The sequence below is a fragment of the Mauremys mutica genome, chromosome 25 (assembly GCF_020497125.1).
Source record: "Mauremys mutica isolate MM-2020 ecotype Southern chromosome 25, ASM2049712v1, whole genome shotgun sequence".
NCBI classification, from domain to species: Eukaryota; Metazoa; Chordata; order Testudines; family Geoemydidae; genus Mauremys; species Mauremys mutica.
The window spans coordinates 724,977-785,924 of NC_059096.1; the positions used below are offsets into that span (position 1 = coordinate 724,977).

Consider the following 60,948-nt stretch of genomic DNA (forward strand, 5'->3'; position numbering starts at 1 on the left):
CCATCGGCATCCTGTATTGCTTTGTGAGATCTGATGAAACCACAGCACAAGATTGTCTGGCTTGCAAATATGGGAGAACATGCCTGTGCTGCACCCCGAGCCTGGTGCTGCTAGCTGTGCACAGGGGCTCGGCCCTCAGACACACTGTGCTCACTCACTGCCACTGGGACGATTTGGGTTCGATAAGGTACTTTTTTATTTTGCCACTATCGGAAATTCTTTTCTAAAGAAAAGACAGTGAGATGGCCCTGGAACTGCATTAACGGCAGGATTATTCAAATGCATGTGGGGGAACAGTCACTCACCCCCTCCCTTTTTTTAAATGCTAAAGTCTCTGCAGAGATTGATTCCTGAGTGTGAATATCCCATGCTGGCCTGAGCATCAGCCAAATGTTGTGTGGAAGGGATCTGAATTACAGCAAGAAGCAGTGCGATGTTTGGTACATCAGAAATAAATTATGTATCATACTGTCACTCTCTGATGGACCGAGCCTTGTATGAAGGCTCTTACTTTTCGGTTATCCTCATGCTGATTCCTTTAGAAGACCCCTGATGAGATCAGATTATATCAAGGCAGAATTATTCCTCCTTAATTTTGATCCTCCTCAGAAATCCCAGGCCATGTTGGCGGTGGGTTCCGTCTGGTCAGCAGCTGAGCTGCCGTGTGGGGTTGCTTTTCACGGTTTGACACCCAGCCAGGAGAGGGGGAGGGGAAGTGGAGCTAGGCTGTGACCCAGTCAGGAAAACGCCTGCTGCACTTGCTGTCGGACTGGCTCAGAGAGGAGGCTACTTGCTGCTCCCGCCACCTGTCGGCCATTTTATGCCTGAGAAGCATCAGGCGTGGGGGGCTGGGAAGAGAGGATGGGGGAGTGTGTCATGACCCAAACCAGACTGGAGTGTGGAAGGAATAAAGAGACACTCAAACCGTGAGTGGAAAACCGCAGAATCATCAGTATGGGGCATCCCGAATCCAGAGGTCATGTAGTCTCCTGCCTAGACCGCAGGTGGGAGTCTGGTGGCCAGGACAGAGGAGGCTGTGAGAGGTGTGATTTTTGCCCAGGTGACTGTAGCTGAAGACTCGTTTCAATGTGCTAGCCAGGCAGCAAGTGCATCAGCAAGTGTAATCAGGAAGGCGAAGGCACTGTTGGACTTGCAGCTAGCAAGGGATGTGAAGGGTAACAAGAAGGGTTTCTACAGGTCTGTTAGCAACAAGAAAAGGTCAGGGAAAGTGTGGGCCCCTCACTGACTGGAGGAGGCAACATAGTGACAGAGGATGTGGAAAAAGCTGAAGTACTCAATGCTTCTTTTCCCTCAGTCTTCCCAGACAAGGTCAGCTCCCAGACTGCTGCACTGGGCAACACAGTATGGGGAGGAGGTGACCAGCCCTCTGTGGAGAAAGAACAGGCTAAGGACTATCTAGAAAAGCTGGACGTGCTCAAGTCCATGGGTCCAGATCTAATGCATCCAAGGGTGCTGAGGGAGTTGGCTGATGTGATTGCAGAGCCATTGGCTATTAGCTCTGAAAACTCATGGCGATCGGGGGAAGTCCTGGACAATCGGAAAAAGGCAAATGTAGTGCCCATCTTTTAAAAAGGGAAGAAAGAGAACCCAGAGAACTACAGACCAGTCAGTCTCACTTCAGTGCCCAGCAAAATCATGGAGCGGGTCCTCAAGGAATCCATTGTGAAGCACTTGGAGGAGAGGAAGGTGATCAGGAACAATTAATGTGGATTCACCAAGGGGAGGTCATGCCTGACCAACCTGGTTGCCTTCTATCATGAGATAACTGGCTCTGTGGATATGGGGAAAGCAGTGGATGTGATATATCTTGACTTTAGCAAAGCTTTTGATACGGTCTCCCACAGTATTCTTGCCAGCAAGTTAAAAAAGTATAGATTGGATGAATGGACTATAAGGTGGACAGAAAGCTGGCTAGATCGTTGGGCTCAACGGGTAGTGATCAATAGTTCCATGTCTAGCTGGCAGCCGGTATCAAGCGGAGTGCCTCAAGGGTCGGTCCTGGGTCCAGTTTTGTTCAATATCTTCATTAATGATCTAGATGATGGGATTAATTGCACCCTCAGCAAGTTCACAGATGACACTAAATGGGGAAGTAGATGATGCGCTGGAGGGTAGGGATAGGGTCCAGAGTGACCTAGACAAATTGGAGGATTGGGCCAAAAGAAATCTGATGAGGTTCAGCAAGGACAAGTGCAGAGTCCTGCACTTAGGAAGGAAGAATCCCATGCACTGCTACAGGCTGGGGACCAACTGGCTAAGCAGCAGTTCTGCAGAAAAGGACCTGGGAATTACAGTGGATGAGAAGCTGGGTATGAGTCAGCAGTGTGCTCTCGTTGCCAAGAAGGCCAACAGCATATTGGGCTGTATTTGTGGGAGCATTGCCAACAGATCGAGGGAAGGGATCATTCCCCTCTATTCGGCACTGGTAAGGCCACACCTGGAGCACTGCATCCAGTTTTGGTCCCCCCACTACAGAAGGGATGTGGACAAATTGGAGAGAGTCCAGCGAAGGGCAATGAAAATGATTAGGGGGCTGAGGCACGTGACTTACGAGGAGAGGCTGAGGGAACTGGGGTTATTTAGTCTGCAGAAGAGAAGAGTGAGGGGGGATTTGATAGCTGCTTTCAACTACCTGAAAGGGGGTTCCAAAGAGGATGGATCTAGACTGTTCTCAGTGGTAGCAGATGACAGAACAAGGAACAATGGTCTCAAGTTGCAGTGGGGGAGGTTTAGGTTGGATATTAGGAAACACTATTTCACTAGTAGGGTGGTGAAGCACTGGAATGGGTCACCTAGGGAGGTGGTGGAATCTCCTTCCTTAGAGGTTTTTAAGGCCCGGCTTGACAAAGCCCTGGCTGAGATGATTTAGTTGGTGTTGGTCCTGCTTTGAGCAGGGGGTTGGACTAGATGACCTCCTGAGGTCTCTTTCAACCCTAATATCCTATGATTCTATGATTCATAGACTTAAGGCCCTCCAAAAGCTGGTTGTTGGAAGATGGAACATCTTTGTTTGCAAAACCAAAACACAACATTTCACACACCCTGCGGTGAGGGTGCAGCCATTTTTACTGCCTAGGGAGCGTATAAGCCAAAAAGGCGCTTAACAATTTCAGACGTATCATTACACTTTGTTAGCAGTGTCTGTGACGAACTGGAAATGTTCTTAATGTGTTCTTTGAATGCTGAGTGGGGAGTGTTGGCCTGGGAAGGTTGTAGGGGAGTTTTGTTGGGACTGTCTGCATTGGGGATGGGAGACTTTCCTTGAGGGAGGTTACCTGAGCACGTAACATGAGAACCCAGGAAGGGGGTTGGAGGCCAGGTGACACCTCTGCCCAAACTGGACAAAGGCTGGGGGAGGAGCCGGTGGGAGGCTGAGTGAGACAGCTGGAGGGGGTTTCAGTTTGGAGCTGGATGGGAGAATGGAGGGGAGCCCAAATGTGGCTCTGGCATCCCAATGTGGCTCTAGCCTCCCTGGCCCCCCAGACAGACCTAACTGAGGGGGGTCCTGTTGTCTGTACCTGCAAGGCCTGTTTTGGACTGTGTTCCTGTCGTCTAAATAAACCTTCTGTGTTACTGGCTGGCTGAGAGACATGGTGAATCGCAGAAAGCCGGGGTGCAGGGCCTTGACTCCCCCACACTTTGTGACAGTCTCGTTACCAGCGTGATCTAAAGGCAACTGCAGAGATTAACAACCACCTCCAGTTTACCCAGTTCCACTCTAAAGAAAACCTGCCTATCTCACGTGGTGACAGTCAGGCCAGTGTCCGTGCACCGGGGACACGGCCTCACTTCACCACCAGGACTGGAATTTAGCACTCGCACTCTATCAGCAAATCTGTGGCTGCCTGGTGCTGGCAGTTTGCTTGGTTTCCACAACCAGCCCAGCACCGGCAGCCACTGCCAGGAAGTGCTCGCTTGTGTATTTTAGTTGAAACTATTATTAAAACATTTTATTGGAAAATGGGAACAAACAGGAGTGATTAGTAGAGAGAGTCCCTTCATGAAGTTCAAGGGCGGGACAGTGTCCTCCAGAAGACTCCAGTAATTCACCAAAGCAATGGAGACCCTGCCATTTATTACAGGTTTCCTGGAGTCTCTCTCCTGGTGACTCATGCATTGTGTTTTCATAATCCAATCATTGTTTCAATTTCCACATTGCATCCAACTTAATTATATCTCCAATGTTTAATCTAGCAGTTTAACTCTTTCTCTGTGGCTTCTCTGCCTTGCTTATTACTCAAAAGCAGATTTAGTTGTGCATTGTTCATAATGGGACTTTAATACAAGGAGACGTAGCCATAATTTCTGACTCAAGGCTTTCCTGATAAACAGTGGGGTGATAGCTGTAATTCTGGGTGACTTCGTTCTCCTTATCTTATCAAACAGTGTGTCATACACAAGCCTTTTTCTTGTCTTGGGGGGATACCTTATAATTGCCCTTAAGAACTTTTATTTACCAGCTCAGTCCCAATGGATTTTAAACCCTCTTTCTTAATGGGTTACAGCATCACATCTTTCATGCGCAGGTTTTCTGCAACATACAGGATAATTTTGCTGCATTCTGAGCTACGCTTGCAATGCGGCCCTCAGGAGCCAGCCTCTAGTGAAAGCGGGAGATTTTGAGAGCCGGGGGCTTAAATGTTTGTGAAAAGCAAAGAAGGTGTAGCTGGAAAAGGCCTTCTGTTTATGTATGTATAACTGGATCCGATGCACCTAGCTGATGCTGAAGCCAATGGTCAAAGGCACAAATGGCAGTTAGGTGCTCAATTTCCATTGACTTTCAAGGGGGGTTAGGCACCTGCTTTGGAAAATCTCCCCCAGCAGCTCTCTGCTTTGGATGCAAACTCCAGCAGCCTTATCTGACACTCAGCCCTGATGCACTGGAAGGTTTGCAAGTCCCCATGAAACTCACTCTTGTGGGTTTCTAAGAAAATCAGTTTCACCTGGTTTCACACATGAAATTTTTTCGCCGCTTAGTGGGATAGTGAGATGGACGGCACCAGCTCTGAGCCACATTGGAAACCTTGTCAAAAGCACCGAGGGCTTGTCAAGGCTCCCTTGGGAAGAGGTGGCTCAGGGTAGGGGGCCATGGAAATCTGCCATAAACAGAGATGCGCCAACTGAAGCAGATGCAACATAAACCTGCAGAACCTTAACCTAACACTCAAACTGAGCGATACATTCTTTGCGGTTCCAAGAGGTTTGGAAGCTTTGGTCCATTTCTTTGAATGTTACTGTGTCTCTGTACTTGCAGCTTCCAGCCAGGACAGGAAGCTGACATCCCACAGTGACATAGGGAAGGGCTCTTCTCATGAGCTTGCCAGTTTCCCAAACGGGAAACCCAAACTGGTGCTTTCCTGACCTTCTGGGTCCTTGTTCATCCCCCACAGAGACTCAGGCACCAGATTGCAATTGGTATAAAAGAGAAGCAGGTGAGAGCACTGTCACAGCACAGCCATCACCCTCCCTGTGTTGTTCTGAAGGCATTGGTCACCTTGCTACCTTAGCAGTCACTCTCTGGGATGCACGTCCAAGAAACCCTTGTGTGAGTGCATGGGGCAAAGCCCCCCCAAGCCTGCTGGGGGCAGGCATATAGATTGGGAAGCCCATTTGGCAGCTTGTCCCACTTCCCCGGGTGATGCTAGAGGTGAAGAAGGAATGCTGATTTCTGCATGCTGATTAGCGGCAGCAGCCTCGGCTTATTGGCTGCAGACAATAGCGCCATTGTGAACAAATCCAGCACACACAAAATGCGCTTTTCTCAGCATGCAAGATAACTTAGCAGCCTTTGCTAATCAGCATCCCAATATCCTTCTCAGCCTGGGAAGCCGTATTATCAGCGTGAAGGGGGCAGTGCGCACAGCTCTGTGTGAAGCAGGAACCAAGGCAGCCCTGTGCTGTCAGCTTCTCACATCAGCCCTTTGCAGAGCTGAACATTTTTACACTTCTTATAACTGCAGGATGGGAAACTCCTTCTCACCTGCCTCTGTCCCAATGCTCTGTGTGTGAAATCCAGCCCTGTGACAAAGCCCTGGAACTGAAAGGGTTAGTGCTAGCCCTCTGCACCCGGGTGCCAAGGGAGGAGTGCGGTAACACTCCAGACACGTGGCTGCCGAGGCTGTGGGAGAAACACCTGGAGAGGATCGGGGACAGCTTAGATCCCCTGGCCAAGGACAGTTACATCTCTTTGGAGACGTTATTGATTGAGTGCCAGGCTGATCGTCTCAGGCTGGCACATCTCGCATGGATATTTATGTCTACTGAAGGGCAGCAGTGGTGTGTGGGGCCTTGAACCATGGGCAGAGAGGAAAAGCCCCTGTGCGGCCCCCAGGATTCCAAGTGCCTTGACTGATCTACTGACCTCTGCCGTGTCTGCCTCTGGACTGGAGATGGGCACCCGGAGGCTGGCAAATCTGGTGAGGCACGTAGTGTGGTGTAACCATTCGAGCAAAGCTCAGCACGCCTCGGTTCTTCTCCCAGTGCTCGGAGGCAGTGTGCGCTGTTGGGTGCTATTTCCATGCCGTGCTCACTCTGCCCTCTCGGAGCTGGAGGTTCTCATCAGGAGAGACTAGAACCTGCAGCATGCAGCTGCTCTTGGCAGAGACCTGCCTCAACCAGGCCCTGCTCCCGGGGCAATATCCTCGGGTTCATGTGAAGTGGCAGGAACTCGGCTCCTGGCTGGCACGGGGAAGAGCCCTGCTGCGGGGAAAGGCCAATTTCCATACACACAATGCACACCAATAATTCATTCACAGCCCTGAGGCTCTGCAAATCCCAAAGATCAATATTGATGCTCAGTAATAGAAGATAATGAAACATAATGAGGAGTGAGAAATCCATTTACCTTTCAGGTTTTCTTAATTGCTGTCTGGATATTAATAGTTACGAGATACTAATTTGTAAAGATTTCTCCCTTCACCTCTCTCCGATAGCCAGCATCTCGCCCTTTCCTCTGCTCACACTAATTGGCCCTAATTCCCCATCTGAGATGACATATCCCTTTCCTGCAGCGGGGATCCTGAAGCCGCGAACACAGGGATAGACATGCAGAAGCGAGGAGGAGTGGGGGAGGTGGAGGGGAGAGACTTTTTGTTCACATTGTAATCATGAAGAATTAGGTGGTTAGGGTAAACTCCTGCCCTAGGCCTAGGCCCCTCAACATGAGGCATGTGTGGAGTGTAAGGGTACATAGGCCCCTGCACTGGGATGGATTTCACCCTTGGGGATGGAAACCCCACACCCTGCCCCCCGCCCCCGCCATTGTGAAATGCCTTGGGCACTGCTGAGAACAATTCCCAGCTCCTCTGCCCTGGCCAAGGCGACTGAGATGCAGGAGTGCAGTGTGAATTGGTGAGGTCTGACCCTGGTTTGTTCTTCTGATCTCCAGCAGCCAGGCCTCTGCTCCTGCCTGTGGGGGTCTTTGTGTTCCAGGCACTGCCAAGTCACGGGACTTTCCCCAGCCCCCAGCCTGATGGATACGACAGAAAGATACTTGCTATGGGTGAATTCACAAGGTCTAGGCAACGCTTAAGCCCTATGTCAGCCTCTGGGGTTGATTCTCATGATCTCTCCCAGGCTGAAGTGGCTCCCAAGCTCTTAGGCTGCATCACAGAGGCCTGGAGGCTTGAAACAATCAATCTGAAGTGAGTCCAAGTGCAACATGGCAAATTTCCCAGTTCGCCAACAGTTGAGACTCGAGAAAGGTTGATGTGTCTCCTCGGCAGACACCATCGTCCAGAATTGACAGACAGTCCAGAGAGAAGCATCAATCACACATGGTTAATGGACTAGGCCCTGCCAGCAATGAAGATGATGCATGGGCAATGCTGAAGTAATGGAAGCAAAGAGCCTGGATTTCTCACCCTAAATCACAGCCGTTTTCAAAGTGCTTCCAGAGATGAGATCTGGGCTGCAGCTCATGACAACACCTGCACTGGGAGATAAAAGGGTTGCATCACCCATTAGTGCCCAACTGCAGCCACTTCCTAGCTAATGACACAGCAGAATCGGTAAGGACATAATGCCATGCTGTGCTCCCAGTCTCACTATCTGAGTGTACTTGCTGGAGAATCTTGGCTAGAAACATCCAGGAATGTGTCCCCATAAGTGTGTGTGCCTGGAGAGGGGACAACGGGGAGATGGAGCCTGCAGGCTTTCTATGCTGCTAGAACTAGGGCTGGACATTTTGCAATATAAGACTCCAGGCTAGATTCTGATTTCATTTACACTGGTATAAATCCAGAGCCATTCTATGGACAGAGTCCTGTGGGAACAGACCAAGGCAAACCCAGAGTGACCAAGAGCAGAATATGGCCCTTGGTGGGCTTGGTTTAGGTTTGGTTTGTACCTGCTCCAAAATGTTTTGCCAAAAGGAAAATGGGAATTTGCCCAGCAAGAATTCTGTGGCTGCAAGCCCCCAAGCTGGAGCTGCCACCAGCAGAGAAATGTCCTCAGCTTGCCTTGGTCACATGGTCTGGTGCTCATCGGCAAGTTGAAAAGGGAACATTTGATACAAAGGGCAATTTACCAGGCAGTATTTGTGCATCTTCCCTCGGTAACGATTAGTTTAGAAATGTGTTGAGTAAAGACCCTGGGCCACGTTCTATTCTGCATCAGTGGGGCAGCCACACTGACCTCTTGCATCCGACGAAGTGGGCATTCACCCACGAAAGCTCATGCTGCAAAACGTCTGTTAGTCTATAAGGTGCCACAGGATTCTTTGCTGCTTTTACAGAACCAGACTAACACGGCTACCCCTCTGATACTTGACCTCAGCGTAACTGGGTGAACTTCAGCTGTGGGGAGAGGAGCCTGTACAAAACCCAGGCACCATTTAGGGGGTGACTGTCGGCACGACGCGAATCTCACCTCCTGAGAGCCGGCTTTGGTTCCTTCTCATTATCCCAGTCCAGCTTCTCCTCCTTACAAAGTCGGTCCTGCTAGCCAGGGTGTCAGCCTGGGTTTGCCTCATCAGACTCATCAAATATCCGTCTGCTGTCACTGGCCAGGTGGGCTGGGCCCTTGTTGACACAAAGCATCTCTGTTAAGTTGCAAGAGTGTCAGAGGTCACATATAAAAACACATGCAGTGGGAAAGCAGTAAAACGCTAAACACAGGGTGACCTGCTCTCTGCATGCAGGAAACCACTTCCAAAAGGCAGCCCTTAAACAACCACTTCAGAGTTCCTAGGACACTCTTCGCTGACCTCTGCTAGACACCCAGTGTGTGGTTTGGATGATCCAGAACCAAGGTGGGTGAGTTTGATATCTGGATCCCACGTCACCTAATCCAGGTACCCATCCGTCTAAGACAGGCGCCAGCCACCGTGGCAGCCACCTTTACCTCAGAGCAGGCACCTCTCCAAGCCCCTTTGCTGCAACCAGTGTTGGAAAGTTCTGTTGGGCTGGTTTGTATCCTCAGGTCTTCGTAGTGTCTCCCGGGTCCTGCTGAACTTCTATGGGGTGAAATATCCCAGGGGTTATTTCTGTCTTCCTGCTTCTTTCCCATGTGCCCTGCTGCGGAGCTGGGCTTCCGCTGGTTTTCCTGTGCTAAGGAGCCTGCCAGGTACCAAGGCTGATGCACTTTCTGCTCCTTCGGCAGCACAAGGAAGGAAGGGGGAACTCCAGGAGCACCTGAGCCTGTTCCTCCCAAGCACTGTTCAGAGAACAAATCGCCCGTCCTAGACACTGCACAGTGCAGCCGTCCTGTGTCGGGGGCTCCCCTCCTGTGAAGGGCTTGCACAGCTCCTGCAGCCGATGAGCAATTCCTCAGCACACGGCAGTCTGTGGAAAGGTGGTGCTAAGTTACTCTCCGAACAGTGGGCTCCCGCAAACAGAATTAGCTTTGTCCTTTCGCAAGGAAACTCCTCTCCTGAAATGCTAGTTTAACTCCCAGTCCTGCTGTCTGGCCGGCCCCTGTCGGAGAAGTGAGTAAAGAAAGAAATACAAACTGCTCTTCTGGGTTTGTAGGATCTCTGCCCTTACGAGTTTAATGACTTGTGCTTGGAATTAAAGTGGGTAATAACTCATCCGCTCGCCGGCCTTGTCACTTGCCTGTGGTCCTGGCTGGGGACTGTCTGAGGGGATCCGTGGAAAAACCTGGCACTCAGAAAATTCTGGTTCACACATCATTGCCTTGGAGAAAAGGAAGCCTAGGGTGTCTCCCTCTGACAGCCTCAGCTCAACTCCCCCCAGCCCAGAGCGAGCCCCCCACCCGGCTGTGCTGTTTGCTGAGCTGTGTAACTCCCGAGGAGCTGAGCTGTGTGTTCCTTTCCAGAGGGATCGATGGGGCTCCCGGAATCCGCTCAAAGATGGCATCATTCACCAGGACTCCTTGCAGCCCTGGCTCTTTCACACACCACAGCCATGGGCTATACAAATATTTTGTCAGGTGGCTAATTTACTACCAGCTGGAGACCGTGACTGTCATGAGGCAGATCTGTATGGGAAAACAGGCCTCTCAGGGAGCTAGGGAACCAGCCTGGGTCACAGAGAACTAACGGGGGCCTTATAATTAACACACTGAGGGTGGAAGCAAAAGAGACGATGTACAGGGTGTGATCAATGAGGGGTTTGCACCCCGGAGCCACCGAACTGCCTGGATTCAGCAACGTTAGGGTCCTGAACTCTGGCCAGCTGTTGGAACAGCAAGAGCGCTGGGGAGCGGAGCTCAGCGCCCAGGCTGGAGGTGGGAGCGCGGCAGAGGCACCTTGTTGCAATCCTGGGCCTGGTGTAGTTCTGCAGAGACCCCCTGGATCGGATGCAGCGAGCGCAGTGAGAAGAGACACGGAGCAGCCCGACGCCAGGCCGGAGAGGGAGGATTAAATGGGGTGATAATGGAAGAGCCGCTGAACCCTCCCCCTCAGTCTGGGGTTCCGAAGCAGCTTCACGGGAGATGAGCCGCCAGAGCAGTGATACTCGGACTGAGGCCCGCGAGCCGCAAGTGGCTCTTTAATGTGTCTCCTGTGTCTCTGTGCAGCACGTGAGAGTAAAACACTGTGGGCGTGACTCTATGGTGCTAGAGCGACACAGTGAATTCACACGCCTGGGGCTTTTCTGGGCAACGCTGATCCCAGGGCTCCTGTGCCACTGAGGTCACTGCCCTGGAGGGAAGGATGACGGGAAAGGCCCCAAGGAGCCGGAGGCAGAGAAGGGAACAGCAGCAGCTGCATTTCCTCGTTCTATGCTGACATGGCACCTGCTCCAAACCCTGCTCCCGCCCCCACTAGTGTTGCCAACTCTCATGAGTTTGCCATGGGTCACATGATGATTGTTTTCTTTAAAGCCCCAGCTCCCGGAGTCAGTGGGTCTGGGAGGATTTCAGCTTCATGCTTAAAGAAAAAGCAAGTTTCTCGCCCTCGTGGCTATGGAGAAACCTTCTGAATGTGACCCCAGTGCCCCATAAAGGCTCAAAGAGCAAAAGGCAAATAAGCAGAGCCCACCTCTATCGTTGTTACAGAATCTCGGGATTTCAAAGCCAGTCACATGATTGTTGGTGAGCCTGACTCATGATTTTTGACCGTTTGGGGTTGGGAATGCTGCCCATTCTGTGTTCCCCTGCTTTGAGCCTGGCATGAGGGGCACATGGAAATGGGTGAGATGGGGGCACAGGGATCTCCTGTGATGCTGGAGGGCATGGCACTGCCCATGGGTGCAATGGGTCACGGACGGAGCAGATTAACAGTCTCTCTCCTTCCCTCATTATTTCCATTAACCTGCCTTGCAGTCTGTGCGTGCTCTTTATTCCCTGTGAGCAGCACCTGTCGTTCACCTCTGCACGTGCCTCTGTGCACAGATTTACAGTGCTGCAGGCATGCCCAATGCAGTGGGGACCCAGCTGCTGGTGACTCTGTGACAGGCCTTTGGAGGACGGGGGAAGGGCTCTGAATTGCCTGACACACCCAGGGCCACCGAGAGCGGGTTCAGGCCCCGGTGAAAAAAATGTTGGGGCCCCCCCAGCAAGGGTGGACTGGCTAAACAGGGCCAACAAAGCCGGGCCCTGGGCCCCCTTCCGGACCGCCGGGCCCCGGTAATTTGTACCGGCTTTCCCCCCCGCCCCTCCCCCCCACCCATCGGCTCTGGACACATCCGTACAAACAGAGGAGGGAGTTAGGAAGAAAAAGTCCAAACCTCACATGTCGCTCCTCCTGTCCTTTTAGCTGTGATGAAAAAGGGCCATTTACATCAGGGATGCAGCTCAGAACCAGGTTTCCAGTCTCTCATTCCCTGCACTGGGCCTAGATACCTACAGACCCTGTGGACCCAAGGACCCCCAAAGGAAGGGGTGCTCAAGGGGGTGCAATGGTCCCACAGGAGCCCGAGCCCGTGCCAGGCCTGCTGGAACTGGGAACGGTGCTAGACAAAGCAGCATGTTGTTGTCAGTTGCTCTGAGCTCTGCTAAGGAACCAGTTTCTCCTGTTTCCCTGTGCACTGCTGTAGTGCAGGGTGCACTCTCGCTTTTGCACACAGCTTGCACTCCTTCCCACAGCTTCCCCTTGCAATGTGCACTGCTTCCCCTGGGGGGGCGCTCTGCCAGGAGTCTGCCCCTACACTTCACTGCAGTGGCATTGAGTCATATTCCTGCCCGTTCTGATCACTGACCCATGGCTCTGTGCAGTATTCATTCCCCTGAGCCCACAGGAATATTCCCTGCATCTAGGGCTGGCACAGGGTTCGTGCGTGGCCTCTGGAGCAGCCCTGGAGGGGCAGCTGTAGCTGTGCTAGTCGAGAATGCCAGAGAGAGGAGAGATTTTACACTTCTGCTTCAGTCGCAGCTCAAGAGTCGAGCAAATTGTTTCTCCAGCCCCCCATTGCAGGGGCTGTTTGTCCCAGTCGGCTGGGTCGCTGCTCACCATAGCCCGTCTTGCTGAAATGCTTTTTAGGAGGGACACCTGCACTTGCTGCTTTGCTCATTACTTTTTCTGCAAGCCTAATTAGCGGCTTTGTGTCTTCCTCAGTTGCAGGCTCTGAAGTGTTGGTTCCATTGATCCCATCTGCTTGGTTTTGTTTTCCTTACCTGACTCATTTGCTGAGAGCACCAGGCAGATTTTTGGGATATTTCGGGGGAGCCTCTGGTGACCCCTCTTCTGGGGCAGGCTGCGGAGGAGATCGCTCCTTTCTCCTTCCTGGGAGCATTCCCTTGCTTTCTAGCGCATTGTTTCTCAGGGCTGTAACTTCTGTATGGATGTTTTACTCTGGCAGGCAGCCTGGCCCAGTGGATAGAACATTGGACTGGGGGGAGTCAGGAGACCCAGGTCCAATTCCCACCTCTGCCACTGCCCTGCTGCGTGACCTCAGGCAAGTCCTTAAGTAACTGCACAGTGCATGGCAGCCGCGGGCTACCGCACCCGGTCACAGGCCCAGGGAATGAGGTTCTGTGCTGGGTGGCCCAGGGAGCTGTAGGATCCATCATGTTTTGGGTTGTGCAGCATCCTGCATCTAGCCAATTTGCAAAGAGGGAAAAAAACCCAGCTGGTGCTTGCAGAGATGCAGCCTATAATCTAGAACACAAGCACGTCTGCATCTGTCTGTCCATCCCATGCACCCATCAACAAGGCATCTAAGCCTCGCGTGTTATCATTGTATCATATCATCACTGGTCAGAAAATCATCTGGTGCTGGTTAAAATGCAGCCAGAGCTTTGATCCTGGGCTGGGGATGCCACAGGCTGCCTGTTACCTGTTGTGCACGGACATATTGTTGTCTTTTATTTGTTCTAAATTTACCTGGCATTAATGCCAAGGGATGCTCCGGAGCTGCTCCTGTGTGAAAAAATCGCTCTCCTCTTCTGTTTTTTCCTGACACTGTTTCTTATGTAAAACATCCTACATCTTTTTAGGCAGGCAGCTGGCATGGCTTGGCGGAGTAAGGCCACGTTTCATATGGTCTGTAGTGTCTGTCTCTCGCCTTCCCTCCATCAGATGTTTGTTTGAAGTTTGGTTTGCGTTTTTCCTTTCTCTGCTTCTCTGAATTTTGCTTCCTGTTTTATCTCCTTTGTTTATTCCTGTTTAGAGAGAGAGGGTGGTTCCTTTGAAAAGCCTGGCTAAGTGAACCATTGTGCAAGTCCTAAGACTCTTTATAGTTGAGCAGGCTGGTGGAGAAGTGAGTGCCAGAATATTAAGCTGCATGCTGGAATCAGAGGACTGATTTATTATGAGGGACGAAGGGTTGATCACTTTGCCGGGTTTAGAACCCACGCAGCCGTCACAGGTTGTGGATTTCAAACAGGACTCCAAACAGCTGAGATTTGGGTCCCATCGGGCGGCGTGTTTTCTAGCTGTTGCATGCTTTGCACTTTAGTCTTTTTTCCAGCTGTCCTAGAAGCAACTGGTCACAAATCACTTTCAATGCAGACTCGTTTTCATACCACAGGCTTCCCGTTAGTTAGAACTACGCTGCAAAGGGAGACAGGCCTAGAAATGACAGTTCCCGCCCTTTTCAGCAAGGGGAAAAATAGTTTCAGGAAACTCCAAAAAGTTTTGCAAAACTATCCAATAAAAGGTCCCAGAAGTTTCATGAAACCTCCAGCAACTTCCCTGCTTTGTGCTGTTAAAGGACCTGTGGCCAGTACTGAGCATGCCTAGTATGTGTCACACTGAGTTTGCTTTCGCAGAGGTGGAGCTAAGCGCTATAAATACAGCTGCTCTGTGGTGAAGGGAGATGGCAGAGCAGGGCAGTGCTCATTTTGGAGATTAAAGTGGGTGGAGATATTGTCATTTGATCTGTTCAGCAGTTCGGGGGTGTCTCTCTGAGTTCCCAAGCCCTACACACCTGTTTTTTAATTGACAATAATGCCAGCTTGTTTGGGGTTTGCACAGACAGCTGTCTTGGTTTTGCCCTGTTGTCTGCAGGTGGCTTGTGGGCCGTGACTTGTGGGTGGGACTCAGCTGAGCCTCCATGGAGGGGTGGGGCAGAGGGGGTTTTGGGGTTTCACCCTTCCTTGGTTTATGTGTTTTTTGTGTGACCTTGCAGGGGAGAAGGTGGTGTGGGTTCCAGCTGCCATAAAGTGATTTCATTCCCTTGCTCCTTAGCCACAGGGCTCCTTCAGCCAACCGCTGCCAGTCTCCCTGGCCTTGGGAGCACAGCGTGGCCACCTTGACCTACCGCAGAAGGGCTCCCCAAAGCTCGTCCCACCGGTCACAGGCCAGTTCTCCCCTCCCAGTCAACATGGCCAGTAGTACCAGAAAAACTCCACTGCAGTTGTGGCCAGTCCACCTGCATGTGCTCCCCTTGCCACGGGCAGAGCGGGCGTCTCTCAGCCGGCGCCTCCCTCAGAGCTTACAGGAGCTGTCTGCTCTCCTAGCCGTGGTATGGAGGATCCTTGTGCAATGGCTGACCTGGTGCATGGAGTTTCAGCCCTGCCTAATGTACCTGCTTTGTCAGGTACTTGCTTCACCTCATCTTTCCGGGTTTGCAGATGGTGTCCTGGCTGCTATGCAGTCGACGCTGGCACTGAAGGAGTTAACTGTGGACCCAGGCTCCAAGACAAATTCCCTCTTGCCTGTCAAGCCCTTATGCTGCAGCTAAACTCCCCCCCCTCTGGGCACCGTGTACTCTGGGAAGGAAGGTGGCTGTGGAGGGCCAGCTGCCTGCCAGGCTGTCAGCAGACCCCTCTGCCCTTCCAGCCCCAGGGATGCTAAGAAGAAACAGCTGCGTGAAAGGCCTGATTATCACCATGGCCCTCCCTGCCCCTGCTCCCCGAGCCCCACCGCTGACTCAGAGAGATCAGACCTTCCCCTGCCTTCTCTTCTGCTCTCCAAAGCTCTGTTTGTCAGATGTGACCCAGCCCACCTCTCTGCGCTTTCAATCCGTCCGGGGGAGCCCTTCGTGCATGTCACTTTGACTCTAGTTCTGTGGCTGCTGCCCCTGCCCTCTGACCCCCGGGGCTGCAGAATTGCAGAGGTCTGGCCGTCAAACCGGACAGCCCGGTCGTTCCTCGCCCACGCAGATCGCCTCTGCGCTATCCAGCGCGTTCGCTGCCGTCTCTCATGGCGGGGCAGGCCTGGGAGGGGAGTGTGTTTGTGCTGGGAAGACAGTTACTGGCTCACTGAGAAAAACCATTAAGAAAACAAGTTCAGGGAAAAGTCTGTGTGACCTTCTGGGAATCTCACCCCAGCTCAGAGGTCAGTCGGAACTGCCAGTTCGGATTAGATTCACCCAAATGGCTCTGTGTGCTGAACCAGGTCTCGGGCAGAAACCAACAAGCCCTCCCAGCCCCCGTTCTGCTGCAGTATCCACCTGCTTCACCTGTCCCAGTGGCCTGACTTCTTAGCAGGGAACGCGCCTGTAGCAGCCAGGAGCCCCAGTCACGGACCAGGGCCAGGGTGTGCTAGGCTCTGCACAAACACAGAACAGAATTTGTAGTTGAGCTTCTGCGTGAGGGAAATGCAGCCAGTGCCCCCGGCGCTGGGCCCTAAATTTTAATGTCATAATCTCTTGAATATTAATTAAGACACAACATTTTATAAAGTATTAAAGATCAAATGAATTAACTCATCAGTGGCAAACTCCTAGGTTTAGCTGCCAGACCATGTCGGGGCCAACAAGAGAGAAACTCCAGCCAAGGATGAGTCACCTGATGCTAGTGCTGGACACTGGCGGCAGGAGGGTGGGGAGTCAGTAGGTGGCTGCTGGGAAGAGTAAGCCTCACTTCCTGCTGCTGCCAAAAGCAAATACCCCAGGTAAATATCCTGCTGCATCAGGAGAGGTGAGGCCCAATGGAGCTGGCTGCACCATAACCCAGCAATAGAGCGACGGCGCATTCATTCACCTGGCAAAGACCCGAGCACACAGTCCTGCTGGGAGCAGAGCCCCCAGGTCCCCCCGTAAGCTCACAGATGATGCAGTAGGTGCATGGCTGGGCAGCAGTGTGGGCTGAGCATGGATAGCACCTTGGAGGAGGGGCACAGCACCTGGCAGGATTGTGCAGCTGGGTGGGTGGCACTGGAGGTCTGCCAGGGTGATGTGGGGCTGTGGGATTCCGCTGGGAGCAGGCAGGTGCTGTACTTAAGAGGGGCTGGTGCCGCTGACCCCCTTACCCAGGGCGCTGGGGTTCATTGTTCCTGTTCAGCCCAATGCCAGGCGTAACTTTGAATGCCTCACTGCAAATTAAAGGAGAAACAGGGAGGCTGCCACATGGAGACAAAGTAAATCCCACCCTCCTTGGTTGAGCAGTGGTCCAGTGGCCACACGCTGGGGACCCCTGCCCTGTGCAGGCAGGTCACAGGCCTCCCTTCCCCTCCACAAACACGTCCAAGGCTCCAAGCATGTATGCAGTTCATGCCCTCTTGCATCATGCAGGTGCCATGGGAGCCCCCCAATGCAGGGGTACCACAGGTGATACACCCCAGCAGCAGACACGTGACCCATGCTGACAGGTCGTGCACACCCCAGCTCCATCATCCTGGAAATTGCGTCCTTAACTGCCAGTGCTAGCCATGCCGAATGCCACTGTTGATTTGCTCCACTGTCCTCATGCAGCCGATCACCTGCAGTGGAAGAGTCGTTCCCACAGTAAGGAGCCTGGAGCCTGCTGCTGAGAATTAGCAAGGACACCAGAGGCCTCCCTTGGGGGGCTTTAACATCGCTCTAGGGAGCCAGCTCAGCTGCTTGCTGATCAATGGGCTTGGAGCCTGCCTCACTGGCTCTTAATTCTGGTATGTTCTTGCACACTCGCACCCAGAGCTGCTGGGACGAATGTCTCTCCATCCGTCATGCTCCTTCCCCGAGGGCCCGGTAAGCAGCACGAGCCTGGAAAGTTACTTTTTTGTAATAAAACACACACCAGCAGCACCACTGTGGTCACAGCTACCCTAAGTGCCAGCACCGCTAGGGCCAAGTTGTCTTTCTGCACCAGTGACCTGAGAAAATGGGAAAGCAGCGCCAGTTGCTTGGGGAACTGCCGGATAGTGCTCGCGCCTCTTTCTGATAGATTAACGGCTCTGTGCCAGCCACAGCGCAAGCCAGATTCTGCGTTTTCTCATTAACAGAAGGGAAAGCAAGAAGTGCTGAGTCTACTGCAGGTGCCAGAGGGTCAGGGGGCAACAAACAGACCTGAGCACTGGGAGTTCTGCTTCTGACATTGTCACCCATTCATTGCGCGACCTTTGGTCACTTTTAAATTAGTTGCCTTTTAATTTCACTGACTATCCCCTGGCTCCTCTGTGCTGAGAGAGGCTGGCTAGGAGAGCCTGTGCTGTCTCCTGCAGCCCATTCAGGGTGATATGCCCTGGGCATGGTCCTCTCCTCTATAAACCAGGCTTTTCTCTCCCTCCTCATGCAGAAGTTGCCTAAAGGTTTTTGTTGCCTATCTATGTTTACCTGAGATGGGTGTGACCAGCCCTTCCCAGGTGAGAACATGCCATTGAGGATTATCATGGCTTTTTAATCCTTTGTTATACAAGATACTTAGTACAACTGGTGTTCATACAATGCCCAGGATCACAGATTTATTTCCAGGTTGTGCTCATAACAGTGCCTTAGATAACAACAGCTGGTGGCTTTATGAATTACTCACTTGACTGGAAGTTGCTGGTTGCCTAGTTAATGCATGTCAACTTAGAGTAAGTATTGAGCTGCCAGAGTGACTGCATGCAGCCAGGGGCGGCTCCAGGCATTAGCACACCAAGCGCGTGCTTGGGGCGGCAAGCCCCTGGGGGCGCTCTGCCGGTCGCTGCAAGGGCGGCAGGCAGGCTGCCTTCGGCGGCGTGCCTGCGGGAGGTCCCCGGTCCTGCGGATTCGGTGGCACGCCTGCGGGAGGTCCACAGAAGCCACGGGCCCAGCGGACCCTCTGCAGGCAAGCCGCCGAAGGCAGCCTGCCTGCCGTGCTTGGGGCAGCAAAATGCCTAGAGCCGCCCCTGCATGCAGCCTAACATGCTGCTTCCCTCACCTGTGCCAGGCGCGCGCGCGTGTGTGTGTGAGAGAGAGAGAGAGAGAGACCCACAGTGACACCCCCAGGAACGAGATGATGACCCCATTTTGAGGGGCAGGGACCCAGTTCTGCTCCATTAATTAAAAAGAAAAAGCCGAGTGCCTTCTGTTTTCCCATGACATTGTTTATTAGATTCCTGCAGCCCATCTACACAGATGGGCCCAGGCAAGGAGGTTGGTGTTTTTCCTTAAAGTGTCTGTGTGACATCACGTCACAGTTAAGCTTGTAGTCAAAGGCATTAGAGGACATTAGAAGCAATGAGAGGTGGCAGGAGCAGGCTGGTTACAGAGGGCTAGCAAGGCAGGATGCTCCATCCCTCCCCCTGGTAGAATGGAGATGGGGGCGAGGATATTTGTGTGTGTATTCAAACCAAACAAACACAGGCACCATGCAACATGATCTGCGGCTGGGAATGGCTGGAGAACAGGCTTTGGATTGCTTTGTGGGATGCTGCATGCTTCGGGGTGCCCATGGCCGGGAGCGATACAGATACGCGCCTGGCTCTCAGCTGCTCTACATGCTCTCCTGACTCGCACCCGCTTGCTAAAGGGAACCACAGTTCACGGGGTGCATCTGCTGGGACTGACCTCTCCTCTGGGGCCAGGTCTCCCCCCGGGTATATCACAATTGTTTAAACAGAGTTTGGATGTAATTAAAGCGTCTCGGAAGGGGCAAATTATCTGTCCTCCACTTGAGGCGGACTCAAAATCTCACTGGGTTATAGTCCACCCCAGGGAGCCTTCCCCTCCCAGCTCACGGACCCAGATCTCCTACTTCCTACGGCAACCCTGCCTTACAGCCGGAGCCAGTCCCTTCCAGTGGTGAGTTACCAGCTGGGCACCAGACTCACCTGCTGCTTTTGGTCCTAAAAGATTATTGGGCGATTATTACTTCTTCGGCCCAGGAACAGTCACTGACAGTTCCCCCCCACTTCCCCGGCCTCCGTTCCAGACCCCACCGCCTGTCCCCGTGCGCACTGTGTGTAGGTACAACCGCACATACACAGGGAGATGTGTGTACAGGAGATTCACACACACACACTCCCTTTTTCTTTACTTCATCACAGACTTTCCAGCACCTGAATATTCCTCTGCTGAGTGGTTCCTTTATCCCAAGCAGTCAGCACAGCAACAGCCAATCCAGAAGTCTCCATGGTGAGGGGGTGACACATGCACCCTGATTTGCAGCTAGCGTCTCTCAGACCTAGAGACTAAAAGAAAAGCCGTGGGAAGGTAGGCTGGCTCCCGCAGCCAGTGCTGTGCTCTTGTCTAGGCCTGTTACTGTACAAAACAAACAACACGCACACGCACACACACACACTATTTACAGCCCATTTGTCACATGATGGAGCAGCTCTTGGCTCGGTCTTTCCTGATCTCTGTGTCATTCAGCAAGTCCGTCCTGCTGGGCATCTGAGACGCCCGCTTCAGTCCCCGCTTGGAGTTGCTCCGCTTGAGATTCTTGTGCATCCTGTTGACGGAGGCCAGCGTGGTTACGTGGAAGACGTCCCGCACGCTGTTCTCGGAGACCTTGGAGGAGCATTCCACGTAGGCCACTGCCCCCATCTGCCGTGCCAGCGTGCTGCCCTAGGAATTGAGCAAGGGAGAGAAGTGTTTGCATGGCAGCCACTGGCAGCGTCCGGTCACATGGCATCAGCCTGTGTGTGCTGGCCGCTGCGGGCAGGAAGTGCAGCTCAGTGAGGAGCTGCTCTCTCAAGGCTAATTCGTCCCCTCTCCAAACAGTGAGAGCGCTGGGTGCAGACAAGCCGCCTGAGCGGCCGGCACTGCAGGTGCCAATGGGATGGCAGTGCCGGGAATGCTGATGTCAGGTGCTGGTTCACTGAGATCCCAGCTGTGGGCACAATCAGCCTGTGACAGGCAGGAGGGCCCGTTCTCAGCTGGCAGGACGGCAAGGCGGCCTCCCGCCCCACCCCCCAACTCTCGCTTGGTGTCCTAGGCGCGAGAGGGCTGGGTGCATATCCTCCCCCGCACTAGGCATTCAATTACAGGTTCTTCACATCCCTGGCCCTCGGGCAGGCAGCGTGGCCTGGGATTAAAGAACGTGTAATGACTTACTCAACCGCCACCCAGGCCTCGGCCAGCTCCACATGCCGGAGCTCTGCCACGCTGGACGCTCATGCCCAGGCAGGGCTCCAGGAGCTCGTTCAGGGCTGTGCCATTTCCCAGCCAGCCTCAACAAGCAGTAGGGCTGGGACCACGTTACGCACAGAGAGGCCAGCAAGGGAGGGATGGGGGGGGCATTTCTGTGCTCCTGGCGGAAGTTAGAGCCGCTCAGCCATTGTGGGGAGATGAGGGACAGTAACTGCCATGCTCACCATGGTTAGATAATCAAGATAAATGAGGCCGACTGCCTGTGGGCAGCGAGAGAACAGGCTGGGTTGGGTTTCGTCACCACCCGCTTCTAACTACAAGAACATTTACCCCCCAAAACAGCTTCTTTCTCCTCTCCATCCTTTGCTCCCAGCTTGCCCCAGAGTTACCAGGCACTGGCTGTCCAGGCAGCTTCCCATCTATTAGACCCTTCTCTTGTGATTGGCACATTATTACCACGAATTATTGAGACTGGGGTCCCATTGTGCTGGGTATACACTGTGAGACCCTCCCTGGCCTGTCAAATAGACAAAGGCTGGATTATTGTCCCCATTTTACAGGCAAGGAACTGAGGCCCAGAGTAGTAGAGACTTTTCCAAGGTCACCTGTTGAACCAAGAGCTCCCCAGGCCAGTGCCTTAACCCCACACAGGTCCCATGGCAGACGGAACCCCTCCCCTCCAGTTCTGGATAATGGACCCTGAACCCCCGCTGCCTAAAAGTGGGAATTTGCTCAACACTCAGCCAGAGACCTGCTCCTTAAATGACTGGCGCGCTGGCACCTAGAAGGGGCAGTGGGAGGATGTGGGAGCTGTGCGTCTCCGACGCGTGTTTGTGCCACCATTACAGCTGCCAGGCCTGCACCGACACCCCCGTGGTGAACCCGGAGGGGAAATCATCCCCTTGTCCAGTGAGTGACCTTGTGTCCTCAGCACAAGTTACCAGCATCAGAACAAGCAAAACCACAGCATCATTTATCACTTCCCTGCAAGCTGACACTGTGACGCCATCAACAGAGAACAGGTTTCAGCCCACAGCCCGACAGCTCCAAAGGGGATGCCAGGAGGCTGCAGCCGGTGCAACATGTCTCTACCCCACCCCCTAGCAACGCCAAAGAGACACGGCTGAGGACTGAGCTCAGGGGCAAAGTGCTGCTGTCTCAGGCCTTGGCTGCACACAGTTGTGCCATTTAACCAAAGACAGGATGTTACATGGTGCAAACAGCTGTGTGGATGTGCCAATTTCAGTTTAAACCAGGTTAATTTCAGATCAGTTTGCATCAGTTAGGAATTGGTTTAAGACCAACTGAACTAAACTGCTCTTGCACCAAAACACAGGCCCATGCACTGGTTTGCATCAATTTCATTAAACAGATTGGAAAGGCTTCAGCTTCAGTGGGCCTTGCACTGGCCCCCTGCACAAGGGTGAATTTTTCCTTTGGGGCTTTCACCCCTGTTCACTCCATTGAAATCTGGCAGGTAAAGATGGTGCAGCAATTCCCATGCATCTCGCAGAATTGGCACCACTGCCTTGGAGAGGTTATCGGATACTGGGCAGCATGCACCAAAGCAGCAGAAGGCAGGACAGAGTCCGTCTGTGATCACAACTCCTGCATGCTCTGGGGGAACGTGTCACACACCTGACAGTGAATGGCTCGTCCCGACCTGAGGGCCAGTCCCAGGGTAATTGGGCAGTGGCCTCCTTGGAGGGGTGGCCTAATGCAGCAGGACGGAATGAAGCCCAGCCCTGGTGCTAGATGCACCCACAGACAGCAGCTTCCTCTGCCTTACTCACCGCTTGCTCCAAGCTGAGGTCTCTCGTGATCAGAAGTAGAGGGTGTTGCCAGTTTGTGCAACAGCCTCCAACGGGCCATGATCTGCTCTGATAAGTGATTCAGCGCTAGGGCTCTGCCCCCAACTGGTCACTAAATGCTGGCTTGTGGCTTTCACTCCACCTAGGCTGCAGCAGCCGCAGCCGGCCCGGCAAGTCACCCTTATCACCGAGCAGCAATAGGAGGAGAGAGAACTGCAGCCTCATTTCCCAGCCTGGAGAAAGAGCTTCCGGAAGCCCTCCCACCTTAGAGCAGCCCCCCTCCCCGTTCCCTTTACCACCCACTTTATAGGCGAGAGCAAGTGTCTTCATCACCTTCTAGGAAAGTAATTTTAGCTGTTAGGTGCTAACCAGAAACTGACGCCTGTGTGCAGAGTAACGGCTCCTGGGAGGCACCCGCAACCTGAATATTCAGTGAGAGCGCTAAGAATATACCCAGCCCGCATCGAGGGTGGAGAGAAGAGCGTCTCTGAGCCAGGGCTGCCTGCTCCATCGAGCCTGGGTCAAACCAGCTGTGGCGCAGGCAGAGAGAGGCCTGCACAGCCAGTCCCTGGCACAATGGACAGGAGCTGGGCTGCCTGTGGCTAGCAGGACGTAGGGCATTCCCCTCCCACCCTGAGTCCCCTGGAGAAGCACACCTGCTCATGTGTGACGGGGATGAGGCGCTGCTTGGAGAGCTCCCGCAGGGTGTTCAGATCTGTCCGCATGTCCAGCTTGCAGCCAACCAGCACGATCTTCGCATTGGGGCAGAACTCCTGGGTCTCCCCTTGCCACTGCGGGAGAGAGCAAAGCGGGGTTGGGGTGAAATGGCAGCTCGCAGGGCTCTCACCAAGAGGGGCTAGGGCTCTCCCCCACCTTCATCCTGGCAGCTGGACAGCCGCCTGGGGAACAGCAGGAGCCAGCAAGGGGCATTAGCAGACTCTTAGCCCTTCGGGCACAGCCCCTTCCGGCCAGCAGGGGGGCATAATGGGGGCACCTCAGGAAAGCAGGCAAGGGCAATCGTAATAGTGCTTTGTATCGGACACGTCTCCAGCTCCACTCCCTGACCAGAGCCAGGGAGAGAACCCAGGAGTCTCCCCCAACCCCCGCCCGCTTTAACCCACTAGGGCCTACTCCCCGCCCAGAGCCGGGGACAGAACCCAGGAGTCCTGGCTCCCCATCCCCCCCAAGCCCCCCCGCTTTAACCCACTGGGGCCTACTTCCCTCTCAAAGCTGGGGACAGAACCCAGGAGTCCTGGCTCCCCGTCCTTGCCCTCCCCACATCCCCCACCGTGGCTGGCTGGGCAGTGTATCCTAGGACCCCCCTTGGCACGGTCAGCACAGAAAGGAGCTCTTTCCACAGTCTGATCTCAGCCAGTGAAGACCAGTCCCACATTTCGTCCCCTTTTCAGTGACAAGAACCCCAAGGCCCCATCGCTGGAGCCGCGCTCCACAGGGACGGAGCGCTGCTTCCAGCAGGTATCTGCAGCTGGCTGGCAGGGGGCTCCCCAGAGACCCCAGGCAGCTGACAGGCCCCATTCCCCCCGCCCCCCGCCCCCCGTGCCCACCCTGGCCTTCAGTTAGCGGCAGCTGGCCCCCACCCCAGCCAAGCTTCCCTCGGGGAAAAAAGAAAATTCTTCTCTCTGAACCGCCAGCTCCAGCCTCACCCTCAGCTCCCTGGCTCGGCTCGATACCAGCCAGCCTGCGAATTACGGACCGGCACCGGACTCCCAGTGAGGGAGGGGCCTCGGCTGCACGCCAGGGCCCTGAGCCATGCTGCCACCAGCCCCGCCCCACTGGTCAGGGGGTTCAGAGACCCCACTCCTCGGGCCTCCGGGGTGGGTAGTGCCACCTGCCCAGTGCCCGAGTGAGAACAAGGCTCCACAGTCAGGGCAGGTCCCTCTGCAGCCGGGAGGGAAGGGAAAGTATCCGTGTGCCCAGGCCTCAAAGGCAGCTGGAGAGGCCAGGCACGATGGAGACTGCCGAGGTGGCAAGCAGGTCACCTGGGCAAAGGGCTACCCAGGGCTTGTCTGAACACAGCCGGCCACGCGCCTCCTGGAGGGTGGCATACAGCCCTTGTGAGCGAAGGGCCCACCTCGCCCTGCTAGTGTTACCCAGCCAGCAAGGGCCTGGCTCCAGCTCACAGGTGCTTAGAGGCAGCTTCTCCAGAACCCAGCACCCTCGCACGCAAACCTGGGTGCATTTCTCCCTCCCGCACTCTCTGACCCAGCTCCCTTGGGCCGCCAAGCCAGCCTGACTGGCAGATCTCCCTGCAAGCCAAGCTTACAGCAGCACAGAAACTGAAACAAGCAGACTGGCCCAATACGCCTCCACAGTTCCCGCGGTGCGAGTTTGCGTGGGCGCTTGGTTCGGAACAGGCGTCCCTAGCCCTGCAGCTGACAGGGGTTTACCCTGCCAGGGCGGGAGCCCCAGCAACCCCAAATCAGTGGCACAAGGAGGGGTCCATGAGACACAGGGGTGTGTGTGGGGGAGGAAGGGGTACGCAAGATCGCACCTGGATTCGCTGACGCTAGACACACCAGAGGGGACTTGGCCGTATCTCATTACAAGCGCTCGGCCAACGCACATGCTGGGAGTGGCTGGGTACCTGGAGGCCAGGATGGGAAAACACAGGGACAGTCGCCTTTTGAATCTAACGCGAGGCTTTAATGGGATGAGGCTGGGACAAGCTGCAAAGCCCACCAGTGCAGATGCCGTTTCCAAGCTGGGGGCACAGCTGTTCGGAGGGTGATTAGCTCACCAGGGCAGGTTATTGACTGTCACAGGCAGGGAATTAGCAGAGTGTCTCCTGAATAGGGGCTTTCTGCTCACTTGTTCCAGACGCGCCTTGCAGACCTGCTAAGCCTAAGCTCCCATCCCCCACCGTGGGCCCCCAGGAGGCCACTTCTGGGCTTAACTATGGAAAAGTAATGACCACGGAGTCTGGTGCACAGATCTGGCACTTCAAAGGGTGCCCCAGCTGAGCCCTCTGCACAACTGTTTCCAAGACACCGCAGTCAGCAGGGAGCTATTTGCACAGCAAACACGGAATTGGTTTGCAGTTGGGAGCCATCAAAGCCCGTCAGACTTCAGAACACAGCCATGGCCAGTGGCCTTAGGAACTGGGAGCCATGGACGGAACAAGCTAGGGCATCAAACGGCCATTTCCTCTGCTCTAACTGGCAGCTTCTGAAGCTCCAGCATGCAGCTCAGTGGCTGCAGCAGAAAATAAAACCATCTCTGTGACTGCTCCGCCCCCGACCCCTCTCCAAAGAAGATCTGTCTAGGTCGCTCTCGCTGTGATCTGGAGTCAGCTACCTGGCTACGTGCTCAGTGCTGGGAGGTGCAGCCAGACAGTGAGCAGAAACTCCCAGCATCTCAACTCATCCTGCCTTCACTCAGAACTAGCAATATCCTACTAGAGGAGCTGATGGGAAAATATACCAGGCAATTAAAAAATGACCTGGTGCCCACGGTCTGATGGAAAAATATATGGCTCAGAATAGCACCAGTTTCATTCTGCAAATGTCAGGACAGAGCAGCCGCAGCTGGACTTGGAGAGAGAGAAAAACCATCTATTCCACCAGGAGAGTGAGTGGGGCACAGGGTTTGCTTCCCCACAGACTGTCCACACCTGTGGCCAGGGACACGCGCAGCCTCTGTGCGGCTCAGCAATTCGACCCCACCAGCAGCTGATTGCACAGCTCACGGGAGATTCCACAGTCTCTGACATCACTGCCAGCTGCCATGACTCAGACTTCTGATGGCAGGTGCCTAAAATTCCTTTGTAGTTTGAACGCAAACATCAGCATTCTTCCGGGGGATAGAGATCCCGATCCCGGACAAGGTGGAGCAGCAGGATCACCCGAACTAGGCTCCAAACGACTGCAGCCCCGAAATGACACACACTCCCCTGCACTGGAGAGAGAGGGGCCTGATTCTGGTCTGTAACCAGGCCAAAGTTAATCTGCATGAGGCAGATGCTGGAGAGGGGCACACAGGGACTGGAGTTTGCCGTAGGTCCCATGCACAGGGCTCCACTACCAAGACCTGTGAGGATTAAGGCAGTGCACCACGAACGCCCAGGCTGTATAAACTAGCAAGCTGTTTGTCTGGATTCTCTCAGGTGGCTCCTTCCCCCTCAGTGCAACGTGCTGTTTGTATAATCTAAGGCTCCACGAATCAAACGCTCGTTCAGGTTTTGCATCTTAGGCATCAGATGGACAGAGAATAAAGATTCCTCTGCTGAATTAGCATCTTGATCCAGGGCTGGAATAGGCAGCTTTATTATCCTTACTTTATTTGATATCAAAAGCTAAACCCTATTTCCACTTCATGGCATCTTAGGCATTCTCCTCACCTCTGAAGGCTGCAAAACTTGCGCCAAAGGAAACAAGGCATCTACTCAGAGGTACTTAAGAAATCCCTGATGATTCAGGGTTTATTTTAAGTTGCCATATCAAAAAGACATTGCCTAATTGTATTTGAGGCATCTGGGAAGGCTGTGCGGGGAAGAGTTTGCATTTAACAGCGCAGGAATGTCTGCAGACAGAGCCATAAATAAATGCAAGCTCAAGACAGTTATTAGTGAGTTTCTTGCTCATTAAGGTAGAAGTGATTTGCTGTCGCTATTATTCTGCAGATCCTTAAACTGGGCAATGAGTCTCCTTACTGTCTGCATGTTTAGAGGGCGGCAGGCTGCAGAGAGAGTCAGATCCAGGGAGCTGCTTTGGATTCAAACACTGAGCCACTGACTGAGTTGTTAAAAGGTCTTTGTCCCCCTCGCCAGGATCTCACAGTCCCAGCCCCACCTCCCAGTGCTCCCTATCAGTAGGAACAGTTGAACAAGAGGCATTTGCTTCAGCTCAGCAGTTGGCCAAACTTTGGGGGGTCACCAGGCCAGACACCACAATGTGACTTATTCAGAAGCCAGAGTCTGGGCCAGTCCAGTAACTTGGGGCTTGTTAGCGGGAGCAACAATAGATTTCTGTAGGGCCTTTCACTCCACAGGACTCCAAAATGCTTTTCAAAGCCGGTATCAGTCCCGGCGCCCCTCTGGAGTGGGACAGAGCAGCTATTTCACAGAGCACAGCAATGGTGCACTGCAGTGAGAACCTACTGGAAATTGCAGGAGTCTCAGTCAACGGAATGTAATAGCCCATCCGAGTCTGGCCAGGATGCTGGGGTAACAGGAAGTGCTATCAGGTCACAGATGTGGGTTTTGCAGCTCACCAGAAAGGAGGCTGCTCCGACAGCATGATACCCGTAAGCAAAATTCTGGGTCATTGGGTCACTCAGTGCTAACTCAGAGGGAAGTGCTTCCCCAGCTCCATTCCCTGCAGTGCCGTGGGTTGCCCCTGGTAGCCTCCCATCTCTGCACCACATAGCGCATGCAGGTCTGCTGAAGTTCTACCCAAAATCTGTTATTCCTGGGTAGCTCTAAAGATCTGACATACTATTACCAGGCACCCAGAACGGCTTTGCTGGAAGGTGCTAAACTGCCACCAGACAAACCTCTGGCTGCTAGTGGAGAAGCTTGACCAGTCAGTCAGCTCAGATTTATGCTGCCAGAGGCAGGCAGCATCCAAGTGGCCATGGACCAACCGTGGCCCTCTGCCTCCCTGCCTGGCCAGCATCCTCGTGCCAATTCATCTTATTCTCAGACAGGTCTGAGATTCAGTGGCACAGCTGGTTGTTCGTTGCCAATCTGTGGGGAGCTGACCGCTGCCCTCTCCATGGTGCATACACTGACCCGAGGGGGACTGAGCCAGCTAACGAACTCTCCAGTCACAAGAAAATGGACACTGGAGGCCACTTCTCGACTCTGCCATGAGCTAATTCCTAGCACGCCGGCTCCCGGGGGTGCTAACCAGGGCTTTGAGATGCACAGCGCTTTCCGAGGTCTTCATTAAAAACAGAACACCACCCGCCAAGCCACCCCACTCCTACACAAACGCCCCCCTTCTCCAGCCCTCCAGGAGCTGCATTATTCATATGGGCTCCTTTCAGATTGAAATGTGGCACTTTCCGCTGCAGCCCCAGTGCTGGCAGGCAGTAGCTGCTGTCGAGGGCAAGGATGAGAAAAGTGGCCTCCGACCTGGCTCACAGCAGGGGACTGGCCCCTCCAGAAGGGCACAGGTATCAGGAAACTCACTCCAGGAAAAGCTGGTCCTTTCCCAGGCAGCGTGAGCACCCTGGGGGAGGGGGAAGGGCACAGGGTGAGCAAGTGTGCCCAGGGCATCTTGCCCCACCACTCACGGCCCTGTCCCTGCAAGCGGAGAGCCTGACACCATTCTGACAATGGCCAGGACATGCTGCCAGACCTAGAGGGTCAACAGGGCATTCACCTGGCCCATGGCAATGCCCTGACCCCATTTCCACCGGCCTCGGGCTACAAATTCCCAGAGGAGCAGCAGGCCTCTGGGCGTGGCACCCTGGGCTGTATTGGAAAAGCCTGCTTCACGGGACAGCGGCCATGACAGAGCATCGGACACTGACCTTCTTGAGTACACTGTCCAGCGTCTCTGGGCGGCTGATGTCAAAGCAGATGAGCACGGCGTCCGAATCGGGGTAGGCCAAGGGGCGGACATTGTCATAATACGCTGAGCCTGCAACAGAGAGAGGGAGGCGAGCCGTTAGTGGAGACATGTTCCACACCCCTGGAGCCAGGCTGTCAGTTATTCCTGGAGCCTGGGGAGGGCAGGCCAGGTAGGCAGGCCTGTTCGCTCTCCCAGGTGCCAGGATGTTAATTCCAGGCATAGCTGATGGTGCGATTGCTACAGAACTGCCCAGGCAATATAATTAACGCCAATCACTCTGGGTTTATGGACAATAGAACCTGTCAAACTAATCTGATTTTTTTTGATGAGATTACAAGTTTGGTTGATAAAGGTGATAGCGTTGATGTAATATACTAAGACTACTGTAAGGTGTTTGACTTGGTACCACACGACATTTTGATTAAAAACTAGAATGAAATCAAATTAACATGGCACTTCAAATGGATTAAAAGCCAGCTAACGGATAGATCTGACAATGTAACTACTGAGCAGGTGTTTCTCTAGTGGGCTCCTGCAGGGATCTGTTCTTGGCCTTGCACTATTTAACATTTTCATCAATGACCTGGAAGAAAACATATCACCACAATCAGCCAGATTCCCCCTTCTTTTTTGGTACATAAAAATGTGCCGTGTTTGGAGAATAGGCCATAAATAGAGGAACTCCGATTCTGTATTCTGCAGGATTCTGACGGAGCTGGCAGGGTGCGTGCACTGCTACCCACCCACCCAGCCCACAAATGCAAATGTCAGCCATTAAAGTCAGTATCCCATCATGTTTTTATTTGAAGTGCATTCTGTGTGCGATTGTAAATGCCTCAGTAAACAGTAATGGAGCAATCAGCTCACTGCTACTTAAAACCACTGTTACAGTTTTATATTTGGCTTTACAATGGCTTAAGCTTCCGGGAGGGGTGAGCAGCAGCTGTTCATTTATGAAATGGGGAAGCAGAGACACCCGAGTCCTTGTTGAATTCACTATTCTTTTTTCCTCTTTCACCAAAAGAATCTCCCACCCCGAGGGTGCGGAAACAGGACACGCTTCCTGTCGGCGGCCCCTTGGGAATACTCTTGGCCAGCGCTTTCCCACTGTGCGGGAGGGAGTCCAAGCACCCAGGCCTGGTGTCAAGTGGCCCCTTGATGGATTGCGGCGCTTGATGAATTATGGATGATGACAGTTCACATTTCCGGAAGGGCGAGAGGAGAATAGGCTAATTCTCTGCCGGAGTTTCTGGCCATGAGACTCTAGCTCTCCTCCCCTGTCACTGGCTAAGAGAAGGCTCCGCCATATGGGCCGGGACGCATAGCGCCAACCGGGAGCTTGGCAGACAAGAGGACAAGGCCCTGCCCCAAAGTGCCTCCCACTGAAATATCCCTCTCCTCCACGGGGGGAGGGGGAAATAAGCCACCTCCTCGGAGCAGGGTTTCCTCCTCTGCGTGGACAGGCTGAGCATGGAGACCTATTCATTTCCTGCTCAGCCCTGGAGAGGGAGAACATTCTGATCTCCCCATCCCCCGACACAGCAGGCAGCCCCCCAGCACCATCAGGGCTCAACAGGCTTTCGGGGACTCCTAGCAGAACACACGTGCTAACCCTGCAGAGCCCTCCTACTATCACTGAGCAGGACACATCAACTCCGCCCAGCCAAGGCCATGCCAGAACCCTAAGACCAGCCCCACAGGTGCTGTGCATGGCTGCCATCTGCTCCCTGGTGGAGTGCTGCATGCTGAGGCCTGGTACTGAAACACAGCGGAGTCGTAGGCTGCATGTTAGAATCCCCTGAACCATGGAGAGGAGGTCAACAGATCCCGGGTCGGATAGTGCAGTTCCACGCGCCAACAGCCCAGTGAGCGTTCAGGAAACCTAGAAGGCTGGGGATAGGGAACCAGACAGGACTCAGCTCTCCACGCCCCGTAGAGACAAGGCGGGTGAGGTAACATGTTTCCGCTAGTGAAAGAGACATGCTTTCCTTGCCCACCTTGTCTCTCTCATGCCTGGGACCAACCCAGCCACAAGAACACTGCAACCTGTACGAATTAGTGGACACTGTTACCGAGCATGTCTTACCCAGAGCCAGAGCCGCAGCGATAGGACATGAGGGAGCTGGGGATGGGACTGTATAGAGGGAGCAGCTCCTGACAGCTCCACGGTGCATCTGTGAATCTCAGACGTCCTCCGTTCGTTAGGGTCACATCTGTCCCAGAGTGAGCCCCATCTGGGGAGGGGTGTCCCATTCTGGGAGCCCAAAACACCTTGAGCCTGATTTTCCAGAAATGCTGAGCACTCAGGACTCCTGAGGACTAGAGGAATTCAGACTCGTGGCCCCAGCCTACCCAACTCCAGCACAGGGCACCCGCTTTTGAGCGATGGGACTCGGATGCTCCAGTCTGGGCCAGTTAGGGAAAGTCACCACCAGCCTGCACGAGAGAGCCCCCTGCACATTGCACCTAGAAGCTAGAGGATGCCCAGCCAGCGCCCCACTCACTACACCAAAGCAGCAGGGCAAGCTCCCACCTGCCATAACTGCCCGAAAGCCCGGCCTGCCCCTGGCGTTCCCCGTGGGAAAGGGCTGGGGGGAGCACTCTCCTCTTGTCTGTGGAGGAGGCAGCCAGCATGCTGAGAAAGCCCCCGGAACGCTGCACCCTGCAGATCCATCCGGAGAGTCCTGACCCAGCCTTAGGCCCCAATCACCTTGTCTGTGGCTGGCAGATCTGACAGCAGCAAATCCCTCCCGTTCCCAGCTGTCCCCGCAGCACAGAGTGGACCCCATGCCCACTGAGACGGAGGCTGCTGGTTACGGTAGCCAGAGCCCAGCAGGGCTGAGCTCCACTAGGCAGCCGGTTTCCAGACCCCTCTTGCAAAGCCAGTTCGGCAGCTCGAGCTGTGGCACAGTCCAGGCAATGATTGACACAGGCTTTGCTGTCAGAACAGGTCACGGGGCCCTCCCCGCTGCACTGGGACCCAGCTAATGGACACGGGACCCAGCACAGATCTCTGTGCACTCAGAAAGGAGCTTGGACAGAGTCTGTACAGAGAGACTTTATCCCCTTGTGTGGGCAGGACTGCACCCTTGCCCCCCTGGCAGGAGGGCCCCCATGACAGCCTGCCCCACACATCCCCTTGTTAGAGTTCCCAAGTTTTAAATAAAGGTCTCCGGATGCCTCCTCCCCTCTTCCAGTCTGGCCATCTTTCCCTTTTGTGCAGATTTCGGCTCCTCTGAGCACAGTCATTGCTACAGCAGTGTATCATAGCAACATGCCATTTCCTGCAGCCGATCCCGCAGGGCTGCGGAGCACGCCTGGCCGGGCGAGGATGCTGAGTAATGGAGCACGAGCACAGCCCTTTAGTCTGTGCACCACTGGCAGTGTCACTACCCTCCCGAGTCACACACGTTTCGGCAGCTTCTCCGGCCGCGTGAGCATGCGCTCGCTGTTCGGGGGCTGCCAGGGCAGTGGGGGCTCCCGCTGATGGGGAGGAGGCTCCAGGCCAGAATGGCCTTCGCACTCCCTGACATGCTGCTCCCAGCTCAGGAGCTTGAGAGAGGCACAGAAGCAGAGTTTGGAGTCACACCCGTGTCACTCCTGGCTGGTCCAGAAACCCACCAGCTTTCCAGAGTCCGTTCCAGCCGTGAACAGCAAGGGCTGGAGCAGACTCTGCCTGCCCTAGGAGCCCCGAAGCCAGAGGTGTTCTGAGGCAGAGCAGAGGTGGGGCTTGGTTTCATATCTCCTGAAGACCCAGACTTTCCAATGGTCTTTCGGGGAAACGACTCAAATTCGCCTGGGGGCCGTTTTAGAATTTCTGCAGCCAACACTTTGATTGTCAAAGGCCCCAGTTCCCCCAACACTGACTCTGGCTTTGATTGGCTTGCTGACCACTCTACGCCTTTCAAAGATTCCAGCGAGACGCCCTGGAGACCTACGGTTTAGCGCTTTCAAACGCACGCACAGGCTCGTGGGTCTGTGGAGCCAACCTGCCAGAACTGCCTAGGACATACTCCCTTTTGGACCCAGGTCTGCAGGAAATTTGTCCATGATTAAAGAGAGAGAGAGAGAGAGAGAAAACTAGACTGAGTCAGTCCCCAAAGTCACTGTCAAAAATAAAACAAAGCGTCTGAAATTCGGAGGTGAATCGCTCCTCTCCCTTAGCAGCACCATGCCAGGTTGCAACTCAGCCAGAGATTCTCCTGTTTGGCAAGGGACTGCAAGGCGCTGTTGCCTTTACACCCAACAGTGCTACGCTCCATTTGTTGTGTCTCAGCTGTTCTGAGCGATAATGAGACTCGAGCACAGGGCTCCTCCAGCCAACACTGGCACGTTCCAAGCTGGGACAGCGAATATGGATGCAGAGCCCCAGGCGGCTGGGCAGGAGGCCCCCACGGCCCCAGCTTACACAGCACAGAAAGCTGCAAAGGGGCCTGAATCTTTGAACCTCACACTCTACCCAGAGGATTCACTGTAAACTCTTCCTCCAGAACCCACAGATGCTGCAGTGCATCCTGCTTCCTGGAGTCCTGCCAGGAACGTCCTTTCCGGAGCAAGGCAGCAGCTCCAGCCAGCTCCCTGTGCCGAGCACAAGCCAGCCCACAGACTGCAGAGCCTGCTGAGAACGCTCCCCCTTCACTAGAAGGATCCCAGCTCCCAGGCACTGGGCGAACAAGCCCACTAGCTGAGCACCCTCAGCCTCTGCTTTGTGCGGGGAGGAGGCTTGGCTCGTTTTTCTCACCTGGTGCTCACAGAAGGCCCTGGCTCTGTGCAGAAGGTTCACACCACTTCTGCCAGTCCTGGCATGGCATCAGGCTATGTAACGCTCCATCTCCACTCCCAGCTCAGATCACACATGGGAAACCATGTGGCCATAGCTGTAAACAACAACACCCAGCTTCCTAGCCAGCACCTTGCATTGCAAAATCTCCAGCACATCGGGAACATGTAAGGAGGCAGACACAGCGACCCTGCAGCCCCCACCCCTCTGGGCAGCATTCTCACCCTGCTTTGCTATAGGAACTGGATGAGAGATACTGCCTGGCCCTTAGCTAGACAGAGGATTCATTTTCTAGCCTCAAAGACTGAATACACAGGAGTGACTCTGATACACACCCTTCCCGGCAAACATCCCCCCAGGCTGGCTGGGAAACCCTGGGCGTTTGGGGGATGGATGAGAACCAGCCGAGAACAAAGCTCTGCCTTAGGAACAAGCACAGCATTCAATCACACAGAGCCTCGCCAATCCAGCCGCTTTACAATTCCGAGTGCTACAATCCCTGAGTTAATATTACATGAAGTGCCAGCTAACCAACTGCTTTCCTGATTAGTCACTGCCCCAGCAGGTCCAGCGAGGATGGAGGTGTTAATAAATAATAGGAGATTTTATTCATCCTGTGAAAATCCCAACATGCTTTACAAACGCATGGGATAAAGGAATATTTCACCCAGCCCGAGGGAGGCTGGAAGACAACAGCGATATGACAGCACACAGCAAATCTACACAGTCATTTGGGACGGGGAGTAAAGGAGGACAAGACTGAGGAAGGATGGTCAGAGCACCAGTCTGGGGCTTTGGAAACATGAGTTCAGTTCTCTCCTCCACCACAGACTCCCTGTGACCCCAGGCCAGTCACCGAGTCTCTCTGCCTCGCCACTGGGATAACAGCCCTGCTTTCCCAGAGAGCGAGCGAGGACAGATGCATGAAAGATTGCGAGGGGTCAGACAGCGAGAGAGGCCAGGTAAGCGCCTTGGAGACTGAGGGCGGCCGACTGTGGCGATTACCCCAGTGGGACCGACGGGACCAACCAGGTGGGATCTGGGACGTCCACATGCGGGCAGGAGCATCACCCCAGGGCAGTCCTCCGCACCTATTCAGAGGGAAGAGCACCCCCTACTGGGGAAAGACCACTTCCTGCAGCACCCAAGTTTCCCCTTGGGGGTCTCCCAGCCAACTGTGCTCTGAGCATGGCCCTGGACAAGGGTCTATCCCAAGGTGAAGGGCTGCACGGGGGCAGGGAGGTGGAGAGAGCGAATACGTGGATGAGCTCTACCGAGTTCACAGCCTTTGCCTGCCAGGGCAGAGGCAGCACAGAAGGTGGCGTGGAGTGAATCCACAGACGCCAGTCAGGTGGCGTCCAGCTTTCTGCCATGGCAGCAGCCTGGGAACACCTCTGCCAGGTACAGAGCTGCACAAGGGAGCAAGACTGGGCTCCGGGTGCCAGTGACTGAACTTGCAGCCTCCTCCGTGACACAGCCATGCACTGGGGAGCAGCGAGCCACATCTCCCTGCTGCGTGAGGACAGGATGTTCTGGCTGCACCAAGTAGCCCACGAATGGGATAGGAGCAGAACAGGGAGGGAACATGACGCTCCAAGGCAAGCCTGAGGGACGTGGGCTTCATGCATACCCCCCTTCCTGGGCTGCTGGCCCCTCCTCAGCTTTGTCTAGAAGGAGAATTCACGGAGACAAGCCTGAACCCAGTGTAAACCCCTTACTGTTTCCATCCAGTCCAGGCCAGCAGATGCCACCGCCTGTCTGGCCCTTCCTTGCTCCCTTCCTGCCCTCTGCAAAATCCTGCAATTCACCGGCCTGAGCAAAGCCTTTAGCGATAAATGCAGTTGGGTTTTTCTCTCCCGCATCCACCTTTGTGCTTTGAGGTGTCCTTGAATGGAGCCTCCTGCAGCAGGCAGCTCATTTGCCTGAGAAAGGCACAGATCGTATATAACAGCCCCGCTATTGTCCCGTCCCAGGACCTGTCCAAGGGGAAGTAAAGGAGTGTAAAAGACCCTGGACTGAAACCTTGACAGTGAATGAAAGGGACAGAAGTGGCAGCCTTCCCAGAAGTCTTTGGTAAACAACAGCCAGGCCAGTCCCCATGGGGAGCTGGGAACCGGCCAGCTGATTTTCTAAGAAATGTTTGGTGCCATTTTCTCTGCAGATGCACTGAGAGGGGGACGCCCTCCCACGTCTCCTGGCAGCTACCGAGGGCCAGCTGAACACCGGGAGTGTGCAGGGAAAAGCGACCCAGCCTTCAAGAGCTGGTTAAACAGCCTTGCGAGGACACGCCTAGTCCCTTTGTCCCTCCCAGTACAGAGTGTGGAGAGGTTTGGGGGGTTGCATGCTCTGAGTCTACTATTTGTCTGTAAAAGGCCCAGCTGGCATTTACAGGAAGCAAGTATGTCATGGGAATCCAGCCACTAGCCTTGCCAGCTTGGGATGGGCCCGGCCCTGCAGAGATCCCTTCACTGAGAAGGGTGTGCAGTGCCCGCCAACAGCTACACAAATCCATGTGCACCAACTGCAGACACATCCCTAGATCCTTTACGTCGGGGACTGGCCCAAAACCAAAGCACTCAGCTGCTGGCGATGCCAACCATCGGGCCTGGGAGCTTTTTCTGTCTCACTCTGGAATTCCTTCTGATGCATCTTCCCGTCTTGCAAAAACTCTCAGGAATACGCCTGCTTCCCAGCTGCGCATCCAGTGGAAAAGCCATCCAGTCAGAGCCCTGGGAATGGCACTCTGTGCCCTCAGAACCCCACGACACCACAGGCCCATTTTGAACAGGGGCACTGTACACACCATTTAACAGAAGCTTCACAAGAGAAAGCTTGTTATTTATAGAGCACCAGCAATCGGACCGACTCTTGGCAGAGGTGCAGGAAGGCAAGGTCCCTGCCCGAACGACTTTACAATCCTGAAACTACAGAGAAAAGTAGCATTTAAAGAGAACTGGCTCAATGTCTCTGGAATACGACAGAGCAGAATATTTAAATGTCCCACCTCTTTACAGCTAGAACTGATGGGCAATATAAGCAGGAGGCGAAAAAATTAGCTACTGCAGCTTTTTATACAGCAGTAGCTGTCAAGTCAGGAAGAGGATCTGAGCTTTCTTTCATTGGCTCAGAGATCAGCTTCGTTCTCCTGATCTGAAACAAGCCCTGTTCCCCCTGAATAAAAGTCAGAGGAATTTCTTGTCAATTGATTCGCAGGCAGCAGCGATATTCCTGAGCAGATTGCTGAGTGCCCTCCTGACCCCAACTCAGCTGGGCACAAAGAGAGGTCCGGGATGCCTGACCCCAGCCTAGCTGTTCATTGTGTGCAGTGGTTGATAATGCAGTCCCTGCTGATACAAGCAGCTTATTTCAAGCAGTGGCATGGTGTACATCCCAGTTCAGGCAGAGGCAGGAAGCAAAGGATTCTGGTGACAAACCCAGGTGAGGCAGCAATCAGGGCCCTGCTAATTGGGAGAGCATGACAACAGCTGAGCAGCGAGGAAGCCCAAAAGCATCCACCAGAATCCAGAGCTGGGATGTTAGCAGCACAAGTGGCACAATGCAGCAACTACTATTCTTATCAAAGATAAAGGTCAATGGCACCAAAAGTGAAATGGATCTAGTGAAAGGAGGGAGAACAGAAGCAAGAACACTCCAACCTCCACCCTGCTCCCCAGCTGCAGCTGGAGGCGGTTCCATGTCTGCAGACGAAATGCAGTGCTTGTACGTGGCCCTTCTCTAGCACTTTTCACCCCGAGATCTCAAAGCCCTTCACAAAGTCTTGTTATCCCATTTTATTTATTTCTTGGCACTTAAAACAAGCCGGAAGACGTCTATCTGCTGCTCTGGGCACCCTAACGTTATTAAAAGCAACAATTCAACATAAAGAAACCCAGCTGCAGCCGACCCCCTCATCAAAATGCCGTCCCCAACACAACCAAACAAGCAGGACTTTCCCAACATGCACCTGCGGACGCATTTCTCGCCTCATCTTGAGACTCCTCCATGAACGGCATTTACCACAGGGAGACAGGACGCCCAGGGGCTTCAGAAGGAGTTTTGGCCAAGGATGCCCTGAATTGCTCTGCAGAAGTTACAGCTTAACAAGAACAAGTCAGCCCCCTTTAGGCCAGTCCTCAGTGGGGATCTAGGGGAGGCGATTCAACAGCCTAATACCCCAAGAGTCTTAGCTGAGATTTGCGCCCGGCAGGACATTGCTGCTGCTCCTGCGATGTTGCTGTAACCCCGAAGTCTGCGAACACCAGGCAGAATAAGCGATCATCTGGAAAGCGCATGACTAAGACAACAGCTAATCAGCTCAGACAATTAACCTCTGCTCCTAATTCTTGGGCTGCACATAGAAAAAGCCAACGAGTAAATTACCAACTGGCCCAGCTGGTGGGTTTTCCGAATGGAGGTGACCAGAATGAAGGGGGTGTGGGATTTACCCACCGGGGGGGGGGGCAATTTCTGGGCCTCTCGCCAGGCCTCATTACTGAACAGTTGTCACTCACAGGAAGTCCAGCTTGTGTAGTTATTGGCAGAGGAATCCCCCAGTCGAGGCGAGGGTCCGGGAGCTGATGCCAAACTCTCACCGTGGATGTGGCAGCTCCCGGAGGGAGAGAACCGCACTGGTTCACACCCCCCGCACTGCTGCGGGCTGATGCCAGGCACGGCAGTAAGGAGCGGCTCCAGAAGGGCCATAAGGTGAGCTTTGCTGCACACCACCCTGAGAGACCAGCCCCTTCCCTTCTCCTGGGCAGCACTGGGACTGGGAAGGGTTGGGCAGAGGGCGTTTCCAGGCGTTCAGCACACTCCGCTTTGCACACGCCAGGCCCAGACCCATCTATGAAAGCCCCGGGCCCAGCACCTGGGAAGCCCCTTTGCAGCATGTGCAGTTTGCGCCACAGGGTTTCAATGGAGCAGGCAGGTCTCTAACCCAGATGGCAGCTGTCTCAAGGAGTCGCAGGGAGCAGGTTTAAATGCCCCAGAGCATGTCGTGTTGTGCAGATGGCCTGGCTTGGGAAAGGAGGGGAGACTGGCTCCCTGGGCCAGTGAGAACGGGCACGTGAACATGCAGGGCGTGGTGGTCTCTGGCTGCCTGGCTGGTGACTCTCTAGCAGCCAGTTCTCAGAGTGACTGGGCAGTGGCCCCAGCACACGCAGCTCCCCCAGTTTCTCCAGCCCGATGCCAGAATCACGCTGGTGGCAGCTGATGAAGTAGACAAATGAGAAAAGTCTCTGGACGTGACCGTGACACATCAGAAGCCAGAGACCTTAGGCACTACAAGCACATTCCAGATTCTCCCTGGTGCCTCCTAATCCAGTGCCTGGATTACAGCAAGGAACGGACATGGCAAGCCCACAGGTTCCCTCGGCGTAGCTTGGTGCAGGCACCATGCCACTGGGCTGCACAGGGACATGGCTCTGGGGCCAACCGAGCTCATGCAATTATCTCCCAACCAGCTGAGATGCTCCACGCTTTGAGTTCCACATGTAGAAGTGGCAAATGGCTGACAGCCCGGCTAAGAGCACAGGGGCTTCTGCCCGCACTAGGGGCTGGAGCTCATAAACTTGTGCACTTTATTTCTCTGGAGAGCCTGGCATTAAAGGAATGCTGTGTCCTCCTCACCATTCCCAAACGGAGCAGGGTCCTGTAACCCCATGTCGTTCCGGCTCATTCACAGCGAGCTGGACCTTGTGCGATCCGCCACCCTCCCCCCTGCTCCGGCATTCGCCCACAGCTCCCGCCCCCATGGAGCGGACAGAAGTTTATTCGCATTTCTGGAAGGGAAAAGACATGGGATTCTTGTTACCAGTCTGGCTGCCTCTGCCCCTTTGCTATTATAAAGACAAGCCACTGCAGGGCCCGGATTCCTAGGGGACTTGCTGCTCCAGGGGGCTTTCTGCAGTTCTGTTTATGTTGCCTGCTGTGATAGGAAACTTCCCCTCCCGTTATTTGTATTGCTGTGTATCTCGCTAGCAGGCGCCCTTCAGCCAGGCACTGCAGATGTGCCAAGGAAGAGACCATCCCTGCCCCAAAGCACTTACAGTCCAACTAGAAGAGACACTGAGCTGGGGAAGGGAAGCGTTATTCTCCCCATTGTACAGAAGGGGAAGCATGGTCCGGAGAGAGCAAGTGACTGGGCCATGGTCCCACAGGGAGTGTGTGTCAGAGCAGGGAATGAACCCATTGCTCCTAAGCGGCAGCACAGCCCTTAACACCTGCCTCTCACTCCTAAACCAGGTCACACTCCCATCACTACCGCCTCTCCAGCCCTGTCCACCAGCAAATCTCTGCATGCTTTATAGGCCTATAAGAAGGTTAGCCTGCCAGCCCGCCTGTGAGATGGAGAAAGGCCTGTCACTGCAGAGAGCCACGCCCTGCCCCTGCCACGTGGGGGCCAGAACTGCACTGCTTGGCAGAAAACCACACAGCACCCCAGCACCCGAAACCCCAGCGCCCCCTCACTTCACTGCTGCACGGACCTGATCCAATCCCATGCACCCCCTGTCCTGCTAAATGACCCCTGGGCCATCCCTGCGCAGGGAAATCAGCCTCTGCTAGCATCTTCCCAGACACACAGGAAATCTATTTCAAGCATCAGCATTTCTGCCGCTAGCCCTGCGACTCCTTAAACTGCTGTCCGATTGGTTATTGACCTGCATGAGAATGGGAACCAGCTGCACATATATTTAGGCTTAACTACTTATTTGTCCTGAGGCAGGACACAAGTACGTTGGCGGGGGGCATTTGAGGAATTATTCTGGGATGAAAGGGCAGCTCTGCATTTCTCCTCTGCCTCAGAGAGCGAGTGACACTGAACTTCTCCTGTCCTTTCTCTGGGACTAAAAGAACCTGCCGTGGTGATCCTGCAGGCACTTCACTGGGACTCTGGGAATGAGAAAGCACCAAGAATCCATGGCAAGGTCACCCTTAAACCCCAACCCTATTCAGCTCCTTAATCTCATCAACATTCCTCACGAGCTCCCACTGAAGAGGGATTTGTTATCAGAAGTGGTGGGTTCCCACACTCCAGACCACAGCAAGGCAGCCTGCTTGCTGAATGCCAGAGGGGTAGGGGGGTGGGGGAGAAGTCCAGATTTACTGTGTTATTCTTGTCCTGAAAGCACAAACACCGAGGCAAAAACACAACCCACAATCCTGCGCCAAAGCAGCCCCACTGCTGCAAGCAGCAGCACAGGCAGACGGCACTGCTTAGATCTCCCAAGCCCTGTGATTAGCAGGTCTACGGGATAGGTGGTAAAGGCACCGGAGTCCTAGCTACACTACAACTCCCACTGTCCCTCCTACGGGTGGTGAATTCTGGGGCCCATTCTTCTCAGCATAGACCGGTGCTGTCTGACTGCCTTTAGGGGACGGCATCGGAGCCAGTGCAAAGCACAGAGTCAGGCCAGGATCCACACGAGTTACACCGTTGGTGTAGTTCCCCCTAGCATCAACAGGCAGCATGCGATGTGCATCAGCAAGGCGTACCCGAGTCCCAAGCAAGGATAAGCTGCCTCAATGCAAACTGCAGCTTTGCCTGTCTACACGAGGGGGCGCCGTAGGACGCGGGTGCGGCTCTACTGATGTCAAGGGGTGCTGGCCGTTTGCTCCGGCAGCGGCTTTGCCTGCAGGGGTCTGAACTCCACAGCACAAAGGCGGCCTCGGATTACTTGGCTCACTTCCTCCCCTTTAAGGGGAGAGAACAGAGGGATTAAATCCCAGACCGACCAAACCCCATTGACTTGCTGCTTGTCCCACGGCCTCAGAGAGGGGTTCCCGACCCACGTGTCATCTGAGGCGGTTTCTCCAAATCCAGTAACCAGGGCACAGGAGGGCGTGCTGGGGAAGGAACGCTACCACCAGAGCCATGGAGGAGAAAGGGAGCTGGATGGGAGAAAGTCACCCTGGTGCGAGCTGGCTGCAGTAAACACACCGGCGATACGCGGGGGCAGCAGTGACTGGTGGCAGGGAGTGAGCAGAAGGAGCATTCAGTTTGCAAACTCTGAGTCACCCCCTTTCAGGATTCAGCTGGAGAGCTCAGTCACCGGGAACAGGGCAAGCAAAGCTTTTAGCCACTGCACTGCTGGAGAGAGGGGGACTTGCTGAACCCACCAGCCGTTCCCATAGAGAGCAGGATTTTCCATAGCTAATCAGAGCATTGGGCTAGCAAGGCCGGTGACCAATACCTGCAGCTTCACGGAAAGCAACCCCCTCCATCCACCCCCCCACATCACCAAAACACAACCAACCTGCCTAGCCCTGTCGTCTGGCCAGCCATCAATCCACCGAGTGGAGACCCACTCAGAGGCCTGGAAATGTCACAGCCTCACCTCAGCAAAAATGTCTTGAGGGGTCACTAACTTACCCAGCCCTTTTGACAGCTGGCTGCAGGTTCTCGCTATGCCTGGTGGGGGAGGGGGAAAACCCTTGCCCCCATCAGATTTCAGGCACCACTCCTGAGACCTGCGGAGGAAGCAAGCCCTGATGGGGGAGACTATTTACCAATCACCAGGGTCACAAGACAAATATGAGCGTTTCCCAGTGCAACCGGTACTTCCGGACTGTGGCAGCACATGCACCTCCGTGAGCACAGAGATCAGAATGCAGGTGCCGTGAGGCTGAAGGGCGGCAAAGCAATCTCGCCTCTGCAACGAGAGCACCGCAACTCCCCACTGGAGTCCTGGGCCCGGCAAAGCTGTTCCCAAAGCCATGGGCCCCCCTCCCGCCGGCAAAATGCTCCTCTTCTCCAGACTGACAGGTGGGCTGTCCCCGCCTCCCCACCTCCTTTCACGCACAGGCATCAAACTGCTTCTTAATGGTTTCAAAAATTCACATAAAAATGGCGGGGGGAGGAACGGACATCCCTGCTGTGCTGTAAAATGGCACCTGACGCGTTTTCACTCTCACGCTGCGTCTGGGTGTAGGACCGACATACAAAGAAACAAACAAACACTGAACATGACTGACGTCTGCAGAGGGACCTGAACCAACCACTTGTTCTCTTCACTGTTGAATGCATGTTTGAGATCTAGGACCTGGGGTGAAATTCCCGGGGAGGGTGCAGAATGCTTGCACTGGCCTCATGTGCACAGGAGGCTTTACCCTCGTGGAAGGCTTTTCAGGGCCAAGAATTCTATTCTAGGCCAGGGTCACCTTCCAGCTATGAAAAACTAAATGGAGAGTTAAGGGTTAAAAGATTTTCAGGAAAAAATCCAAGTCTGCAGTATGATTTGGGATTAATTTAATTCCTCATCGCTGCCATTCACCCTCCAATAACGTTTCCCTAACTAGATTTACCTGTTCTCTTGCCATCTGCTAATGTCAGAGCCTGGATTTGCCACTTAGCAAGAGGGGCAAATTCAGCCTGATAGGCCTACATTAGCCAGCCTCCTCCACACGTCACCTGGCTCCATTAGCCTCAGGCAAGCTGCTCCCAGGAGCTGCACACAATATCGTAGTTTAGAACACGATTATCAACAGGCATCTTGTACAGTCCGACAAGCTGTGGCTGCATTTAGCTCCAGTAGAGGGAGTTTTCTAACTAGGGGGCTCTTGCACTAGTGCCCGTTTCTGGACACACCATGCAGCTCTACACACTTTCACAACTACCTAATTGCAAAGGGAAAAAATTGCTAGGCAGCTCCCCAGCTCAGGTCTCTTTACAAATCCCAGGAGGGTGGAAGCCCAGGGCTTCAGCTTCAGTTACCAGGAGCTGGCAAGTGACAAAAATATAAACCATAGTCTCAAAAGGAGAAAAGAAGGAGCTAGCCAGCAGCACCCTTCCCTCCTGCGGAGGGTGGAATTTAGCAGGAACAACACTCCCTGCCTGGGAGCCAGTTAAAAGGGGCAGGTAGCCCCTCGTCTAGAGAAAGAGCATCCTGCGGACTGCCACTCTGCACCAGTGGGGAAATTATCTGCTCCAGATCCTATCAGCTCAGCTGCTTCCATTTGCTATTAAGTGAAACTTATTTTATCAAAAGCTTCTGTTGACAAGCAGGGCTGGCTTTAGGCCAATTCCCCCGAATCGGGCTCCGTGCCCACGCCTAAGAGGGCCCCGCACCCTCAAGAAAAGCACCTAACTTTTTAATTTTTACTCACCCGGGGCGGTCCGGGTCTTCGGCGGCATTTCGCTGGCGGGTCCTTCACTCGCTCCGGGTCTTCGGCGGCATTTCAGCAGTGGGTCCTTCAGTGCCGCGGAAGGCCCGGAGCGAGTGAAGGACCCGCTGCTGAAGTGCCGCCGAAGACCCGGACCACCACCGGGTATTCGAATCGGGCCCTGCAGTTCCTAAAGCCAGCCCTGTGACAAGTGTGTCCAAAGGGAAGTGGAAATTCAACAGCAGCTCAGTCTACAGCTAAAAATATCAGTTTGATTACGGGGGGAAATTGGTGTGTTGCTTTGCAGGACTATTTATTGAAGAACTAGCTCTAGAATAGTTCACATTCAAGCTGCAAAGGAAGGGAATTATCTGGGAAGCTACCTAGTGACCTCTCTCCACAATAACCATTAAAGAAGGGTTTACACGTTTCCGAAGGAGAAGGAGTGAGAATGAATCAAAGTCTGTTCACAGCAAAGAAGAAAAGGAGATAAATGTTGGATAAAACTCACTGCTTTTGTTTAAAAGACAAAAAGGGTAGAACTGAGTGCGTCACAGAGCGCGATGCAGGTGTACAACACAACACATGTACATAGCTCTAAAACCATTTCATCGCATCATTTTCTTTTAGCATTTGTAAGATCAAAGCAAACGTTCTGGAAAATTCCTAAAAAACACCAAGCGCGTCAAACATGCGGCCATGCACTCGAACGCTGACGTTTTTAATTCGGAGATGCAGATGCCCACCGCGGAGCCGTTGGTCTCTAACAATCATACGCTACCCCTGAGCTGCTGGGGACAGGCCCCAAGTTCTACAGTTCAGGAACTCCCCCAAGCAAATCCGAGGCAATTGTTCTGGATAACAAAACTCAGCGTGCACAGCCAAAAAGCCATGAGAATGACAGGATTTTCTGCTCCCACCTCATTCTCTAGCAAGCCAAGTGTCTGATTCACCACTGCACTCCGCCGGTGTAGCCCACCGTTAACAGGCCCTACACGTTTAGCAGTGCAACTTTGGCTGAACTTTGGTTACTGGGCGTTCAGAAGGACTTTATGCAGACACATCAGTTCAATAATTCCCCAGCTCTGAACCATCGCTTTGTGTGTTCAGTCTCCACAGTTTCTGCCTCTAGGTAAACACTGGTAGCTGAAGCCTTTCCACTTCATTGTTTCATCCCTTGTTCTACCACCTCCAACAGCTGCCCTGCCAACCAGTTCACTGCTGCTGCTCCTGCAAAGGGAAAGACCCTCTTTTCTTTTGCAAGACAGAGGGACCTTTCGGCAGCGCACACTTCTCCCATGTCAGGAAGCCGTTAGTGAGGACTTCACAGCTGCATCTTGCACAGCAGAGCTAGACCAGCTACCAGGGGTAAACTGTGCTAATCCCACAACTATCAATTAAGCGATCAGGCAAGGGTGAGATTTAAACGTTTCCGAGCGAGGGAATTCCAATTTAAAGTCTCATATGGAATAGAATCTCACTTCTCATTCTGAATCCAACAGCCATCGATAGGAAAAAACAAACAACAGCCTTAATTAACCTTCCCAGCAGGTTTCTAGTACAAGTGCCCAGCCACGTCCTGGCTACATTTAAAGGTGCACCCACATTTTTTTGCTAAATGCCAACATTTTATCAGCACTGCTACAAATAAACCACTTGTGTCGACTCCCGTTTCGTAAGGCTCTCTGTGGCTTAGGAGGGCTGTACTTATGGCTTCCTGGATGATCTCAGCCGAGGACACAGACAAAAACAAACAAACATTTGTCAAAGGGAAGAGAGTAATGAGAGAAAGGAACCTTCCTGCAGCACATTCCTCACCAAGGTGAGGTCTCCAGTCTTGAGAGCTTTTTCTCCCATTTCTTGCTAGCCTCACCTTGCACCGACGAACTGGTTTTATTATCACGCAATTGTATCCATTATACACCCAAACCAGGAAAGACACGAGCGCAGCACAGCAGCTGAACGGAGCGTAGAGCAGGAGACTGTATTAGTGCAAGCTACAATCCATCTACAGGGGTCACTGTGTCATTTAGTGTGTTAGTGTGGGGCCAGACAGGGGAGGAACCACTGGGCTGGGGGTGTGCAGTGAAGCACAGGGCTGTGCAGAGAAGTCACTGACACTACCCCCCGTAACAGAATGCAGCCAGTGACATTTCTAAAGCAGCAGTGCAAGTTCCAAGGAACAAGTAGGCATTAGCGGGAAAGCCAGTCGTCGTGAGTGCAGCCAGCGTGCAGAGTGGGTCTACAGCCGCACGCAGGTGTGTAACGATAACAGACGTGTGTGAAGGGTGCCCACACCACTGAGGGAGATTTGTTTGGCCTGGCACAAGGGGTAGAATAACCAGGAGTCACAGGTTTCCAATAAACAAGGAAAATCTAGGTTAACTGTCAGCAATAGCTCCTGGGGGACGTTCTCTTGCTGCTTGCGGAACAGTCTCCCAAGGGAAATGGTAAAAGCCCAGGCCCTGGAGACATTTACAACTGGATTAAATAAAACCCAGCACGAATTTGCAGAAAAATCCCACCCCTGAAGGTAGCTGCACCCTGTTGTTTCAGCTCGGTGGGTTTGGGTTTGGTGAAGCAGGATGGAAATAGAGTTTCTAACCCTCAGGGACGAGCCCCTTGTCATACAGCGCAGGGCATGACCCTGCATTGGCCCTGAGGGGCAAGGACCCGAGACCTCCCCATCTCTAGTTTCTGTGAGAACAAAGCAGTTGTCAGTTCAAAGGTCCAACTTCCATAGGTCTTAGAAGAGTCCTAGCAAGGCAAATTGTAGGAAACTATGAAAATACCCACCCTGGCCTCCCCAATAACCCATCACTCTGTCTCCTCCTATGGCCTGCAGGGGTGCCAATAATTCTACTGTATTACTTTAACCCCCCTCACCTCTCTGGGCAAGGGGCACTGCCATGATTCCCTACATGGGAGAAAGAGACAGATCTGCGGCTGGGTCTGGTGTGTGCCCCACACAGGGAAGATCAACAGGCAGGCTGCTATCACCACCCCGTGCCAGCAGGTCAAAGCTGGCAGGCTGCCTCCTCCTGGGGGCAGCTGTCCTGCCCTGATGGGGGAACAGCACAGGGTGTGGATGGGGCTGCTGGGAGCAGGGGGCTCTGCAAACCTGGGTGGGGAGCGGTGGGGGGATGGGGCAGAGCAGTTGGGGGACCCAACAGGAGGAATGGGGTGAGGGAAAGGCAGGCAGGCAGGAGGGGAAAAGAGGGGTCCCAGCCTGGGAGAGAGTCCTGACTACTGAATCCAGGATGCAACATTCTCATGAACATTTACCAGCCAAGCCACAAAATCTCCCCTCCCGAAATCCCCTGCGCCCCCATCCAGCCTGTCTGCCCCCTCACCTGAGGTGTCCCACATGTTGAGCTCGATGCGCTGCTTGTCGATCTCGAAGCTCGCCGTGTAGTTCTCAAACACGGTGGCGACATAGTTCTGGGGGAGGAGACGAGATAAGCCCGGGTTAGCAGTGCCCGCGCCAGCAGCCCCAGGGAGCCGAGCAGATCCTGCCCCAGCATCAGCACCAGGAGCGGATCACAGATTGTAACTGTCCCTGACAGACCCCAGCCAGCGTCCGGCAGCACCCCCAGCCCAGACCCCAGCTCCCCTGGTCACACCCCAAATCCCCCACCCAGACCCCCAACCCCCTTCATCCCCCATCACACCCCCAGACCACCCCCCAGCTCCTCTTCATCCCCCACTGCACCCCCAGCCCTCCATCCACCCCTGCTGCACCCACAGGCCACCCCTCGTGCTCCCCCAAACACCCCCCCAAATCTTCCACCCAGATCCCTTCATCCCTCACTGCCCCCCAGCCCCAGCCACACCCCCAGCCCAGCCCCCCAGCTGCACCCAAATACCCCACCCAGACCCCCAGCTCTGCCAGCTGGAACCCCAGATCCCTTCATCGCCCATCGCACCCCCAGCCCCCCATCAACGGCCATTCCCTGTGCTCCCCCAGCCACACCCCCAAATCCCTCACCCGGACCCCCAGCCAGAACCCCCGTCCCCTTCATCCCCCACTGCACCCCCAGCCCTCCATCAACCCCTGCCGCACCCACAGGCCACCCCTCGTGCTCCCCCGACCGCACCCCCAAATCCCCCACCCAGACCCCCAGCTTCCCCCTGGACCCCAAATCCCCCACCCAGACCCCCAGCCGCCTTCATCCCCCAGCCCCCGCCGCACCCCCAGGCCACCCCTCGTGCTCCCGCGACCGCACCCCCATATCCCCCACCCGGACCCCCAGCCATAACCCCCGTCCCCTTCATCCCCCACTGCACCCCCAGCCCTCCATCAACCCCTGCCGCACCCACAGGCCACCCCTCGTGCTCCCCCGACCGCACCCCCAAATCCCCCACCCAGACCCCCAGCCGCCTTCATCCCCCAGCCCCTGCCGCACCCCCAGGCCACCCCCCGTGCTCCCCCGGCCCCGGCCGCACCCCCAGGCCACCCCCCTGCTCCCCCGGCCCCGGCCGCACCTCGGGGTAAGAGTCCTTGGCGAAGACGTGCAGCAGCGCCGTCTTGCCGCACTGGGTGTCCCCCACCACCACGATCTTGCAGCGGGCCCCGCTCTCCATGGTGCCGCTACGCGCCCCGCATCGCGCCGCCCGGCTCGGCTCGGCTCCGCTCCGGACCCGCGCCGGGCGCCCGGGCGGCTTTAGCCGGGACCAGCCCCCGCGCCGCCCCGCCCCCGGCTCCGCCCGGCACCAACCAGGCGCGGAGCCGCCGCCGCCGCCCCGCCCCGAGCCCCGCCTGCGACCGCCTCTCCCGGGGCTGCGAGCCCGAGCCGGGCCGGCCGGAGCTCGGGGCCAGCGCCCAGCGGGGCTCGGATACGGGGGCGTCGCTGCGCCCCGCCTCTGATCCCAGCTCAGCCCGATCCCCCCGATCCCCCCATTCATCCCTCCCGCAATCCCCCCAGCTCAGCCCGAGCCCCCCATTCATCCCTCCCGCAATCCCCCCAGCTCAGCCCGAGCCCCCCAGCTCAGCCCGAGCCCCCCATTCATCCCTCCCCACAATCCCCCCAGCTCAGCCCGAGCCCCCCATTCATCCCTCCCGCAATCCCCCCAGCTCAGCCCGAGCCCCCCATTCATCCCTCCCCACAAGCCCCCCAGCTCAGCCCGAGCCCCCCATTCATCCCTCCTCCCTGAGCCCCCCATTCATCCCTCCCCACAATCCCCCCCAGCTGAACCCTCCTCCCCAAGCCCCCCCAGCTCAGCCCGGACCCCCCGAGTCCCCCATTCAGCCCTCCCCACACTCCCCCCAGCTCAGCCCGAGCCCCCCAGCTCAGCCCAAGCCCCCCGATCCCCCCATTCATCCCTCCCCACAATCCCCCCAGCTCAGCCCGAGCCCCCCATTCATCCCTCCCCACAATCCCCCCAGCTCAGCCCGAGCCCCCCATTCATCCCTCCTCCCTGAGCCCCCCATTCATCCCTCACCCACAATCCCCCCAGCTGAACCCTCCTCCCCAAGCCCCCCCAGCTCAGCCCGCGCCCCCCGAGTCCCCAGTTCATCCCTCCCCCACAATCCCCCCAGCTCAGCCCGAGCCCCCCATTCATCCCTCCCCACAATCCCCCCAGCTCAGCCCGAGCCCCCCATTCATCCCTCCTCCCTGAGCCCCCCATTCATCCCTCCCCCACAATCCCCCCAGCTGAACCCTCCTCCCCAAGCCCCCCCAGCTCAGCCCGCGCCCCCCGAGTCCCCAGTTCATCCCTCCCCCACAATCCCCCCAGCTCAACCCTCCCCCCAGCTCCCCAGCTCATCCTGCCTCCCCGCCCACTCATCCCTCTCCTTAACCCTCCCCCAGCTCCTCAGCTCAGCCCCCTTCCCCACAGTCCCGGGGCCGGAGGTGCCGGGCTCTGCAGGGGCTGTTTCAGCCAGTAACTCCTTGCCTCTTGGTTCCCCTTTGCGCTTGGCCCGCTGGCCCCATGCTGCCGTGTTTGGGTCACCAGCAGCACAGGAGACGGGCTGAGTAAGAACTAAGGGGGGGGGGGCGCACGTGCCGATGAACCAAACTGTAAACCCTGCATGTGATGGAAACCGGGTTCCGCACCCCTGGGCTGAACTGAACTTTATCTGGGGGCGCAGGAGACGTCTCAGCCGCTCGCCTCATGCACTGACTGTGTGTAGGGTTACACCACCCCAGAGCTGGGCTCTGCAGAGCTACCAGAGGGAGCACCCAACTCTGCTTTCGGGGGGGCCTGCAGTTAATTCCCCCCCCCCTGGTTTTTGGGGTGGTTTTTAATTTCTCAGCAGTAGGGTGGGTTTGAATGGAATGGGATCTATTACAGTAGCTCCAGGCAGAGGCCCCAGACAGGCGTGGCACCCAGTTAAGGCAGACTCTGTACAGACAGGTAGTCTAAGCTGCTGACCTGCCAAGATTTGTGCCTGTGCTTACCGGGATGCGGCGAGTAGGGCTACTGCAATATATCAAGGCTTGGTGTGCCTCAGTCTTTGCAGGATTGGGGGAGGGTGACCAGATGTCCCGATTTTATAGGGACAGTCCCAATTTTTGGATCTTTTTCTAATATAGGCTCCTATTACCCCCCACCCCTGTCCCGATTTTTCACATTTGCTGTCTGGTCACCCTCGATTGGGGACTGAACAGATGTGCTTAGAACCCAGCATACCTTGCTCTGCCAGCCTCTGGCGAGCTTTAACGGAGACACTGCCAACATGAGCAAGGTCCTGATCCCGCCAGGAGAACGCTGCAGACAGACCCTAGGCCCACACATGGCCCCATTCCCGTAAAAGGGGCTCTGCTCACACAGAACCCGGGCCTACAATCCCCCAAAGCATCTCTGTCATTAGTCTGTAATGGGCGGATTAGAGACGCGCACAGTTCATCATTAACTGTTATTGATAGCACACTTTGGGTGACTTAAGTGCTTTACAAATAATAATAATGGCTTTTCCCTGGTGCAAATAATGTATCTCATCAGTCAGTGAAGGTGTTGTTTCTCCAGGCTGTGGATACTGGTCTCTGTGCCCTGGTCCAGAGCTGGTGGTAAGCAAACCTAGTAATAATGATCCGCCAGCATCCTCCTGCAACCAAACTTCTAGCAGCTGATTACACACTGAGATACGCTTGCTGAGCTGCCAGGCCCTTTTCTGGCTCTGACCTAGCCAGATGGTTATAACTAGTTCTGGGGAAGCCTTTGGCACTTCCCAGAGCACCTCTCTTGCCTATGTCTAAAGCTAAGAACAAAATGTCAGATCAGGGTGCTCACCACAAGGGAAGCATGAACAAATACACAGGTGTTGCCAGAGCAAAAATCAGAAAGCCAGACCTGAGCCTGCATGGGCCAGCGGGTCTTTGCACCTTTTTGCCAGCCTGTTGTCTGGGTTCACCGGGGGGCCTGGTGAAATTGCACTTACAATCACATTTGTGAGTACTTGTGAAAAACAGGAGTTTTCACAGGTCTTTGCAAAGCAGGGCTTGGTTGTGTTGGGGGAGGGCCACCGGTAAACCAAGTGTGAGGAGTCATGTGGTGCCTAGGCCATGTGCAGTGGGGTGAATTTCATCCTCTGTGCAGTGCTGACCTGGCTTTAACTGAAAGTACCTTTGTATGTTACAATGGAGGTTTCTTTTTGTAGATTGCATAGGATGAGAACTGTGACTGTCAGCTCTTCGGAGCAGGCTCTGTGTTTTGGGTTACGTTTGTGCAGCATGGGGGGCCTGGGGCACTACCATCATGCAAATAATAACACAATGAAAGGCACCAAAGGACCTGGAAAGCATCCCAGAGGGCAGTGCTGTTCACCCTCGCCTAGCACCATTCCTCCAGTGTCGTCCCAGCATGTGTTAGTCCTTAGTCAGGAGCAGAGGTGGTAGGGGAATATGTTTTGTTCCTATGAACATTTTCAGCAAAAATTAAAAACTTTTCATTTTCATTAAACATTTTCTTTAAAAAAAAACAACAGTTTTTAGACCTTTTGTTTTTGTTTTCAGTTGCCACAACATTTTGTCAGTTCATTGTCCACCTCCAAAATGTTGACAAAATTTTCCCACTGTGACAAAAATGCCGTGTCTTCAAACCATTTTGAATTACAAACGTTGACTAGTTCTACTCAAGAGTCTAAAACCTCTGCATTATTTAATTAAGAGCATCAATAGTATCTGCAAAGACAGAAGGCTGGGCTGCTGGCCATTTCTACATGCTTCTGCCTTCGGGCAGATTCACAGGCCTGGTCTGAGCTGCCACAGCCTTCTGCAAAGAGTTTGGTAATTCCAGCTCTGCAGTGGAGGGGCATTTCTCACTATGTATGGACCGCGTGTCTATACATTACGTGCACCGATTTTAATTAGCAGAGTTCTTGAAAGAGGAAGGGCTCCTTCTATGCTAATATCTCACTGGCTGAGTTGCAGAAAGATTTACCCTAATGGCAAATTTTAATTTGTCAGTGACAGGCTGTCACAAAATGCTGTAAAAATAGAGATAACGAAGACACAGCGACTCTGAAGAAGTGGAAATAGAAATGTTTTGGCAGCGATGGCGGGCGGGGGGGTTATTAATGGGCTGTGGGGCTCATTTGTTATTGCTCAAAGCATGTCCATTTTTCATGAATAAATGTGCATAGGGCAAAGGACAGAGACAAAGCCAGGAAAGGTGCCCAGAGAGTCCGTGGGGCTACCAGTGCCCAAAGCTCTCAATTCTCTACCATCAGCTAAGGAGTCTGTCCGCCTGAGCACTGACCGGGACACGTTTCCGCAGACTGGCTTGCACCTTGCAGAGCGGGCTACAGCTCCATTGCACATTGACAGGTCAGCCCCCCGTGATCCCTGCCAGGATCCATGTCTCCCCAGGCTCCGTCATGGCCGCCTGCCCCGGAGGCAAAGGCCTTATCTAGATTAGGATTTAAGGGGTGACGTTAGCACGTGTCAACTAGCGCACTGTAAAAGTCCAGTCTAGACAAGGCTGTGCGCCTTAGATGTGTTAAAGCCTAGGTCCCCCCACCCTGACACCTTCACATGCAGGCAGGGGCGTGGGAAATCACAGACCAGCACTGCCAGTCCTGTATAAGTGGAAGCCAGGCAGTTAGTGCTATTATTCCTTTAAGCCAGGGGTGCTGCCGCACGCCCAGCCCCCCTCCTTCGAGCACCCGCACACTCTAGACAAGCCAAAGGAGGCTGGGTGGGGCTCTCCTTGCAGCCCTGCGGCACAGCTGCTCACAGACTGTAAGGCCAGAAGCACCCTTGGGAGCATTTACTCTGAGCTCCCCCATACACAGGCCACAGGACTGACAGAATCCCTGCTGGAGCCAGAGCGCTGCTAGTTAGAAAGCCGTCCAGCCTTGACTGGAAAGTAGCCAGGGATGGAGAATCCAGCCCAGCCCTTGGCGAACTGGCCCAGTGGCTAATTACCCTCACTGTAAATGTTTGGGCCTTGTTTCTATCCTGAATTTGTCCAGCTTCCACTCCCAGACACTGGCTCGTGTTAGACCTTTGCTCCAGAGGGAGTGGACGAGTTTTCCCCACGCTCAGTCCCTGCGGCCTTTGCAGCAGCCTCAGCCCCTGCTGACTCAAGCACCTACGGGAGAAAGGGGTTGATTTCCCAATCCCCTCCCCCGCAGCTTTTCCAGAGCCAAGTTGGGAATTCGGCAGCTAGTCTTCTGCAACGACAGGAGGGGCACAGCTGCAGCACGTGTCCCATTTGGTGCAATCGACCATTTGGCAGGGCAACACTTGCATAATCTGTTAGCCAAGCCACACTGGCAGGGAGCAGAGAGCTACCCAGTGAAATCCCAGCACGCTTAGCACCACTTGCTGTGCGTGACAGATGGTTTCCACACACAGTGCTGACCATGGTTTCTCCAGTGGCTGGATATTCCCTTTCTCAAGGGAGCTTTGGATCATTATTATAACTCACACAACTTCGCACTTCCATTACTATCTTATTTATGGTAGCACCCAAGGCTCCCAGTCAGGATCGGGCCCCGTTGTGCTGAGCACGGTACAAACACATTGCAGGAGGCAGTGCCAAACCCAGGCCTGCAGAGCCACTGGGTAGCAGCAGCTCCATGCTGCCACCCAGTGGCATCTGTAAGGAGCTTGTGCCATGACCCAGTGTGGACACAGACCATGGGAAGTCCCGCCTCAAGGGGTCTGACAGCCAGCAGCCTCATGGCTCCTGATTGGCTCCCTGCCCTATATAAACCCAAGGGGCATTCTGGGAAGCATCCAGGTAACAGGGTGGATCTCCTGTAGCTGCCCCAAACATCCCTGCTCCTGAGGTCCTGGCTTTGACCTCGTCTTGATTTTGGATTTCACTCCTGACCAGGACCCTGAAACCCAACTCTGATTCTTGACATCGACCCTGGCCTGGAACTTGGCTATGAACGCCTCTGTGGCTTTCAGGGGGGGCAGCAGGGACAGCCCCCCCACCCCAATAATCATTGGGGGCACAGAACTTCTCCAGCCCAGGGCTCTGGAGGGAGGGAATATTGAGCTCCTCCTGGGGGTGGCAGCAAGCTCCTTGTGGGGAGGGGGGCAGTGAGCTGTGCCTCCCCCCCCAAAAAAGGGGTCAAATTTTAATTCCCGCGTGTCCCCCTGGCTGCTCTCAGTCCCAGGTTTGACCCTTTTCTGACCCTTGGTCCCAACTCCCTTTGTTGGGACCCTGACACCCTGCCTCAAAGAGCTCACCCTCCGAAAGCTCAGTCCTGCAAGGTCTCGCCTTTGGCTCCAGTGATGGGAGCGAGGACCCGCCCACATACAGCAAGTTGCAGGATCTGGGCCTAATTTAAGAGAAAACGCAAAAAGTGAGTATAACAGACACGAGGACGGGGGGCCCACAGGAATAGGCCACCAACATGCACAAACTGAGGCTTCTGAATCCTTAGGCGCTGGATTTTTAATGTATTTGCAGAGGGGAAGCCAAAGGAATCCCCCATGTTGCCCTGTGCAGTAGGGCGCTCAGCCAGCAAAGCAGTTAAGTGCGCATGTCGCTTGAAGCACATTGACACTAATGGCACTACTTGCATGCTTCGAGTTATGCATGTGCCCGCGTGCTGTGCAGGCCTTGATTGGGTATTTTTCACTCCTTCCTGGTTTTCTGGGTCTTGCATTACTTGGTACAGAGTTTTTGCTGCACCATTTAACTCCTCCATCTGTAGCTCCACAGCCTGCGTATTACATCCCAGATCACTTTGGAATCGCCCTAATATATTTCTCCACCAGGAGGACAGAAATAGGGAGAGAGACACATTTTTATTTCCTGACAGATCTATTTTTAAATATCTCCTTGGTGTCTGATTAAATATTGTGCCAGAGAGCTAGAAACTTGCAAGGCAAACATGCAGAGTCTTGATGGGCTCTAGCAGAAAATGCACTTTCAGCAGTTAAATCATTCAGCCCTGAGTAGCGTGTTATTTGATGGATTCACCTAGAAGATTAGGAGGTGGAGTAGTAGTGGAGTTTGAACACACACAGCAAAAGATACAAATCAACAGCAATTAGGGAGGTTCAGAGAGAGAGAACATCCCAACCAAATCCCCTTTAATGTGTTCTGCCTGTTTTCATTCTGCACTAGAATAATGCTGAGCTGACTCGCCACTGGCATTAATGAAGTTTGCACCTTGGGGTGAGCAATTTAATTTATCTCAGCAAACCAAAGCTCCTTATAACAGTCCATAAATGCTGTCTGATGAAAGCAGCATCCTTCAGCAATCTCAGGGATTAGAATATGGAGGTATTCGACTGACAAGGACAGTAATCTTATTGCCTATGTTATAGCCTTATGAGATACTGGGAATTCACAGCTCTAACTGAGGTATTGAATCGGAAAGGTGAGCGGAAGCCCCCGAAACGCTCCAGTTACACAGCAGCTCCTCTTTTCTCTGGCTCTGCTGAAGAGACAATCCCTGGGATGCCTTCAAGACCAGACAGGTTGAAACTTCATTTGCGCCATGCAAAGGTCTGAAGGACTCTCCAGGCGCCGCAGAGTCCGACTAAGAGTTTTCCTCCCAGCTAGGATACACAGACAGGCTTATGGGAGGGGCTGTCACTTGTACACACAATGTGCCCCCACCACCTGGTACAGGCAGCTGTTTGAAACTCAGTCCTCCCTGCTTGATTGGGCCTTCCCCAGGGCGTGGCTTGGAGGTGGACGCAGCACTGAACAGACACGCTCTGGTTTCTGGGCTGGCCCCTTGTATCAAGGCTGTCCCTTGGTTTCGCAGCAGGACAGCTCTCTGCTCACTCCTGGATCACAGGTTATCAGGATTATGGAGCTGAGTGGTTGAAATCTTGTCGTCAGAGATCTTTCGACAAGGCCCAGCTTTCGGAACGAGGCGGCCGGTTTCCGCCGGCGTGTTCTTATTGTTTGGCATCTTTTGCAGGGCTGCCCAGAGGGGGGGCAAGTGGGGCAATTTGCCCCAGGCCCCGGGCCCCACAGGGGCCCCCACGAGAATACAGGATTCTATAGAATTGCAACTGTTTTTTATGGAAGGAGCCCCCAAAACTGCTTTGCCCCAGGCCCCTGAATCCTTTGGGCGGCCCTGATCTTTTGTCACGATGAACTGACCATTCTGGGTGCTGGGATTTTCCTGTTCTCCCTCTTTTCCAGCATGGGGGTGCGGAGAGCACTGACAACCAAAACCGGACACTTTCAATTTCAGTTTCAACCAAAATGAATTTTTGTTTAGTATGAATGAACAATTGAAAATTTACAGGCAATTTTGAAAACCCACCACCACCATTTAGACATTTCTTTTAAAAAAATCTCTGGCCAAAATACGTTTCATTTTTAGACCTGCCCATCATTTAGTTCTGGTGTCCGAGTAGCACCTGCAGGGAGGGGTCCCGCTGGGCCAAGCACCACCCAGCCATGTGGCAGAAAGACAGCACTTGCTGCAGAGAGCTCCCGCTCTAGGCTAACAACAGGGTGCACCAGGCTGACGAAGCAGCTGCGAGAATGGGGAGGGAGTAACAGGAACGCACTCCTCCAGATGTGCCTGCAGTCTAGCTTCCTACCTGCCATGCCACTACGCTGTGTTTATAAATACCTGTCGTCTAGGTTTGTAATAGGTCTGGGAACCCCCCTGCTGCCAGCTAGTGAGAAAATCCCCTGTGACGTGGCTGTGATGCAATCAGAGAGCCGTAGCAACCACTGTGACATGGTAGCTATGAAGTGCAAAAACAATCACACAGCTCTGGAACCAGCCGCACTGTATGGGAGAGAGCCCTCAGATAGCCATATCTTCCTTGCTGCTGTATTCCCGCTGCCCAGCCACCTCTCACTCCCACACACAGCCCCTTCGCTCTTGCCTGGCACTCCCAGGGGTAGGGTTAGGCTTGGACAGGAGGGGAACAGAGTGGGGCAGTTACGTGCCCACAGTACGCCAGGGACTAGAACCCACGGCAGTGCTGGCCTCACATGCATTAGCACTGCACAAAGCTAGTTCTAACTAGGTTGGCTTAGGGCTTGGCTACACTTGCAAGTTGCAGCGCTGGTAGTTTGCAGCGCTGGTCGTCCAGCTGTGCAGGGCCAGCGCTGAAGTGTGGCCACACTTGCAGCATTTGCAGCGCTGTATTGAGAGGTGCATTGTGGGCAGCTATCCCACAGAGCACCTCGTCCAATTTTTGCGCTGTGGGTTGTGGGAAGGGGACGGAAGGGTGCGGGTCATTCCGCTTCCTGTCCCAATGCCCCGTGGTGCATCGCTTCGCATCCCAGCATTCACAGTTTTTCCGGCCACATTTGGCGTCATTGTGAGTCGCTTTCAAGACAGCTCATTTCTTCTTCTGTAAGACAAAAATTAAAGGGGTCAAGCCCCTTGGCTTCATGCTCAGCCCGGTGGCTTCCACCATTAGAAGAATGAGCCACTCTGCAAAGAAACCGGATCAAACCATTTTCCCTCTTTACATCCTCGAGAAGGCATGTGCGTTCGGCAATACCAGAGCCCCGCAGCCATGCTGGAGGGAAGAGTGTGAGGATGGGAGAGGAGGCAGGATGCCGCTACCCCAGCTGGCTCAGGCCTAGATGTCTCTTTGGCGTATCACTAGGTTTGGAAAGATTAAATTTTCATTGAGAAATGTCAATTTCACGGTCCACACACAAACCAATGAAAAAATATTTCCCTCAAAATAATCAAACTGTCCAGACAAGCACATAAGGGATAACACTGCTTACGAACTTGGTGGTGTCTGATTTAAGGCTCTTTACTTTCTATTTTGGCCTGCGTTACTGACCATTTGTGTTTGAACAGTTATAAAACATTGTGAAGCTCAACATCTACAGTCATGGAATAATTATCCCCTGACACACACACCCAATTTTTCATACCTGCGAACATTTAAATAGCTTTAAAAAAAGTGCTTAAAACTCATCATTTGCGCAACTGTGAAAATTTAAATAAAAATAATCAGGAAAAAATGCTTTAACACAGACATTGCTGTTATCCGTCAAAATTATACACATCGAATTGTGCCAAAGCTACTTCCCCGGGGGAGGAGGGGCCAGTTCCCGGGGCAGGAGCCTAGTAAGGGAGGACTGCAGCCGCTTACAGCCGGTGGCCACAAGAGGGTGAACAGGACCTGTCACAGCTCCCTCTCGGCTGGTTTTCCCTTGCAGGGCGGGTGCCCTCTGTGCGGCACAGTATTTGTTTTGGGGGTGTCCGTTAGGTGCGGTACACAGAAGACATTGATGATGATGGTGGTCATTGTCTGCATCGTCCCACCTGAGGCTGGGACCCTGTGGTGCTAGGTGCTGTATGAACAGCCCCTGCTCCATGGGAAGAGGAGGAAGGATCCATTCCCCGTTGTACGGAGGGAAAGCTGAGCCTCACCCAAGGAGTTTCTGGCAGAGCAGGGCATTGAAGCCACCTCATAGCTCAGAGCCCGCTCCCCTCATTAGCAAACAGTCTCTCTCCCTTTGCCGTCTCTCCTGGCATCAGCCCCCTCCCCGTCTGTAACAATCCAAATGACCCAGCCTAGTGACAGCCCAACCGGTCACTCTGGGCGCTGCTGCAGCACACACAACAGTAGTCTCAGATTGTGGCCGGACGTGGGCATCCCAGTAAGAACTGGTCAAGAGCTTCAAACGTGTGTGCCTAGAACTAGACACCTAAACCCAGAAACCTGCACCCCAGAAAGTGGCACGATTTTCCGAAGTGCTAAGTACAAGCATCTCCCACTGATGCTCTGTCTAGGGCTTTGCTTAGAGGTGCATCTCAGATGAGCTGGTTTTATGAACGCCATCATGTGACTCTATAGGAGTTACTTTTGTGGTGTCGAAGAAAAACTCAGTTCTTGCTTTTTGTTTGGGTGCAGCAAAACCAAATACTTTATTATTTCTCCAGTAATTACCATGGAGGGAGAGAGTGCCATAGGACACAGGGTCCTGGACAGGTCTCTCCACTGGTAAACAATCACAGCAAGCCTTTATACCTTTTACAGACAATTTCTAACAATAATACAGACAGTAAAAAGCAACAAATACATTTTGTTTATACATAAGCTTCTCTGCTATCTCACTAGAAAAACAAGACTGCAAGACTGCATATTGCAAGGTCGTAATAACTTTCACACAATTCCCTCTGTCTTACATTATCTTGCTTCCTCACGTCACCAGGGTCACAGTTAACCTAACTCATGCTAACTAACATTCATTAAGATCTCTTTAAAACCTTGTTAATTATTTACTGGCTTCCACACTCCCCCCTTTTGTACTTCTAGTACAACAAACAATTTCAACTCTCAATTCGCATGAAACCATGGACTTCAGATTCTACAGCAAACAAGTCAACCGTCATGGGACGTAATGACAATGCATGATTAGAATGAACATGAAAGGTATTGCTATTCTTACGTTATTTACAACAACAACAACAATAATATAATCCTAAATTAACTAACAACATTACAAACAATAACAATCCCATAGGAATAATATAATGGGGCTGTTGTACAATTGCGAACACAAAGCACAAAACATCATACCTAGTACATAAAGTAAACACTCTATAAACTGTATGAAAGGCATTCCTTCCAGCTTGATATATATTCTAAAGCATGGGAATTTGCCCTTGCAATTCAGAGATTCTTAGAACCTTTGGTAACAATGAAAGCAAATTTTGAAACCGATCAGGCATTATTCTAGTCCAATCAAAATATACCTAAAATCTAAGAGCTACTTGCAATATTTTATCTGCATTCTATCTACATTCTATCTGCATTCTATCTGCAGGCCAGTAAATGATATAATTGCCTGCAGCAGTGGTAAAATCAATATGTATATCCCATCAGGTGTTATTCTAGGGGTACTGTCTATAAATCAGGTAGGTATACCAGGTGGTCTAATTTCCCAGATGTCTCGGTAAATAATTCAGTTCCACATGCATCCTCCCCATGGACCCAGCAGGATTCGGTATGTGGGAGCCCACAGTCCCTAACTGGTCCATATGCTTGGAAGGAGCACTGCGAATGTCCACACTGCCATCCAGAAAGTGTCCAAGTATGTCTTCATGACCACAGATCAGATGGTACTCCTGATGTGTCTGTAAGGGCAGTGGGCCAAGTCTGGTCCAGATCCCACTGCAATGCCTTCCCAGCCTCAGTGATATTCAATACCATCTCTGTCAGTCTCCTTCTGGGTCATAGAACTAAGGGTGGAAACGACAATCTGGGTATGTAGAAAACTGGATAAGGGCAATGTCAGTTAAA

General features: G+C 53.9%; 1 protein-coding gene across 1 annotated transcript; it reads right to left on the reverse strand.

Moving 5' to 3' along the window:
* Window positions 1-18,997: 18,997 nt before the first annotated feature.
* RND2 (Rho family GTPase 2) lies at window positions 18,998-48,941 on the reverse strand. Its single transcript, XM_044999577.1, has 5 exons — window positions 48,773-48,941; window positions 47,641-47,728; window positions 29,366-29,475; window positions 23,527-23,661; window positions 18,998-20,534 (listed from the first exon to the last, which is right to left on the reverse strand). Exons 1-5 carry the CDS (start codon window positions 48,869-48,871, stop codon window positions 20,286-20,288), a joined length of 681 nt encoding a protein of 226 aa, XP_044855512.1. The 5' UTR covers window positions 48,872-48,941; the 3' UTR covers window positions 18,998-20,285.
* Between the last annotated feature and the right edge of the window lie 12,007 nt (window positions 48,942-60,948).

Coding starts and splice junctions, on each gene's coding strand:
- RND2 (XM_044999577.1), bottom strand. CDS start 48,871: ATGGAGAGCGGGGCCCGCTGCAAGATCGTGGTGGTGGGGGACACCCAG. Junction 29,476..47,640: donor CAACATGTGGGACACCTCAG/GTGAGGGGGCAG, acceptor TCTCTGTTGCAG/GCTCAGCGTATTATGACAAT. Junction 23,662..29,365: donor TGGACAGTGTACTCAAGAAG/GTCAGTGTCCGA, acceptor TCTCTCCCGCAG/TGGCAAGGGGAGACCCAGGA.